The 72,089-nt window shown below is 43.6% G+C and overlaps 1 protein-coding gene across 1 annotated transcript; it reads right to left on the reverse strand.

Annotated features, from left to right (window-relative positions):
• Window positions 1–1,327: 1,327 nt before the first annotated feature.
• Window positions 1,328–42,588, reverse strand: HAUS1 (HAUS augmin like complex subunit 1). The gene is made up of 9 exons (XM_089662738.1): window positions 42,469–42,588; window positions 28,400–28,574; window positions 14,733–14,868; window positions 14,257–14,391; window positions 13,423–13,546; window positions 10,524–10,589; window positions 6,925–6,996; window positions 4,229–4,276; window positions 1,328–3,730 (listed from the first exon to the last, which is right to left on the reverse strand). The coding sequence occupies exons 1-9, from the start codon at window positions 42,514–42,516 to the stop codon at window positions 3,650–3,652; spliced, it is 885 nt and encodes a 294-aa protein (XP_089518864.1). The 5' UTR covers window positions 42,517–42,588; the 3' UTR covers window positions 1,328–3,649.
• Between the last annotated feature and the right edge of the window lie 29,501 nt (window positions 42,589–72,089).

Genomic DNA, 72,089 nt, shown 5'->3' on the forward strand with positions numbered 1-72,089 from the left:
CCCCAACTTTTACTCACCTTCTCCAAGTTCCAGTGATGGCCCTAACTTCTTCCTTGGTCCAATGATGGCTGTCCTCTTCAGGGCAGAACGACGCCATGCCATTCTGCCAACTTCCTGTGAGCCCATTTATCATCCCCATTATGCATGCTGGGCTTATAGTACTACAAGACTGAGCAAAAGGACACTCCCCATACCATTACGTGAGCGGTGCTCAGTCATGGAATGATGTGATAACCCACTGCCAGAAGACACAGCTAGGGATTATATCACAGACAAACAAGAAGACTGCTAGCAAAAGGCAAGTTTTAAAAACCGTTACAGTTCCTGGCGTTTAGATTTAATGACAGTTGAATTCAACTCTTCAACAAAGATCAACAAAGACCACTAAAAAGATATTGCACCTCGTAGTCCAATAACGGCAGTATTTATTTTCAATGTAAATAAATATGTAATTAGCATATCAAAACATGTCAATGCATGCCTTCCAAGTCCAGTTCCCCCGCACCCCAACCCTTCTCCCCCATCCTGAACCCCACACCTACCACCCCCCAGAGGGGCTCCCTCCCTACTCCAAGACACCCTGGGCCACCACCACACACACCTTCCTGTGTTCATCTGGTCCCCTAGCCCAAGAGAAGGTAGACAATGTCCCCCAAAGTCCTTTGGAACAGTGCAGATACTGGTGAAGAATATGGAATGTATATCAATTGAGTAGCCGGCTGGGGTATACAACTAGTATAATAGTTGGTAAAACAGTCAAGTGTGAACGAGCCCTAAATCATAGGATTGTACAGTGGGGTACATATCTCCACAACAAGGACAGTTGCTAACCCAAAGTGGGGCATTGTGGGTGTCCCCCATCCCCGGTTTCCCCCCCAATGGGGTGATAACCGGCACAACGCTCAGTTGGGACACTGACTGTTATTACACTAGTCATATACCCCAGCCAGCTACTCAGTTGATATACATTCCATATTCTTTGCTAGTATTGGCACTGTTCCAGAGGGACTTTTTGGAGGACATTGTCCAGCTTCCCTTAGGTTAGGAGAACCAGGAGAACACAGGGAGGAGAGTGTGGTGGTGGCCCTGGGTGCTGTGGGGTGGGGGCACTGGACTTAGGGGCATATATTGACATGCTAATTACAGATATATTTATTTACATCCAAAATAAATGCTGCTGTTAGCCTATGAGCTGCATAGGCTGTTGTGCTTTTTGAATGCACCTCCCTGATGAAAGGTAAGGCACTGGCACGTAGCATTCCATTCCCAGGACAAGGCATTTGCCGTGGGGTATATATAATTGTGGCTTCACAGAACAGGTCACCTCTTAAGTTTTAACATGTTTTTAATTTATTGATGGATTAAATAATATTTACAAGACATTACACTAGTTCAAAATTCTGTTGAAAAAAAAAGCACTCAAATAGTTTTTTTTTTTATTCTATAACATTTTTAATTCTATAAATTACATTCTTATTAAACCTCAATATTTACAGAAGGATTGCACTTAAACCTGATTTTGGGTGAGCTTAAGCAGAACAGGTCTATCAAGGTGTCCATGACTTCTCTGGAGTCTCAACCAGAGAATTAACCCCTTTCCTGCCTTTATATGGCATACTGTGCAGACTTATCCAGGTATGATGGATTCCCACAAACACTGCAGGAGACAGATAACAACATGGCCTTTATAGGCTGTGGTAGGACTAGTAAGACTGTACCAGCAAAGTTTCATACACCTCACTTACTCTTTTCACCCACAACTGGTTTTCTTCTACAGTACTTTATTACTAAACATAATGTGGAGGAGGGTAGGGAAACAAACATACTGTGCCTGGTTCTTCCAGTAGAGAACGTTTTGGTGTATTTGAGAAGTATCAGAATTACAATGTACTACAAGCCTTGGCAGCTTTATGCGCGCATATTGTTGTCTTGGCAATGCTAGCAATTACATCTAGGTGGAGTGCCTCATGTTCAATAGACATTCAATTTCTCAGAATACTGTATATTTACAACAAGAAAACTTTTAAAGCCCAACCTCCATTTTTATTCAGCAATAGTGGAACGATATCCTTCAGGAGAGGCAAGTATTTTCTTCTTTACAGGTGCATTTTTGTTAAAATGGGTTACTTATGCAACAGAGTCTCTAACCTCCAAACTAAGATTCTCTCTTATGGTAGAATTACAGGTTCTAGAAGCATAAAAACACGTCCCTAAAGGATAGATTAGAGAACATAGGTATTTATATAATTTTATCTTAACATTAAAGAGGACCTAATCTGTGGAAGATGACAAAAAAAAAAAAAAAAGCAGGCAGAAAGCAAATGACTAGTCACGATTCTTTCCCATGTCCTCCCTGTAGCCTCCCCATTACTGTAGTATAATGCATGGTTCTGCACTGTCTTTCTGGCTGGAAACAGCCTTCTTAGTACAGGCAGGTATTTGCTTCCTCGCATCAGAGCTCCCAGCAAGAACAGTGAGCATAACAGTAGTGACAGCAGCCCCCTTACACTTAACAAGACATGCATTGTTTTTCAGGAGGAATTCCAGACAAAAAGTAAACCTTTCAGTGTACTACTTAGGTACAATAAACATTTCTAGATGTTTCCTATAACATGCCAAATCTGCACATTATGATTTCAGGTCCAATTGGAAAAAAAAAAAAAAGGAAAAAGAAAAAAAAAGGAAAAAGAAAAAAAAAACAAAAACAAAAAAAAAAAACACAAATCTTTACTACATGCCTGGGAGTTCTATTTTTAACCAATTTACAACATTCATATGAAGGGCTCCCAGAATGCATCCCCCGCACACACCCGGCGCTGTCAGTGATCCTTGCGTCCTACTGACACAGCTGATCAAAGTAAATACAGTTACCGGTTATTGGCTGTCACCGCCTGAGGAAAGCGCTGCTAATAACTGGCAAATGGGACAGAGCAGATTTGCACGGATAATCAGAGCACTAATTACCAGTGCTGCCCATCATCGCTGCATATCAGTGCCCCCTCATCAACGCACATTAGTGAAGGACAAAAATTACCTGTTTGCAAAATTTTACAAAAGAGCAAACAATTTTGAATAAAAAACGTTTTTCTTTTTTTGTTTATAGTGCCAAAAACCCCCAAAACCCAGTGGTGATTAAATACCACCAAAAGAAAATCCTCTGTGTGAAAAAAAAAAAGATAAAAATTTGATATGGGTACAGTGTTGCATGACTGCACAATTGTCATGCAAAGTGCAACAGCACTGGAAATTGGCCTGCACAGGAAGGGGGGGGGGGGGGGTTAGTGCCCAATAGGCAAGTGGTTAATAACTAATAGGTGCTGTACTTGGCTTTTCCTGTCTTCCCCAACACACCTCCAATGCTGCAATATGACTGGTGCACTTTAAAAAGACATAAAACTCTAGCAGTAAACAGTCCTGTAAAGTCACTCAGGCACATTTAAATGCTCCCTAAACATGTCACAAAGTCCTATAAACAGGGAGACCACCTTCAACACAGATATATACGGTATATGCACACTTCATGCAAGTCTGTGGACAGCCTATGCAGCTGACATATATGATGTATGCAGAAGGCACTTCTCACAGGGGAAAAAAAAATAAAAAATCAGAGTGCTGCACTGGTGCTGGATGTTCACAAACTGATGTTTGTTCAATTGATCCTTCTCCTCTGCTCCGGCAGCACAAACTCCATCATGTCTACTTTCATGTTTAGTTCTGCTTCTGTTTGTTTCTGCAGGAAAACAAAAATGAACTGTATTATAGACAGCCAAATATGAGGTGCTAAAATGGATAGAGCATTGGCATATGCATGATCCAAAATCCAAGCCAATTTAGGACAGACAATAAGGGGTAAGGGTCCTTTCACATGGGTGTCATCTGTCAGCAGGCAATTCCCTGACTGTGACAGCATGAGATCTTAGGATGTCCCTGCCTCTTTAATTTAGCAGCAGGGAGAACTGACAATGTAATTTGCAGTGGGGGGGGGGGGGGGGGAGAAGCAACACAGAGCACTTTCTGTATCCATCGAAACACCACACATCCCGAGCTTGCTGCAGTTTGTTTGGTTGCCACTAGAGGTGAAGACATCTGGTGGACAGAAGCAGCTGCTATAGACTTGTAATGTACAAGTTGCTCAGAGAGGTACAGAATGGCTGTATGTAGGCAGCCAGGAGCCACAATCACTGGGTCACATGTCTCTCCTGAGCTACTGGACTAAGGAGCAACTTACCAGTTCCCTCTTTGCCTCTTCAATCTTCACTTTTACTAGGGATGGATTCTAAAAGATAATGGCCACAGAGGATCAGTTAGAGAAAAACTGTCAATATTTTATGCACTAGCATGCAGTATTTAAATGATTCCATTGCTAATCTGAATATTTCAAATAAAAGGTGTATCTGTAAAGCTGGCCATACATGATCAAAATTTGGCCGGTTCAGCAGGGACCAGCGGAACTGTGATCCATGTATGGGTTAGTTGGTTGTACACAATCGACTATTGATTGACTAGGGTACAACCAGCCTCTTGGGTTTTTCCTGAGCAAACTGTGCCATCAGCTATAGCCAGCAACAATGATCACACAGAATACACTAGCAAAGTGGGAAGGATTCCCCAATCCACATCAAAATATGTGGATGGAGGAATGGACTCATTTCTTTTATTTATCCCACTGGTTAAAGTGTTACTAAACTCATGACCCTGCATTCACTATCTGGTCTCCCCCACAGTACACATGGAAATGCAATTATTTTAGTACATATAAACTGCTAAATACCTTTTCTCATCAGCAGTGTATAGCAGTCTTGTGACTTCTATCAGTTGTCAGCACAGCACTGATTAAAGCTTGTAAGAGGCACTTTCACTGTCCCGTGATTGTCATATGAGACTGCATAAACCCTGACCCTCTGTCTGGGCAGCGCCAATTGGCTCTATGCTGAGCACATGCACTCTCCCGAGAAAAGAAAAAAACTCTAGCAATACACATCAAACTGAGCATGCCTCCAAGGCTCTGTTCTATCAGTAGATGAATGGGGGACAGTAGAAGGGGAGGATCAGAGAAAACAGGATCAAACATCCTTTTTAACCCCTTAAGTTCCACAGTGAGTATAACAAGCATACTTTACTGCATATACAGATTGATTTTAATGTTGTGGGTTTAGTAACATTTTAAATGAAAAAATGTAATCACGTATGGCCTCCTAAAAGGAAGACTCCTTCTGTCCAAGCAGCAGAAAACCCACTACATTGAAGAGGAGGTCTGCTGCTTGGACAAAGGGAGATGTAAGTATTTACATTTGAGGTCTATTCCAGAACCATTGCTTACAGGTGCATCAATAACCCGTTGCCCCTGCAGCACTCGCTGTGGACACGTCCACAAGTGTTGGTTGTGGAACAGACTTCAGCTGGTGAGCAACTGGTGGTAAAGTTAACCATATACTGAGCAAATGTTGGACAGTCCCTGCTAGCTCAGCCAAAATGTACCCAGTGGGTGGCCCTGCCAGCCCTGATCTGTTTGATCAAATTTTGCTGCAGGAGCCTGCTGGAATATTTTCATCCAAACAGCAGCTGCATCTAATCAGCTGTCAGAATACAATAGCGTGGATTGGAAGAGGGGGGGGGGGGGGAAAAGATTCATCCACCCACAGTTTAGTTTCTTTCCAGGTAACTTTTCTTATAAATAGTCAAACTACCATCAGAGTTGCTATAAGGAAAATTAGCATTTTGAAGTGAATACACCCAAAGGCTTCATTAATTCACTGATGTTTAGAGCTCTTGCACTCAGGTAATTTTTTTTTTTGTTACTTATCTGAATGCAGCCCAATGCTTTCAATGGGCCTGTAAATATATATGGGCACATAAATATCAGTAAACTAGTGTTGTGTTTAGATCAGTAAAAACAAAAAAAATGCCACAAAAAAATTCTGCATTACTAGTCAATATTTTACACACATATGAATGAATGTGCATAAATACACGTGTAAACCACAACTCTCCTATATTTAGCATTGAAGGGCTAGAAGAAATTTTACACGCATGTATACACACACAGTACATGGACCAAACTCATGTGTTTTTGGGCAGGCCCTTTCTGCCAGAAAGATCTGGTATTCATATGTCAATATCATGTGCAAGGACCCTTATATGTAGAATCTTACTGGCAGAAAGATCTTTAATAAAAAACAACATTATGTAAAAGACCTTGCACAGAAAATGCAGTGAAGCATAGCCACTGTGAGGCTCTAAGCCAGGGGTGGGCAAACTTTTTGACTTGAGGGCCGCAATGGGTTCATATATTGGACCCGGGGGCCGGACCAAGAGTAGATGAATGATGTGTGTGTCATCCATAGTAAGTATAGTAATATTCCCCCATAGTAAGCATAGTAATTCATCCCCCATATAGTAATTCATCCTCCATAGTAATTCATCCCCCATATAGTAATTCATCCCCCATAGTAATTCATCCCCCCTATAGTAATTCATCCCCCCCGCGGGCCGTAGTTTGCCCATTGCTGCTCTAAGCCATACCCTCAAACTACATATGTAAAGAGCGCATTATGCTGATCGCATTCTCATTTACAATTACAATGTAAAATTGTAAATTAAATAAGTAGTACACTGAAAGAATGTGAAAAACGAAAAAAACAAAAACCTTGCAGGTGAATAATGCAGGCCCCAGTATCCTGCTATTGTGACCAATTTCCAGACCTTTCTGATAGGTCTGGAAATTGGCCACGGCTGACACTACCTTTGGGTAGTATCAGATGTTGCTGTTACTATACCCCCCAGCTACACACATTCCTGTTACCCCATATGATAGACCGTTTCACTGGCCAATAGGAAGGGACAAGCAAGCTTTAACTCTTCATGCAAAAGCTTTTCGTTGAATTTTGAATACCTACAACATACAGTGCAATCAATACAACTTACTGGAGCCAAGTCCAGGTAAGATTTAAGCTTTTCCTTTGTAGCTGTGGATTGTGCTTTAAGCTCTGCCAGCGTCTGAAAAACATTAAAAATTAAACATTACAATCAGCAAAAACACACTGATCTATCGGGCTGAAAATTGCAATATAACCAATTTCTGTGTCTCTGGCGACAGTGATTTTTCAATATATACATAGTGGGAGAGGCAATAACTTTGCTGCTTGTAGCTCCAATAGGCCTGAGATCTGCTGTGTTAGCAACCCAGGAGATCAGTGACATCAATTCCGCCATCATGTTGCAGTGCTTAGCAATTGGCTGCTAGGCCAGGGCACAGTCACAGTGTCAGGGATCCGGGTATGACCAGAGATGTGTGGACTGACACAGGGAAACGCAGTATTCAAGTATGGTGTAAAACAATATAATTTATTAAAGACTATACAGCACATCCAAACACACAGTGCAAAAACCAAACCTCCAACAGATCACAATATGTGTGGGAACACAAGCGTAGTCAGGCAGGCCGGGTCAGTAACTATCAGGCAGACAAGGTACAAAGGAGCAGGCAGGAGAGCGGTCAGGAATAGCCAGGGTCGGTGCAGGCAGAGTTCTAGCAGAGTCAAGATCAGGCAGGAATATCAGGCAGGAAGGAAACAGGATGCAGGTACAGGGGCACATGGGAACAAACACCAAGGCACTGATTGCAGGCCTGGTCCTGCTTAAATACACCTCCTGCAATCAGCCTCAGTGATGGCTTGACTGCAGGAGTGAGATTCTGGCTGCTGAGAGCACCCGCTGCCCAGCACTGGTACTGCAGCCCACAAGGCAGGTGAGCCCCAGCACCACCTGTGGTGAGTCCATTCCTGACACACAGGGGGGCAGGTCACATGTCGATTCATGCCTAGATGTGTCAGGTATTCTCGCAAACTGCAGAGAAGCAAGGAGCTGAGGAAGCACTGGTAAAGCACTATGGAGGTTAGGATGCCCTTTCCAAAGACACTTATTTTGCCCTGCATAGGCATGGAGACCACATCTCCTTAAATACATAGATAGCATTGGACTATAGAGCCCCATCAATTTAAAAGTACACCTGTATTAATAACATGCCATTGCTGAACTCAATCTTAAATGCCAAGTACTTGGCTGCCCCAGCGTTAATACTTTATTTCACTAACTAGAACAAGTACTCAGCAGGAAAAGCTACTTAAAAATAACACAAAAAGTATTGAAGCCACTACTCAGTATGAAGTCAGGTGAGTAGCTTTGTTGGAAGGCATGTTCAGCAATTGGAGCACAGGTTAGTAAAGGTTTCCTTAAGGCCAGTGGAGAGGACTTCAAGGTAAGACATGGTAGAAAAAAACAAAGTCAGGAAACTAAAACTGTAATGTAGTGCTTTTCTCTCTCTGCTGTTCCCAAGAATCTCACAAGTGCCTTAACCTCCCTGACGGTATTCCCGAGTGTAGCTCAGGGTAAAGTTTCAGTACCAAAAGCGGTAACCCCGTGGTACACTCGGGCTTACCATGCGGCATTGTTCAGAGATTCCCTGCAGCGCTTACCTTGTCCTTCGCTCCCGCGACGTGTCCCCTGCAGCGTCCCCGGCCATCTCCCCTGGCCGATGTCGGCATCCGGCTTCCGTGTCTCGGTCCCTGCAAGTGTCGGGACGTAAGAGGGCCGGAACCGGCGGCAAATTTAAAAATTTTAAAAACTGTCATTTTCTAATAAACGAATATTACATAGTAAAACATTACTATTTCAAAGCATTTCACATACATTTTGTCCCTAGTGCTTTGTTCTGTGCCCTGCCTGCATTTATTACTGTTCTTTCTGCCTGGAAACTTAGAAAAGTCCATGGCATCCAAAAAGCGTCCCTTTATGTCAAAAGCGGTTTTAGATTAGCTAGAGAACAGCGATAGTAAATCAATACCACTTGCAGAATTGAGTGATGATTCGTGGTGGAAATTCGTCAGACACGGAAAATGATTCTGCGACTGAGCTCAGCGATGTGCGAACTTAGCGCTATATTTCAAATTTCAGTGTTTTTGGTTTGATTATATTATTGAATTAAATTTATGATATTTTTTAAATTATAATTTATGATTTCGTGTTTCAAGTTCTATCCTACCCGAAATGTTTACTAGACTCTTTTTCGGACAGATTTCAGTGAGTTATTCCTAAAAATTACAGGCCTACAATTAAAAAAACGACATATTTCCAAACAAAAAAATGAACCACTTTCAGCACAGAAATATGGACATAATCATACCGCTAGGGAGGTTAATGTTATTATAGCCAAATCTTTTGGAAGACCTAAAGCTAAGGCAGGCCAGCATTTTATAGTCAGAACTTTAACGCAAACTCCACAAATTATCTTTATTGCCAACTTAGATTGGTCCAGCTTTCAAAAGGTGTAATTATCCATATCTTATATCTGGAGGGCTGCTGGAGATGCTGAAAAACACTGTATTAGTATGCGCTGCATAAAGTGATAGCCATGATCTTCAGGGTCCTGCTCAAGCAGCTTTCCTTCTGCACACTGAACACAGGGCCTTGGTCACGTCGCACTGCCTACCATTCACTGTACACTTTTTTTTTTTCAGTAAATACAAGATATTCTCCAATTGAACTAGGGTAGATTGTGAGGTCATCCACCCCTCCACTCCACCTTGTCCACTCTGAGAATGCCCTTTTCAATGAAACAAAAATACTAGGTATTCTCTGAATGGTGGCAGCGAGAGACTCCGGTGTTCAGTGTGCAGAGGGAAGATGTCTGAGCAGGACCTGCAAGATCGCTTTCATTGTATGTAGCATAGGTTAATAAACTGGTTTTTATGCATCCCCAGTGGCCCTCCACATATGCGATACTGATAATTACAAGCTGGAATAATGTAAAATGGCAAAGATCATTCCTGGATTTCCGATAAAAAAAAATTAAATTGAACCAAAAACATTACAGAGTTTATTTGTTCTTTTAACTTATCCCCCCCCCCCAGTATGCCCAAATAATTGTTTTTGAATAAATATTTAATACATGAAATAAGATTTACCACAGCACAGCAGCAGCTGCCTTTGCCTTGGTTTCACTTTAATTGAAAATCAGGCCAAGTCATTCTAAAAAGAGAGGAATTACTGCTTTACCCACAGGTAAGTGTGTAAATATCAAGCTCTGTGAACAGGCTTTTACAGCAGCTAGTAAGGAGACAGAGCAAAACATATGAAATACTTGCTGGCTGTAACGTGTACAAATGCCGGAACAATTAAAGTATCTTATTTGCTCTCATTTAGTGTGTTAAATATGCTATTGAAAGTATTCTTGTCTATTTACCAGGGAAAAGTGAGAAACACATATTTCATCTTTACTGGACCTACCTCAAACCAGTTCGGGTGCCTTGAACCACTGGGATTCTCAAGCTAAAGGAGCAGCAACTATCAGCAGCTGATGTGTTTGGGCACAGTTAACCTAACAATTGTAATTGGAGAGGTTTATACATAGTATAGAAGCAGGATGTTTATTCGCTGTTCCAATTAAATGTCCATGCCATCTATAGACTGTCTAACCTAATACTAAAGGAAGGAAAAAAAAAAAAAACCCTAGTTCACCTACAGACCTCAGAAAGGGACACCAAAGAGCGATGAGTTAGAGAATCCTCCACCCCTGCTGCCGACAGCTCATCCTGCATTAAAATGGGGGAGAAATGAAATGGTTAATAAGTGATTTACAGGACAAAAAAAAAAAAAGTTATCTAGAGCTAAGACAGGCCAACAACTTCAATCTGAAATTCATATAATAAGCTCACTTTTCAGGACTTTTTTTTCCCCCTTTCTTTAAATCATGCTTTCCTGCAAAATCGTTCTAAGGGCTTGAATATTTTAGTGCTCTAACACATTCAAAGACCAAAAAAAAGCTATGCAGTGGTGCAGTGCACATGGACCCCAAGGAAGGTGGGGCTCACTGTGCCCTCACATATTGCACAAGTGTGAAGAAACACCATTCAGTTCCCCCTTCTCTGCTGCAGCCGTGCTGTCACAGGCAGCTGCAGCTGAGTAAAGATCTCCCTTTGTTTATGCGTGGGAGGGGGCGTGTGTAGTAGGGGGCTCCTGTAACAGGACTGTAATTTAGCCCCGCCTACTGGACCACAGAAGGAGGAGGAGGAGGGAAGAAGAGCCAGAGCTGCAGTACCCTAAGTTTGGTGAAGAGTCCAGGGAGAAGGAGAACAGCTGTAAGCTGTACAGGGGAGGGCTATTTGACTATACTGTGAGACAGAGGATCACTTACTACTGACCTCTGCACTGTGTCACTACAGACCGGCATCATTTACTCCTAAACCCCTAAACTCTATAGTAAGTTACGTGGAGTTCTGGGGTCAGTAATGACTCAGAGGTCACTAGTAATGCAGAAATCAGGGTTCAGAATTAATGGTTCTTATTTAATGTAACAAAAACATGTCATTTTATCAAGGTTAAAAGGAAGTTCACCTTTGTAAAAAAATAATAATAAATGCATATCTTTTTGCAGGTAGAAAATATGTTCATTTATTCTTTTTTCACATTTCAGCCTGTAAGATATTGCACCAGTGATAATCAGATCACTGGTGCAAAGCCTGGATCCTGCAGAACCTCTCAGTACTGTGCCTGAACACTGTACAGAGAAGAAAAAAACAAAACAAAAAAAAAAAACCAAAAAAAACCAAAAAACCACACCCCACGCAAAAAACTGTGCATAAAGAGAAATAAGCCGCAAACACAAGAGGATATCCTCTCCAATACAAAACCATAAAATAATAAGTGTTGTGCTGTTAAATACTAAAAAAAGTGATATTAATAGTGATCCTCAATATAGATTAGTTCAAAAATAATGATCACAAAAAAAATAATATACGCACAAATATATAACAAGACCGCTTTAAGTTCAGTGTGTGGACTCCTTTCCTCTTCTTTAGTAGCAAAACAAAAAAAAAAAAACAAAAAAACACCACACACTAGTGTCACCCTTCACCAGAAGTGATAAATAGGATGCGGGCTTAACAGCTATACAAGACCTCCTTACCCAACAGCAGCTCTCTATACAGGTCTTAGCATTGTTACTTATAAAATTTTCCTTTCGATGCATGGGTAATGGAGGTAGTACATCCAAACCAAGAAGCATCATGTAATAACAAGCAAACATACACCTCTCTTTGCATAGATATCGCCAAACATTTATTGTATTAAAAACCACACTTGCACACAATAAAATAAATGCGCATTAAATATTTCATCCAGTCGGCAAAACACCATTTACTTCCGGATTCCTTCTTGTACACGATGAGGTCAAGAGGGAGGCACCGCCCAACTCATTTTACCATAAACAGATGGGCATTACAATATACAATGTACTGACAGGCAGTTATTGAACGATAGGAAGGAACAATTACCTAGCGTGCTCATCATTGCCCCGGTAGTTCATTGAGAACTACAAGCTGCAACTGCTGAAAGGTTGACGGTAGTTGTAGTTCTTTCATTCACAGAACTTCATTGTGAATGAACAATGTGGCCAAGTAAGCGGAGCCACGCACGGCCACGTTTTCTTTAACTAGTGCCAGGAAGTGCAAGGAGAAGATCCTCAGCTTGCTGTCACAGGCAGGCAGCAGATCAGTGTTACAGGTTCCACCCTAAATGTGTAACATGTTCCAAAAGGTGAACGTACACTTTAAACCATTGCATGAGAGATAAGCTCCTACCAAAAAACAAATGTTTAGCCAGATCAAGTGACCATCTCAAGTTCATGGTGCCAGAAGACAACCCAGGTCAACATTTTGGTGTGTGTGAGGAATACAGTTGATTGGACAAGGTACACAAACCTGCAAAGTACCACTATTCCATCACACAGACAGGTCTTGATCCTTAGGCTTAATGAGCAACTCCACTTTTGTCGAGAAAAAAAAAAACCTCCTTTAGGTGATCAATTTACGTTGCAGGATTTTAACAAAATTTGTTGCAGAATCCTACCGGTTTAAAAATGTATGTTCAACTATGTCCTTGGAAAACAGATTCCTGTGTCTGCATTCATTCTAATCAGCTGATGCACTTGCAGTGCAAAGTTGCAGGGTCTGTCACCAAAGTGACATTTTTGTTGCAGAGCATGCCTTAAAATCTGGCTTAGTGCAGACTTCTGAGAAAATAAGCAAACCAATCACAAAAGTAGGAAGTTCCATTTCTAGGGAAGTTCTGCAAACCAACTGCGTACAGAAGGCCTCCAGGTTGCCATATTGCACTGAATTGTACGGAATATTGCACAGCTGCAGATTGAAAAGAAAAGGCAATTTTTATGAACATTGCACTTCAAAATGACTTGTGTAGCATTTGAACATCCTCTCTTTTGCTATATTTTTCCCATTAAGGTGGAGTTACCCTTTAAATGTGAATGCTCAGCCAAGCACTTGTGCTTAGGGCCAATGCTGGCAAAAGAGTGGTGTCAGCACAACTCACTTCCCTCCTATATCTGAAAATATTAGGATCTACACGCACCTTAGCAGTCTGGATCTTGTATTTATACTCCTCTGATTTGTCTTTCAGCTTCTTCATATTTTGTGCTCGGACCTCAACTTTGGCTTTTTCCACACTGCACTGCTCTTCTGCTTTCCGGAGATCCCTTTGTGTCAGAAATATTATTAATTCAGTGGTGTTATACCTCTAATTTTAAAGTAAGTGTCATATAGTCTACACTTCCACTTGTTTCTCTTTCAGAAGAGAAATGAGGGAGCTGCCGCAGACAACTACTGACGGCATCCAAATGGATCCTGCAATTTTATCAATGCAATGTGTGCTTTTAGAATACGAACTGGGCCAATAACCAGTGAACCTGAAAGAAACATTTTACTTTAGGGTTTCTTTAAAGGAACAAGACTAAGATGCTATCATCTTTAGCCTTTCCTCCTCTTTGGTGAATGCCCCCATAGCAAGCCATTCTTCATAGGGGCACTTGTGTGGGCTCGATCCTGAGACATGCTGCCTGCATCCATAGACACAGACCAGACCATGTGTCTTGGCCCCGCCCCATCACAACAATTGATTGACAGCAGCAGAAGCCAATGGTTCCCACTGCTGTCTCTCGGTCCTGTGAAGAGCGGGAGAGTGAGGCCTTAAGCCTTTAAAACCACTAATACGGTTTGAACATACTCTCGGCATGGTCCTATTAACTACATTTTTGTCTGAATGCATGCCTGGTGAGGAGGATTCCATACTTCAGTCCCTTGGTCTGCACACCCAAGTCCCTGATACAATACATCCAAACAACTATCAAACACATGTCCATTCAGGTGGACAGACTAATATTCTCAAAGGGTACATGGCACTACTTACTGTTCCAGGGATTTCTCCAGCACAAGCGCATTTGTCAATTTCTTTCTCAAGTTTATCAGCTCCAGTTCCAACTCTTGATTATTGGACTCTACTGTCACCAGCTTAGAACTCAGGTCATTAACTGCCGGGATGTAGCTGGAAAAAAATTAAAATGTAGCAGCAGTCACAGGGGAAAAAAAACTGTAAGCGACCGTTTGTTGCTAGCACACATATCTGTCAGATTGCTCAATGTAACACCCACTAGTGACATCAACTGCATAAAGTACTCCAGCGGGTGTATCAATGACAACAAGGCTGTCGATAAGGAAGCTAGGTGACGCTCGCTGCTACCCAGTAGGAATTAAGCAATAGTAGGCTGAAGAAAAACTTCAGCAGCAAATTGTTAGAAGCTAAGGAGCATCAGAAAAAAAAGGTAAACTGCATTCTGGAGGCTACAGTACTTACTGTACGAAAACCCAGACGAGGTACAGTCATACCTTGTTAGTGAAGAGTCCTTTATCTCCAGTGCCAGGCAACTGTCAACAAGCTGGTTCAAATATGTATTACCCATGCGAGAAAGGTTAGTGTAGGATGGACCCATGCTATCCGAGAGTAGCTCCTGTAAGTAAGTGGCTACAAGAAAAAAAACAAAAAACAAAAAAAAAAAACAAAAAACACACACACATGAGATAAAATTAACAGCTTTGTCATAATAAAAATGCCCCACATTGTCAGTCACTTAGACTTATTTGATATCTTCAAAACAAGGCAATGATCTTTAGGTTCTGCATCCCAAAATTTTTCAATCTTCGTTATCAAAAGGAATTGACTTCGTACATACATCAGGCAACGATGTAACCAAATTTGTTTTATAACTTTTTCTTTAAGACAGATCGAGCTTTATTTTGGTGATATTTAATAAAGTTCCTCCTACTTTCTTTTAAAATAAAAATGCCAGAATAGTACACCCCCCTTCCCCCAAATTACCTTTTTTTTTCAGAAAGAAGGCACCCCAAGGTAATTTATTTGCCATAATTTTATGAAAATGAAGCAACATGCCAATACTGAGGAGTTTAATCATGGAGCTTGAGAATGATGCACTAAATTAATGTACAGGTCATACACATTGGAAGGAGGAAGTGAAGGGGTTAATGTACTGGTCACACACAGTGGCCGGATGAAAAAGGGGATAATGTTCAGATGGGCAGTATATGGGAGGTGAGGGGTTAATTTACCAGTCACATGGAGACAGCATTAGATATAGCATGTGTAAGGGGGGAAGGGAGCAGAAAAGGGTGAAAAAAAATAAAAAATGTCCTCTGTCACTGCAACAGAATGAATGGATCAGCAGCTGCTGTTCTGATCATTTTGTGCCCATTCATAAATGTTTGATCTCTTTCCTTCCTCTGTTTTAAGGGGAAGAGGAAGGATCAGAAATGTAAATAGTACCATGTTATCGCTTGGATGACCAATTGGAGTGATCACTTGGTACCCAGTCCACAGGTCAGCTTGGCACACAGTGATCACCTGGCAAATTGGCCGCCTGACTGCTATTTTTCCAGTGCCATTCATAAATGGCACTACGTAAAGAAAGGGCCACCGATCGGCCGTTGAAAAACGTACTGTGGTATGCAAGAGGTTAATTTGTTTTAGGTGGACATTCTGTGCCATGTTTGTCCAAGGCTTGCACTATTTTAGCTTTACTACAAAGTTCTGCTGTTTTTCTATGCCATTTTCATGGCGTAAGATCACACCACTATGCATGCGTAATACAGCATATGTGCCATGATGCGCTGCGGTGGCTTTCATTTTTAATGGCACTCCAATTCATTGAGGGAGCACACCGGTGTTGCTAACCACCATACATAGTTACCACTGCATTTAAAAGTACATTTAAATGTACAGAAATTGTAAGTATTTAAAATAATTGCTTGCATTATTTATGCATTCCATTTTTTTTTTTTTTATTAACTTGCAATGTGTCTTGCGAGAAAGTTTGACTTCCGAAAGTCAATTTCCTTCTCATTTACAGTCACAGCACACTCCTTTTCTAGAGAGTGTCCAATTTCTGTGTGCTGGCCCAGCTCCTCCCTACATAATCTTTTATGTAGCTGCCAGGCGAGAAGCATTGAAAAATATATAGAGGAGTCTCCTAAAAAGTCTGACATCACATCCAAAATGGGGGCACTCAGCAGCAGTCTTGGGAATTTTGGATGTCTACACAAGGCTTTTGCATGTAAAGAACATGTATAAAATACACAAAATGCACATATACAGTAATGTTATGGGAATAGTTTTGTTTAAATAAAATGGTATGACGACAAGGTCTATAATGTAAACATGCAGTATGCAAAGCACTGCATAAATTGATGGCGTTCTATAAAATGTCTGTAAATCTGTCTTTAAAGTAATATTTAAGGGATTTTGTTTTTAAAATAACAAACATGCCATACTTACCTGCTCCGTACAGTGGTTTTGCACAGAACAGCCCCAATCTGCCTCTTCTCGGGTTCCCCGCTGGGGCTCCTCATTCCTCCCTCCTGCTGAGTGCCTCCAGAGCAACCAGCTTACTATGGGGGCACCCAAGCAGGCTTGCTCCCAAGCCATTGTTCTGCGTGTCTAGTCTACGTCTCCACTCTCTCCTCATTGACTCACTGGCTGTGACTGACAGTAGCGGGAACTGTCTCAGCCAATGAGGGATAGTCCGAGGAGAGCCACTGCTCTTGTGTATATCACTGGATCCAGGAGGGGTCTCAGGTTAAGTATTAGAGGGGGCTGCTGCACAAAAGGTTTTCTTTTAAACCTTCACGCATAGAAAGTATGAAGGTAAAAAACACTGAGCTTTTACAACCACTTTAATCCACGTGGCAATGTGCCATGGAGCACTAGCTTTCCTCAGCTGTCAACACTCAGATCAAAAATATGAAACAGTCCACAAGACCACAGGATAAGCATCAGGTTGGGGGGAGAGATTAGGTGTAGGTTAAGCAGATGTTACAAAAGCTCTGTATCTTTTTGATAATGGGGTTTCTATGTAGAACACGCACTCCATGACAAGGCATTCCGTAGCCATGCACTGAAATGGACATGAAGACACTAAAATGCAGGGAGGAGTTAAAAGATGAACTGAGAAACCGGTCTCAGCTGGCAGCTCAACTCTTGTACAGTGGACATAAAAATTATACACACCCGTTAAAATGTCAGGTTTCTGTGATGTAAAAAAACAAAAATAAGTTCAGAACCTTTTCCACCTTTAATGTGACCTATAAACTAAACTAAATTGAAAAACAAACAAATAATTTTTTTTGGGGGGGGGGGGGGGGGGGGGAAATTAAGCGATCACATTCAAAATTATGTTAAATAGGAGTCAGTACACACCTACCATCATATAAATTGCCTCTGATTAACCCCAAAGAAATTTCAGCTGTTCTAGTAGGTCTTTCCTAACATTTTCTTGGTTACATCCTACAGAAAAAGCCATGGTCCGTAGAAAGCTTCCAGTCTCATTGGGATCTCATTGTTAAAAGGTATCAGTCAGGAGAAGGTTACAAAAGAACTTCCAAGGCATTAGATATACCATAGAACACAGTAAAGACAGTCATCATCAAGTGGAGAAAATATGGTGCAACAGTGACATTACCAAGAACTGGACGTTTCTCCAAAATTGATGAAAAGACTAGAAGAAAAACTGGTCTGGGAGGCTGTCAAGAGGCCTACAGCAACATTAAAGGAGCTGCAGGAATATTTGGCAAGTACTGGCTGTGTGGTACATGTGACAACAATATCCTGTATTCTTCATATGTCTGGGCAATGGGGTAGAGTTGCAAGATGGAAGCCTTTTCTTACGAAGAAAAACATCCAAGCCCGGCTAAATTTTGCAAAAAACACATCTGAAGTCTCCCAAAAGCATGTGGGAAAATGTGTTCTGGTCTGATGAAACCAAGGATGAATTTTTTGGCCATAATTCCAAAAGATATGTTTGGCGCAAAATACTGCACATCACCAAAAGAACACCATACCCACAGTGAGGCATGGTGGTGGCAGCGTCATGTTTCTGGGCTGTTTTTCTTCAGCTGGAACTGGGGCCTTAGTCAAGGTAGAGGGGAATTATGAATAGTTCCAAAAACCAGTCAATATGGGCACAAAACCTTCAGGCTTCTGCTAGAAAGCTGAACATGAAGAACATCATCTTTCAGCATAACAACCCAAAGCATACATCCAAATCAGCAAAGGAATGGCTTCACCAGAAGACAATTAATGTTTTAAAATGGTCCAGCCAGAGCCCAGACATGAAACCAATCGAATATCTGTGGGGTGATCTGAAGAGGGCTGTGCACAGGAGATGCCCTCAAAATCTGACAGATTTGGAGTGTTTTTGCAAGGAAGAGTGGGCAAATATTGCCAAATCAAGATGTGCCATTCTGATAGACTCATACCCAAAAAAGACTGTAGAGCAGAGCAATGCAAAACAGAATGCCTCCCTAGTAAAGCACACAGTTAACCTTTTGATCACCCCAGAAGTTAACCTCTTTCTGCCCAGTGTCATTAGTAGAGTGTCAGTGCTTTTAATTAGCATTGATCACTGTATTAGGGTCACTGGGGATGTCAGTGACAGTTCGTTCCCCCCCAGTGTCAGAATACCCGCTGAAGTCCTGCAATAAGTCGCTGAGCGGCGCCATTACTAGTATAAAAAAAATCCAGTATATATACACTGCCATTTGTAGATGCTAGAACTTTCACAAACTAATTTACACATATTGGGATTTTTTTTTTTCTGCAAAAGACATGTAGCAGAATACATTATGGCATAAATTTATGACGAAATTAGATATATATATTTTTTCAAAATGGTCTTATTTTGTTTATAGCGCAAAAAATAAAAAAGAAGACGCAGGGGTGATCAAATACCACCTAAAGAAAGCGGTTTGTAGGAAAAAGACAAATGTAATTCGGGTGCAGCGTTGCATGACTGCACAATTGTCAGTTAAAGTAATGCAACACTGTATTGCAAAAAATTGTCTGGTCAGGAAAGGGGGTAAATCCTCTGGAGGGCTAGTGTTTAAAGAGTGTGCACACTTATGCAATCATATTTTAGTTTTTTTATTTTTACTTCCTCCACCTAAAAGATTTCAGTTTGTTGTTCAATTGAGTTGTACAGTTTATAGGTCACATTAAAAAGGTGGAAAAAGTTCTGAATTGATTTATCTTATTTCTTTACGTCACAGAAACCTGACATTTTAACAGGGGTGTGTAGACTTTTTATATTCACTGTATGTGTACTGCCATGAGGTGAAAAGGGAATATCTGTTTATAGACAAAGTTCTTCTTTAACCGGTTGCCGACCAGCCACAGTACATTTACTATCAAAGAAATAGTGCAGCGCTTAAATCAATAGTCCTCAGTTATTCCCGATCAGTGGATGTTCCTCAATACGGAATGTAAGAAATGCCCACTCACCGGAACCGCACTTGATACAGTGCAGTGTATAATAGTTATTCCCTGGTGTCACTGGAAGTGTACATCTGGTTCAGCCCTTGGAAGAGTATCCCTCTTTAGATCAGACAGGTCCAGGGTCACAGCAAATAAGGCTCCGACACAGAGTTCCCCTTAAGGGATGTGTGGGTGTTGCTTTTGCAGCAAATAGAAACCTCCCACTCTGGATGGAATCGGAGTAACACAGCTTCTGGAAAAAAAGGGGGTTCTCCCCATGCGGGGTCAAAGCAAAAAGATGCCCATGGTGTGATAACATTTGGATAAAGCAAATTTTATTTGAAAGGACAAAAGGATGCATCCAATAAATAGCAATAGGAACGGCAGATGACAGTAAAAACACTAACCGTCCCTAGAAGGAAATGGCCGCCGGAGCTCCACGATGCTCCGACGGCGTGACGTCAACGGCGCGAGCAGGCTCCTCCTTACGCATTACGTGCCACGCACATTGTCAGAGGGAGAGCCGGCCTTAAGGGGAACTCTGTGTTGGAGCCTTATTTGCTGTGACCCTGGACCTGTCTGATCTAAAGAGGGATACTCTTCCAAGGGCTGACCCAGATGTACACTTCCAGTGACACCAGGGAATAACTATTATACACTGCACTGTATCAAGTGCGGTTCCGGTGAGTGGGCATTTCTTACATTCCGTATTGAGGAACATCCACTGATCGGGAATAACTGAGGACTATTGATTTAAGCGCTGCACTATTTCTTTGATATTATTTGAGGTTTTACTGGTTGCCTTGAGTGTACAGCTGCTGAACGGATTAGCGCTCACTTTTTTACTTTGTTTACCTATACAGTACAATTTACTGTGGCAGGGCGGCACCTGCTGCGCAAAACCACGTATATATACACACACGTCATTTTGCATATTGGGTAGGAGGCGCGCGGCCGCAGGTGTCAATCCCCGACAGGACAGCTGCAGCTCTCCTCCCTGTCAGTTTCCAGCACACTGTTCTGGAGAGCAGAGCTTAGCTTTCCAGGACAGTGTGTAACTGAAGTACACACCCCTGCCCCCTAGTGAAACACTCCCCTCACACAGTTAAACCTTTGATTGCCTAAAAATGTTAACCCCTTCCTCCCCAGTGCCATTAGTACAGTGTCAGTGGTTTTTTTTTTTTTTTGCACTGATCACTGTATTGGTGTCACCAGGGATGTCAGTGACCCTCAAGTCTGTTCCCCCCCCCAGTCCCGCCATAAGTTGCTGAGCACTGCAATTATTAGTATAAAAAAAAAAAAAAAAAAAAAATTAAAATTCCAGTATTTATACCGCCATTTGTAAAACGCTATAACTTTCACGTAAACAAAATTAAATTTACACGTATTGGGATTTTTTATTTTAGCAAACACATGTCACAGAATAAATTTTGGCCTAAAATTTATGACAAAATTTGATTTTTAAATTTTTTTACTGGATAGGTTATATAGCAAAAAGTCTAAAATATTTTTTCCTCAAAATGGTAGGCCTTTTTTTTTTCATAGTGCAAAAAAAAAAAAAAAAAAAAAAAAAAAAAAAAAAAAAAAAACACCCACACGCACAGGCAATCAAGTACCAACGAAAGAAAGCTCAATTTGTGGGGAAAAAGGGATGTAAATTTCATTTGGGTGCAGCATTGTCAGTTAAAATAACGCAGAGCCGTAACACGAACAGCTTCTGTAACTGCCCTATAGCAGAAATACTGCTACAGGGCGTCACAGGTGCGCAAAATCACACACACACACACACACACACACACACACACACACACACACACACACACACACACAGGAACAGAAGTATTTGAACACCCTGCAATTTTGCAAGTTCTCCCACTTATAAATCATGGAGGGGTCTGAAATTCACACTGTAGGTGCATTCCCACTCAGAGACAGAATTAAAAAAAAAAAAAAGAAAATAAAAAAATAAATATTCCAGGAAATCACATTGTATGATTTTTAAAGAATTTGTCTTGCACTGCTAAACATAACTATTTGAACACCTAAGAAACAGCAAGAATTCTGGCTCTCAAAGACCTGTTACTGTGCCTTTAAAAAGTCCACCTCTACTCCACTCATTAATCTAACTTAGTAGCACCTGTCTGAGCTCTTTAAAGACACCTGTCCACCCCACAGTCAGTCAGACGCCAACTACTACCAATCGGCAAGACCAAAGATGTCAAAAAGACACCAGAGACAAAATTGTGGACCTCCACAAGGCTGGAAAGGGCTACGGGGCAATTGCCAAGCAGCTTGGTGAAAATAGATCAACTGTTGGAGCAATTGTTAGAAAATGTAAGAGGCTAAAAGACGACTGTCAGTCTCCCACGGACTGGGGCTCCATGCAAGATCTCACCTCGTGGGGTATCACTGATAAGAAAGGTGAGGAATCAGCCCAAAACTACAAGGGAGGAGCTGGTCAATGACATGAAGAGAGCTGGGACCACAGTTTCAAAGGTCACTGTCGGCAGAACACTACACCGTCATGGTTTCAAATCATGCATTGCACGGAAGGTTCCCCTGCTCAAGTCATGACATGTCCAGGCCCATCTGAAGTTTGCCAATGACCATCTGGATGATCCAGAGGAGGCATGGGAGAAAGTCATGTGGTCAGATGAGACCAAAGTAGAACTTTTTGTTCTAAACTTCACTCGTCGTGTTTGGAGGAAAAATGGATGAGTTGCATCCCAAGAACACCATCCCTACTGTGAAGCATGGGGGTGGTAAAATCATGCTTTGGGGGTGCTTTTCTGCGAAGGGGACAGGATGACTGCACTGTATTAAGGAGAGGATAAATGGGGCCATTTATTGTGAGATTTTGAGCAACAACCTCCTTCCATCAGTCAGAGCATTGAAGATGGGTCGTGACTGGGTCTTCCAACATGACAACGACCCGAAGCACACAGCCAGGATAACCAAGGAGTGGCTCCGTAAGAAGCATATCAAGGTTCTGGAGTGGCCTAGCCAATCTCCAGACCTAAATCCAATAGAACATCTTTGGAGGGAGCTAAAACTCCGTGTTGCTCAGCGACAGCCCCGAAGCCTGACAGATCTAGAGGAGATCTGTGTGGAGGAGTGGGCCAAAATCCCTGTTGCAGTGTGTGCAAACCTGGTCAAGAACTACAGGAAACGTTTGACCTCTGTAATTGCAAACAAAGGCTTCTGTACCAAATATTAACACTGATTTTCTCAGGTGTTCAAATACTTATGTTCAGCAGTGCAAGACAAATAAATTCTTTAAAAATCATACAATGTGATTTCCTGAATTTTTTTTTAAATTCTGTCTGAGTGGGAATGCACCTACAATGTCAAATACTTCTGTTCCTCACTGTATAATATATACACACACATGATTCACGCCCCCCCCAGATAGCGTCAGATTCCCTGTCAGTACAGCAGTCACCACATTTTTTTTTAATCAAGCAAACTTTTTTATTGAGAGGAACAAATATGCAGTCACACTTCACATTTAACAATAATGACAAATGCACAATCAAATAAAACAGTATACAAATTTTAGAGCAGTGGTTCTTAACCTGGGTTCGATCGAACCCCAGGGGTTCGGTGAGTCAGTCTCGCGGGTTCGGCGGAGGTGAAGACCCACACCCGACTCATATGATTCGTGCAGTAAATATTCATTATTATGTTTTTGTGTGAAAATCATGTTTTAATGGTTTTGTTCTTTACGGTTTTGTTCATTTTGTGCACCTATGTATAAATATATACCTAAATATATACCTATGTTTTGAATTTAAAAAATCATATTTTATTTTTCCAATTAAGAAAGGTTCGGTGAATGCGCATATGAAACTGGTGGGGTTCAGTACCTCCAACAAGGTTAAGAACCACTGTTTTAGAGTCTTTGCCGCAGGCAAGGAAAGGAGGAACATATGAGCAACCAACATAAGTTTACAAGCGATAATTATTCCACCTCCTCCTGGTCACAAGTAGATGTAGAATGAATCCATCTATCCCAAACCTTGTGATACTTAACAGAGCATCCTCTATGCATATAAATGGCCTTTTTATATGGTAAAGTACCATTTACCACAGCTATACCAGTCATCACATTTAACCCCTTGATTGCCAGGAACACGCTCATACACAATAAGCTCCATTGCTAGTTTCGTGTCTGAATGGATCAATATCTGATGAGATCAGCACTATACCAGCGTTCACATTAGTATAGCGGCCCAAAAAACGCAGCATTAGCGGGATCAGCCCCAGCACCTGCGTTTAGCTCCTACGCTGGTCTCGGTTAGCACATGCTGGTAAATTTTGAAAATTTCTCATATCCAGCAGAGTGCCAGTACTAGTGCCATGCTACCTTTTGGTGAACTGCCAAGCACCAGCAACCTAGTGCATTCTGGTCTTTCACATACCTCTTAGATTGTAAGCTCCAAGGAGCAGGGCCCTCCTAACCCTGAGCGCTGAGCAAACTGTTGGTGCTATATAAATCCTGTATAATAATAATATCAGCACTGCAGTATGACTTGGTGATGTGGCGAGTACCATAAGTGCAGTACAAGCTGATGAGGTGGCGAACACAAGTATTGTCCGACAACCACCAAGAATTCGCACACAGGCCCGTAGAGCCCCTAGTATCCTTCCGGATGTGCTTATAAATCCCGATTGGCAGCCCACAAATTCTACAGCATGCGTTCTTCTCCCATTCATTGCCCAACCCGGAATTTTCGGCGGAAACAGCAAATTAACTACTCCCCTCGATTTTTTGGAGCCGTTTTTCATGGAAGATCTGTAAGCATTGATTGTGGATCAAAGCAATTTATAAGCACAACAATTTATTGCCGCCAACCCAAATTCAAATTTTGCCAGACCATTCGCATGGAATCCCATTACGGTTTCCGAATTTACATTTTCTTTTGGGCCTAACACTCAACATGGGCATTGCTAAAAAAAATGAATTGCGGTTGTATTGGTTCACAGACCCCATACATCATATCCCGTGTTCTCTGCTGCCATGGCCAAGCATAGATATGAGAGTATAATGTGTTTTACGCATTTCAACAACAACACTGTCGTCCTCAGGGTGACCCTGAATTTGACCGGCGCCACAAAATTCAGTCTCTCGCAAATCACCTTAACCAAAAGTTTGCAGATGTCTATACTCCCCAGCAAAAAATCTGCGTGAATGAGTCCCTCATTAAGATATGGGTCAAGATGTATAAGACCTGTGAAAGGGCAACAGGTTATACTTATAAGTTTCGGATTTACGAGGGAAAAGATAGTCACGTGGAGCCCCCCCGGATACCCAGACTATATGGGGAGCAGTGGCAAGATAGTTTGGGACTTGTTTTCACCTTTTTTTCCCCACATATGGGGTACCACTTATACGTGGACAATTTTTATTCAAGCGTGCCACTATTTAGACTTTTGTACAATCTTGAAATTGGTGCATGTGGCTTCCCTCAACGTCTTGTAAATACCAGTCTTAGAAAGGAGGAAAAAGCCTACTTGATAAATGATGAATTGCTCGCAGTGAAGTGGAAGGACAAACAAGATGTTTTTGTCTTGTCTTCCATTCATGCAGACACGACCAACCATATTGCCATATGGGGTACCACTTATACGTGGACAATTTTTATTCAAACGTGCCACTATTTAGACATTTGTACAATCTTGGAACTGGTGCATGTGGCATTGTGTGACCTAATGTGTGCCCACCATTAGAAGTGGGTAGATGCAGGGCGGTATATTCTGGCAGAGATTTCTTCTCTTGTTTTCCCCCCCATTCAGCCCACAGGCTGCATACAAATAAAAACAAAACAAAAAAAAACCCTCGCCCCCCACCTGTGTGCATGAGTGTTGACCCTGTGACGGTATGTAAACAGTGGTTGCACCATGCAGGTGAGGTATCGCCGTGAATGTCAGATCAAAGGCAGTAATTCTAGCACTAGACCTCCTCTGTAAATCTAAAATGGTAGCTTGTAAAGGTTTTTAAAAATGTACGCAGTTTGTCACCATTGCACAGGGCATGCGCAGATTTAAATCATGTCATGTTTGGTATCTATTTAGTCGGCATACCATTATCTTTTATATTTTACCAAATAATTGGCCAATATATTGTGTTTTTGTGCTTTAAAAGTTTAAAAAAAAAAAAAAAAAAAAAAAAAAAAAAAAAAAGTATTTTTTTTAAATTTGCTTCTGAAAAATTGCTGCGCGAGCACTGACAAAAAATTGTAGTACCCACCATTTTATTCACTAGGGTGTCTGCTTTAAAAAAAATATATAATTTTTGGGGGTTTAAATTAACTTCCTAGTAAAAAAAAAAATACAGATTTTTTTCATGTTAACAAAAAGTGTCAGAAAAGGCTTGATCTTCAGGTGGTTAGAAGAGTGAGTGATGTGTGGAATAAACTTCTAATGCTGGGCATGAAATGCCCCCCCCCCCTCCAAAAAAAAAAAAAAACAACAACCCCTTTTTGGAAAGTAGACATCCTAAACTATTTGCTGAGAGGCATGTTGAATCAATAGAATTTATTTTTTTTTAGCCACAAGTTTTTGGAAAATGACAAAATTTTTTTTTTAAAACACAAAATTGTCACTTAAATGATTTACTGTTCACACATGCCATGGGTATATGTGGAATTACTCCCCAAAATACATTCTGCTACTTCTCCAGAGTATGGGGGTACCACATGTAAGAGATGTTTTGGCAGTCTAGCCAAGTACAGGACCCCAAAATCCAATAAGCACCTTCAGGCTTTTAAAAGGCTTTATTTCCTCATTACACTTCCTGACTACCTATCACAGTTTTGGAGACCCTGAAATGCCAGGATAGCACCAACCCCCCCCCCCCAAAATGACCCCTTTTTGAAAAACAGACACCCCAAAGAATTTGATAAGAAACAAGGCGAGTATTTTGCAGATCTCGTTTGTGGTCACAAGTTTTTGGAAAATTAAGGAAAAAAAAAAAGAAAAAAAAAAAAAAAAACTTTTTTTTTTAATTTCAAAACCTTGTGAAAAAAAAAATAGATCTGCAAAATGCTCACCATGCCTCTTTTTAAATTCCATGGGGTGTCTACTTTAAAAAAAAAAAAAAAAAAAAGGGGGTCATTTGGGGGTGGGGTGGTTTGGTGCTATCCTGACATTTCAGGGCCTCCGAAACTGTGATAGGTGGTGAGGAAGTGAAATGAGAAAATAAAGCCCTTTAAAAGCCTGAAGTCGGAAGTGACGAGATGAAGTTGGAAGTGATCAAACGCGTCAGTAACGTGACATCTGACGACAAACCGGAAGGAGCGGCGCAGCCATTCTGAATGTTGGAAATGGTGGACTTTACCATACGAACTGCTGGGGACTGGTCTGACATAGATAGCAATCCTAAATGTAAGATACTTAATAAATTTTGGCTTATACCTCATAATATACATTGATGGATCTCTTCTTTACCTCCACGAAGAATTGGGGAAGTTGAAAAGGGCACTACCTGCATGGTGGATGGAAGTTGCCAAGCATACATTATATATCCTGGAATGCTGGTTTTTACTGCATAAGGGTAATTGCCTTGAATCCCACCAGTGTGAAATATCACAGAGTGTGCACTTCACCTTTTGATGTGTTTATTGAAAGCTGACAGGGGAATACTATGTTCATTTAGAAATGCTTGTTTTGACTCCAAGAGGGTAATTGCCTTTAATCCCACTAGTGTAAGGGGTCACAGAGTGTTCACTTCACTTTTGATGTGTTGTATTTTCACTGAATGATTTTGAATATACATACACATACATATATATATATACACACACACACACACACACACACACACTTTTTTTTTGTTTTTTGTGTGTTCTGTTTTCCACGTTGCTTTGAGTACACAGAGTGAATACATTTATTTGCATGATTCACGTGTCACTCACGTATATAAAACAATTTAAATTTTTCACATACCGTGTTTCCCCAAAAATAAGACATACCCATAAAATAAGCCATAGCAGGATTTCTAAGCATTTGTGCAATATAAGCCATATCCCGAATAGAAGGCATAGTGATGGACGGGCAGCCCTTCTCATCTCCCCCATTGTGACAGCAGCTATCTCAGAGGTGAACAGAGAGGTTACGGGCAGCCCCATCAACAAGCTCAGCTCACGGTTATTCTGTGATTCTGTGCATGCTGCAAGCGGATTCATAGAGGGAGACAGTAAAGACGTAGAAAGTGAAAGTAAAAAAAGTCTCCTCAGCGAAGTGAGGAGAACGATGCTCTGCTTTAGGTACCATATTGTGTGTCCTCAGGGGGAAGAAGTAAAGCTGTGCCTGCTGTTTTATTCAGCACTGTGGGTCTCTCTCCCCCAGGACCAACCAGCAACAGTCTGTGGGTCTTTCTCACCCCCCACAAACACCAGTAAAGCTGCTTCTCCCCATACTTAAAAATAAGACATCCCCTGAAAATAAGCCATAGTGTGTCTTCTTGAGGAAGAATAAATATTTTCAGGGAAATTCGGTGAATTGAGTTGGTTACACTGTAGGATTTTTTGAAGACATTGATATAATTATTGGACACAATTATTTTGACATTTGTGAAACACTTAAGGTTATTGAGTTTATTGCAGCGGGTTTTATGAAATAGGGGTTGAGTGTATTGAGAGAAAAGGTTCATGATTATCCTTAGACAAGTTAATGCTGCTCATAGTAAAGCATCTGGACAATTTCAGCATAACAGCTAATAAGATGAAATCACCTTCAGCTTTTATTTCTGCAGTTTTCACCTTCTGATCCTCAATGACGAGGGTTAGATCTTTATCCCGGGCTTCGTTCCACTCTGCTAACTGACACAAGAGCTCCACTGTCCGTGTGTTGACCTCGTATGGTGGCAGTGCTTTGTCATCAAACATTTTCTTCAACCACGTAATAATCTGTAGAAAAGATTAAAAAATAAAACCACTGAGACCCACGAACAAAGTCATTACCCTGAAGGCTCATCACATCACTTGCGTTGCGCTATGCTGCGCAAAGCAGTCCCAGCATAGTTTAATGGTACCAATTCACAATGCACTGCATTGGTGTGTATTGGGGGAAAAAAAAAAAAATGAAACAGGATTTTTATGGCATCCCATCTGTACTTCAGGCATATACACTTTTATAAATTAAGGTAATTAAGGAAAAAAAAAAAAGGTTACCTCTGGTTACACCTAGGTTCAGACGTATGCGGTGTGGAAAACACAATGATTCCTACACGTTTCCTGCATCGCATTGCAATCACAAAGTGTTAGTGATCTGCTGAAACTGTCAATACAAAACCCCAAATGCATCGCAATTGCAGTGCGGTTTGCCCACAACGGATTGCATGGTACAAGACTACAATGCAATGCAGTTGTGGTGCGGCTCCAAAAAAGGTGCTTGCACTTCTTGGGTGCAATTTCAGCCCATTCATAATGAATGGCCTCAAATCGCACCACTGAGAATCACATGTGATTTGCACAGGAATGCGGTGCAGTGAGCTATATAGTGTGAACCAGGGATAAGGGTGTTAAATATACAGATTGCTTCTCTTTCTTGTTTAATTCACATTTTTATATGTCAAATACTACAGATAGCGTTGTTGCTGTAGCTATGAGGTCCTCATATACAGAAGAGCTGGTGCTCTTTAGTTGTCCCTTCTGTGCCTTGGCCATTTATTGAATGCCTTGTATCCCATAGAACCATTTAGGGCCCTTTCACATTGATGCACTTTTGAGGTAATCCATGCTAATATTTTGCTTGTTGTAGCTTGGCATTGCATGCCATTGCTGAGCCTGTCATCTACTAGGACCTCCAGATCTTTTTCCATCCTGGATTCCCCCAGAGGTTCTCCTCCTAGCGCATAATCTACAGCCATATTTTTAGTCCCCAAGTTCATTACTTTACATTATTTTAATGAGGTCTTCTTGTAAAGTTTTTATAGCTTGTTGTGAAATTATTGCCCTACTTAGCTTTTTATCACCAGCAAATACTTTGATTGAGCTCTTTATACCAACTTCTATATCATTTATGACAACATTTAACAGAATCGGCCCCAGGACAGAGCCTTGTGGTACCAGACTTACTACTTCAGTCCAGTCCGAGTACTTGCTTTTTATCACCACCTGTTGGATGTGTCCCTGTAACCAGTTTTCTATCCATAAACAAACCCTGTGGTCCATGCCTGTAGATCTTAGTTTGGAAGTTAAACGTTTATGTGGAACTGTATCAAAGCTTTTGCAAAATCCAGATACACCACATCCACCACCCTTCTAGATTGCTGCTCATTTCCTCATAGAATGTTAACAGATTGGTTTTGCAAGAAGACCTTTCAAAAATTCATGCCGATTACTACTAATTATACTGTTTTCATCAGCAAATTCTTGGATATTGTCCCTTATCAGTCCCTCAATTAGTTTACTATTGATGTTAGACTGACTGGCCTGTAGTTCCCAGGTATATGTTCCTGCCCTTTTTTTGAACAGTAGTACCACATTGGAGAAGGCCAATCAGTTGGTCATATTCCTGTCAGTATGTGGTGCATAAAAATTAGTTATAGCTTGTCTGGTTATAACCCAATTGAGTCTCTTGACTCTTGGGTGCAAGTCATCTGGTCCTGGCGATTTGTGTTGATATTTTCTAGTCTTATTTGGGCAATGGCTTTTGCCACAAGGGTACATTCTGTGGTGTGTTACTAATGATACAGTCCTGTTCACTATACCCCTCCTTTTCCTTTGTAAAAACTGAGGAGAAGAATGTATTTAATACAGTTGCCTTCTCCTTGTCATTTCTAACCAGCTTCCCTTCAGCATCCTTTAGGGGGCCAATATTTTCAGTCCTTGCTTTTTTACTATAAAATGTGTATATATACAGTCAGGTCGATAAATATTGGGACATGGACACAATTCTAACATTTTTGGCTATATACACCACCACAATGGATTTGAAATGAAACAAATAAGATGTGCTTTAACTGCAGACTGTCAGCTTTAATTTGAGGGTATTTACATCCAAATCAGGTGAACGGTGTAGGAATTACAACAGTTTGCATATGTGCCTCCCACTTGTTAAGGGACCAAAAGTAATGGGACAGAATAATAATCATAAATCAAACTTTCACTTTTTAATACTTGGTTGCAAATCCTTTGCAGTCAATAACAGCCTGAAGTCTGGAACGCATAGACATCACCAGACGCTGGGTTTTATCCCTGGTGATGCTCTGCCAGGCGTCTGCTGCAACTGTCTTCAGTTCTTGCTTGTTCTTGGGGCATTTTCCTTTCAGTTTTGTCTTCAGCAAGTGAAATGCATGCTCAATCGGATTCAGGTCAGGTGATTGATTTGGCCATTGCATAACATTCCACTTCTTTCCCTTAAAAAACTCCTTGGTTGCTTTTGCAGTATGCTTTGGGTCATTGTCCATCTGCACTGTGAAGCGGCGTCCAATGAGTTCTGAAGCATTTGGCTGAATATGAGCAGATAATATTGCCCGAAACACTTCAGAATTCATTCCGCTGCTTTTGTCAGCAATCACATCATCAATAAATACAAGAGAACCAGTTCCATTGGCAGCCATACATGCCCACGCCATGACACTACCACCATCATGCTTCACTGATGAGGTGGTATGCTTAGGATCATGAGCAGTTCCTTTCCTTCTCCATTCTCTTCTCTTCCCATCACTCTGGTACAAGTTGATCTTGGTCTCATCTGTCCATAGGATGTTGTTCCAGAACTGTGAAGGCTTTTTTAGATGTCGTTTGGCAAACTCTAATCTGGCCTTCCTGTTTTTGAGGCTCACCAATGGTTTACATCTTGTAGTGAACCCTCTGTATTCACCCTGGTGAAGTCTTGTCTTGATTGTTGACTTTGACACAATTACACCTACCTCCTGTAGAGTGTTCTGGATCTGGCCAACTGTTGTGAAGGATGTTTTCTTCACCAGGGAAAGAATTCTTCGGTCATCCACCACAGTTGTTTTCCGTGGTCTTCCGGGTCTTTTGGTGTTGCTGAGCTCACCGGTGCTTTCCTTCTTTTTCAGGATGTTCCAAACAGTTGTTTTGGCCACGCCTAATGTTTTTGCTATCTCTCTGATGAGTTTGTTTTGTTTTTTCAGCCTAATGAAGGCTTGCTTCACTGATACTGACAGCTCTTTGGATCTCATCTTGAGAGTTGACAGCAACAGATTCCAAATGCAAATAGCACACTTGAAATGAACTCTGGATCTTTTATCTGGTCATTGTAATTGGGATAATGAGGGAATAACACACACCTGGCCATGGAACAGCTGAGAAGCCAATTGTCCCATTATTTTTGGGACCTTAGCAAGTGGGAGGCACTGTTCGCCTGATTTGGATGTAAATACCCTCAAATTAAAGCTGACAGTCTGCAGTTAAAGCACATCGTGTTTGTTTCATTTCAAATCCATTGTGGTGGTGTATAGAGCCAAAAATGTTAGAATTGTGTCCATGTCCCAATATTTATGGACCTGACTGTAAAATGTATTGGGATTATTTTTACTCTCCTCTGCTATGTGTTTTTGTAGTCTACTTTAGCCACCGATTGCTTTTTTTACAAGCTTTATTGCATTCTTTGTAGTGTTGGAATACGGACAATGACCCCTCTGCCTTACATTCTTTTCTCTTTGATAGGTCCTTTTACCCACCCAGGTTTAACCTTCACTCTTTTATATTTATTGCCCATTGGAATACTCTGGATAATACATTTAATATGTTCCTAAGGTATTCCCATTTTTTCTCAGTGTTTTCATTGTTTCTAGGATTTGGTCCCATTCAATATGTAGTATTTATTTATTTATTTATTTATCGAGTTTATATAGCGCCAAAGGGTTTGCTCAGCGCTGTACAATAGAGGGGGGACAATACATGAAACAGTACAGTAACATCAAACAGCACACAAGGGGTAAGAGGGCCCTACTCTTTCGAGCTTACAATCTAGTATGGAGCGTAGTTTAGAAAAGTTGGCTCTTTTGAAGTTTAGTGTTCTTGTACTACTCTTGTGTCTCCCTATCCTTTGATTTATGCTGAATATAATTATCCTATGATTGCCGGTTTCCCAAGGTGTCCCGTATTTCCACATATGGGACCAGATCTGTGTTTGTAATTAATAAGTCTAGCATTTTTTCTAGTCAAGGAATCCACCAACTGGCTCATGAAGTTGTCCTGTAAGACATTTAGGAAATGACGAGCCTTATATGAGTAGAGCTGTTCCTTCCGCCCAGTCAATATCTGGGTAGTTGAAGTCTCCCATTGTGATGACATTGCCCTGCCTTGTTGCCATTTCTAACTGTGATTAGAGATCCAACTCCTCCTCCAGGTTAGGGGGGGTCTGTAACATATTCCTAATAATATTTTCCCACATGTCTCTTCCCTTTGGAGTTCCACCCACAGGGATTCCACCTCATCCTGAACCCCATTTGCAAAGACAATTTTTTCCCTTAGGGCTCACACACTTGCGTAAGGAAACGTCACGGTTAAGCCGCTGTTTTATTGCCCTCCAGCGCCTCCACTTTAGTTATGAGGCAGTGGATGGGGACCTACATATGCCATGTCAGGATTTATACCCTGTCACATTTGGTGGGCACTACCACCCAAAGAACTCAACCTGTTCAGGTAAATGGCCTCCTCCTCACCACCTGTCAATTGCCTCTGATAAGCAATCAGAGTGTGGAATTGCTTTTTAGAAGAGTGACATGAATGTGTTGATGGGGGAAATCGAGCGATTTTCTTTCCTGCAACCCATAGTTGCAGGAAAGAAAATCAGAGAATATATGGCCTGCCTTACTTGATAAATCACCCTGTCTGCTGGCCACCTCTTTCCACAACTTCTTGGATTGAATTTCTACCATTTCCAAGTGGTTTATATGCAAAAACACATATTTTACTTGCATTGTTTGTATGCTGAATCTTTCTGCCAGCATGATCCAGTATATGGATATTGAATTAAGCCCTTGTGCATGAGCCTGAATATAACGTGATGTTTCTACAGGAGCACATATTTGATAAAACAGCAAAAAGATAAATCTCTGGGTAATGTTCAAACTGTTGGTCGCACTTAAGCTAACCCTTTCACTGTCAGAACAGTTTTAGTTTTTTTGTATGCATGCATTAAGAAAAAAATAATTTTAGGCCTAAAGATTAGTTCTAAAAACCCTAAAACATATTTAAAGCAGATACTGTGATGAATAAAATGGTGGTAGTTTTGATTTTTCTCTTTTTTCACAATATAAAAAAAATACACTACAGTATAGTTAATTTTAAGGCGCACACAAAAGCAATTATAAGGTTTTTGGTGAAAAAATAAAAGATGTCAAGCCTTACAATTGCACGTAAACAATGGTACCTGAAATTTTCCAGTCTCTACAAGACACCGTTTTAGAGTTAATAGAGTTATGGGCCTAGAATTATTGCTCTCACCTCAATATGCAACATGTGTAGCACAAGAGACATTTTCACATGCAATCATCACCGACTTGTGCATTTACATGTGTGTGGGGAAGTTTCACCTGCCCTCCACTGAAGCTAATGGAGTGCAGATTGTGCTCCATAAGCTTCTTCAACCACAGAAGCCCAGAAGAGTGACAGCAGAAACTAGAAGTGACGTTATGCGCGTTGCTTCTGGGTTACTAGGTAGGGGAGATCAGCAAACAGATGTTCACTTGTCTCTCTCACCTCTACATGACTAGGCCCACCATGTAGGTCCCAAGCCTGAAAGTGAGGCAGCAGAGTCTGGGAAGAATGGCAGTACTCACTCACGGGAGTCTGTGAAAGCCGGATCATATTCTGAAAGCCAACAGTCGACTTGTGAGCTATACACATCAGCCTGGAAGTGTACATAAAACCAGTGTGTACACCATACATCAGTGGCAGTAAAAGAGTTAAATAGCAACAGGACTCTGGATGCGGTGCAGAGGGCAAAAGACTAGTCACTAGTACTACATGTGGTCTCCCTGCCACTGATCCTTTCCTCATTACAGATTTACCATTCTTTGTTCTGCACTGTGTCCCTGTATAGAGGCAGCCATCTTGGTAGAGGCAGGGCTTTGCTTCCTTATGTCAGCCTTCATCAGCACAATAGTGACATCAACTACTACCCCAAATCTCCTGAGACTAGCAGTCAGAGGCAGCAGTCCCCGAGATCCCAAAGTGCAGATATACAGCTTAAAGGCCTAAGCAGCTTCATACTGGAAGCACACAACTATTTTCAAGAGGAATTGTTTGGTTAGGCGCAATTAACACTACTAGATGTTCCTTATACTATATCTTCACTTTTTGCGCTCAGGTCCACTTTTAATGTTTGTGGCCTGACAGTACAGTGGGTGGTAACTGGGATGTCATGACATTCTTCCTCTTTCTCTTACATTTAAAAGGTTAAGTTCACCTTTGGGGAAAAAAATAAATAAATAAAAAAAAGGCACATATTTTTGCAGAAAAAAAAAAAAATGTTTCCATGCAGGAGCCTGCAAAGCATTGCACCGCAATCAGCGGATCGCGGGTGCAATGTCAGGCTTCTGCGGACACTTACTCCAGCTCTCTTGCCTGTACTTCCATAAATCCTTTTCGATAGAATGCCGGAGAAGTGTCAATGAACTATGAGGGCTCTCAGTGCCCTTGCAATGCATTGAAAACTACAAGCTGTCTGCCGTGGTGGCAGACAGGAATTGTAGTTTCTTAACTCGGGGATTTCTGTGCATAAATGATGTGGCTGTATGGGCATAGCCCTGCATAGCTGTCCCATTTTAACATGTGACAGCAGCTGTGGGATAGAAGATCTCCAGCCCGCTCGTCACAATAGAAGCGGTGAGCGGGGCACAAGCTGGAATGGTTAAACCCCAAACACAGATGTAACGTAACATATTCCAAAGGTGAAAGCCTTTAAAGCTGAACTCCAGGTCCCAAGAATATAAATCCACTTTGTGCGCACAAAATATACAGTGGCATTATCACTGTGCTGTACATCAAATATTTAGAAAGTAGAGCTGTGCAAAGGACCTGCAGGCTCCACCCACTACAAGATGCCTGCAGAAAAATTATAGGAGGGGTGGAAACAAGACCAGTCACCCTAAACGAGGAGAGAGTGCAGCAGCGACTGGTCTTTATTACAGGAAACTCCTGTGCTGAGGCAAAATGTAGAAGTTATTTCAGGCTAGATTACTGCACAGATCTGGACTAAGGCCCCATGTACACGGGACACTTCTGAACAATGGAAATTGACTGCTGGATAATGTAGGTTAAAAAAAGTCTGTTTAGCCGCGTTTCTATAACGCGTTTATGTTTAGAAGCGTTTTTTTAAAGATAAGCACAGGAGATCCTCCGAAATGCCCAGAATGCACTGAGAAGTGGTAAATTATTAACTATTTTAGACTGTTTCAGAGAAATACACAGTAGAAGCAGAGACAGCAGTATGTGTTGAGATAATTAGGTGTGAGTTACTCATTAACATTTCTTTTTGTTTCCAAGGGTGGGATAGGTGTTTGGTGGAATGAGTTATTAAGGCCACCTGGCAGGGGGTCCTCATGAGGAATTTGAGGTGTGAATGTGCATTAACATGTCTTTTGTTTCCAAGGGTGGGAGAGGTCTGAGGTGGGCAGGTCACCTGGGATACTGGGCTGAGGAAGCGCAGTGCAAAGCAATAAAAATATAGGTGCTCATAGTGTAGTATTCCAAAGGATTTGAGCATAAATTATAGGTGGTATGTAAATATGGAATAGTGTGGTATGGAATACTACACTATGAGCACCTATATTTGTATTGCTTTGCACTGAGCTTCCACACCTCAGCCCAGTATTCCAGGTGACCTGCCCAGGCCTAGGAAGCAAGCCTTAGACCAGAACAGCATACCCGTTACCCACCACCAAACAGAGGGACCTCCTGAGGATCATCCTAGTACCAGGCAGTACCTACATAGGACCTCCGGCCATCTGAGATCTCTATATGCGCATTAAGATTGCGCTTCCGGTGAGTGGGCAATCTTTCTATACTTCTGGATGCTGGATCAGTGTTCATACTGAGCAAAGCAAGTTATAATATACCACCTCAGACTCTTCATTTATACTTATTACTTGCATAAGATTTGTTTCTTATTGGTTATTACTCACTTTAGCACTGCACTTTATTTACATCTGCTTATTCTAGAAAGGTTTTGTGGTTCCTTTTGGTGCATTTATCTGCTTTTGAGTGCGCTCGCTAGGCCTTACACATATATGTTCCTTCTAAACACCACTTCCCTCACATGCCTCCTCCCATAGATGCCACCCCACGAATTCTTCTTTAGCAGCCATAAGGGGTATAGATGTGTTAGAGTTCAGTTTTATATACCAATCTTTTTATTGAAAAGAACAGATATACAAAACTTAAAGTAGAAAAAAAGATGAGAGGCTTAGAGCTCTCAGGTCATCATTCATATTTAATCATAGGTTGCATTGACAGTATTCAGAAAAAGTGAGGAAACGAACATTGCATATATATATATGTGAGGACCAAAAGTCCCTCTGGTGTAACCCACAGACAGAAGATAAACAGCAACTATCATCAGTGCTCCAGAATACTAGAGCTCAGTGAATTCCAGTCAGAATCTAACTAAGCCTAAACCTACTCCCACCCCCCAATTCTAAGACTATTCTTTCTACCCTGTTAAAGAAAAGAGGTCTATACTTATCTATTCTGAAGCTACTCTGCTCTGGTCACATGATTGGGTCCCAGTACTGGCTTCGATGTAGAGGGGAGGCCGCAACAACGGCTGCAAAGCCTAAGCAAAGACATCACCTATAGGCTGTTGTCAGCTGTCCCTCCTCTACACCAGCATTTCTCAACATTTTTTCAGTCAAGGCACCCTTTAAAATTACAGACAGTCCTGAGGCACCCCATTCTAAAATATAAAAAACGATTTTAATAGTTTTATATAACGCAGCGACATCCATACACGCAGGACACCCAACATTAGAGGCAATTTATTTTTCCAAAGCAAATACACTTTTGCACACTGGTACTGACTAGTATTCCCATGTTTTCCTTCTCCCTCAGTTTTTCCCCATCATTGAGCTAATGTGACCCCAGCACTGATGGAGAGGGGCACGGGAGGGGCAAACTAGGATGCTGTGCAGGCAGCTGACATACTCTTCATCACCTCATGATGTCATTGGTTGTCAGGACGCCGGCAGCTAGAAGGTCATAATGGTGCACGATGAGAATCCATGACTTTGTGTAACTACAAGGCAGGCTTTTTCCACACGCTGGCTTGTGTACAAGTTTTGGGCAATTTTGTAGGCACCCCTGAAGAAATCTCAAGGCACCCTGGTTGAGAAAGGCTGCTCTACACTGAAGCGGATGATGGGGACTGATCATGTGATCAGAGCAGAGCAGCTATATAGTATAGACATCTTTTCTTTCTAGGGTATATAGAATTGACTTAGAATGGGGGAAAGGTAGGTTTAGGCTCAGATTTTGACTGGAATTCCATTTTAAATTATAACTAAAAGGCAAAATATTTATTTGAATTCCGGATAGTGGAGAGGTATTACAACCCCTCACATTTCTTTCTTGCTGCCTGTGTGCCCGTTAGGGAGATTCATCCTCTCTATTTGTCCTGTTTACCATTATCCTTGAAAGTAAAAAAAAAATCCCAAATTTTGTGCTGTCCCCAGAAAAGTATTAAAGGTGAAATCTTCCAATGGGGACACTAGTTCTGGTGACCTGAGGGTCCCTAAGAGACACCCTTAATTTGCAGGGATTTCCTCTCACTTCCTGTTTAGGCTATGGGACAGGAAGCAAAGGGAAATCTCTGCAATAGGACACAGATGGCAAAAAATAAACTGACGGGTTATAACCCTCCCTTAGGCTATCCAAAATGAAAAACAAATTGTGCAAAAAGTTCAACCTAAACCTACTTGCTGATTGTGCTATAGCCAAATGACGGCTAACAGTGAGGTCATCCAGTTCTGGGAAGGAGTTGGCGCGCTCTCTGTGATCGCTGTGTCCTTCGGACACAGCTGATCACATGTCACGGTAAAGGACCAATCACAGTGGCCCCTTATATGATAAGCTGTGTCCAATTGCAGCTGTTCATGATGTAAACACACTTACTGATTATCGGCAGTATTTTCCTCACGCTGTCACAGCATCAGGAAAGTACTGCCGATAACCGGCAAGTGTGAAAGGAGACATCTACACTGATAACCAGGGCACTGATCATCAGTGCTGCCTATCAATTCCCATCGTGGTCCATCAGTGCTGCCAGTCAGTCCCCTTCAGTGCTGCATATCAATGCAGCCTCATCAGTGCCCACCAGTGCCACCTCATCAGTGCAGCCTCATCAATGCCCACCACTGCCGCCTCAGCAACGCACATCAGTGAAGGAGAAAATTTACCTGTTTGCAAAACGTTATCGAAAATAACAAAAGTTTTTTTTTAAATGTTTGTTCTTTTTTCATTTTAACAAAAAATAAAACACCCAGTGGGCATTAACCACTTGCCCTCCTGAGGATTTACCCCCTTCCTGACCAAGGCATTTTTTGCATTACAGCTCTGCATTAATTTACTGACAATTGTGCAGTCACGCAACGCTGCACCCAAATGACATTACGTCCTCTTTTTCCCCACGAATAGAGCTTTCTTTCGGTGGTATTTGATCGCCTGTTCGTTTTTATTTTTGTGCTATTTAAAAAAAAAAAAAAAAAATTTGGGGACTTTTTGCTATTGACCACTTGCCTACTGGGCACTTATACCCCCTTCCTGCCCAGGCCAATTTTCAGCTTTCAGTGCTGTCAAACTTTGAATGACAATTGCTCGGTCATGCAACACTGTACCCACATGAAATGTTTATCATTTATTTCACACAAATAGAGCTTTCTTTTGGTATTTACTCCCCAATGGGTGTTCTATTTTGCGCTATAAACAAAATAAGAGCAAAACAATTTGAAAAAAAAAAGTTTTTCTTTGTTTCTATTATAAAATTTTGCTAATAGGTAATTTTTCTCCTTCACTGATGTGCATTAATAAGGCTGCACTGATAGGCGGCACTGATGAGGTAGCACAGATAGGCAGCACTGATATGCAACAATGTTGGGAACTGATAGGCGGCACTGATCGGCACAGCTGGGCACCGATCATCAGGGCACTGATGATCGGTGTCAATCCGTCCTCTGACAATTGCAGGTTATCAGCAGTACTTTCCTCACACTGTGACAGCAATAATTGGCAACTGCATTTACCAGTGATTTGCGGTTTCATTGGACACTGCTGATCATGTGGCAAAAGGTCGCTGTGACTGGCCTTTTACCACATCCGTAAGACACAGTCAAATGACGCCCTCCCAGGACTGGACATCTGCGCTGTAGCCGTCATTCGGCTATAGCGCAGTTGGCAAGTGGTTAAACATGTTCAATTAAAAAAAAAAAAAAAATATGTCATAAATTTAGGCCAAAATGTATTCTGCAACATGTCTTTTCTATATATAAAAAAAAAAAAAAAAAAAAAAAGAATCCCAATATGTGTAAATTAACTGGCTTATGTGCAAGTTATAATGTTTACAAATGGCGGTATACTGAGATTTTAATTTTTTTTTTTTACTAGTAATGGCGACAATGGGTGACTTATAGTGGGACTGCAGCGGGCATTCTGACACTGGGGGGAAGTGACTTTGTGTCATTGACATCCCCAGTGACACCAATACAATGATCAGTGCTAATAAAAAGCACTGACACTGTACAAATGGCACTGGCCAGGAAAGGGTTAACATGTGGGATGATCAAAGGGATTAACTGTGTGTTTTACTGTGGGGCTGTGTGTTTGTGCTTCACTGTAAGCACACTGCTTTGCATGGCTCTGTTATGCAAAGCAGTGTGCAGGAGCTGACAGGGGAAAGAACGGTTTTGTTTACCAGGCGCTGTTGAGTAATCACCGGCCGGGACCCGGTGATTGACAGCCATGCCGCGAATGGTGGTGCAGGTAGGGCACGCCCCCTACCCGGATTTTCTGTTATAGGGTGGACGGGAAGAGGTTAAATACCACCAAAAGAAAGCTATTTATGTGAAAAAAAAAATGAAAATTTAATACGGAAACAGTGTTGCATGACTGAGCAACTGTCAAGTCAAAGTGAGAAAGCACTGAAAACTACAAATTGGTCTGTTTAGGAAAGGGGGTTAACATGCCAAGTAGTTAAAGATGAGCTCCACCAAAAAGGGGAAGTTCTGCTTTAAGGCTTTGTCCCCCCCCTCCCCATTAAGGATTGCCACCTTTGGGGAGCAGGTACCCGAATTTGACAGGTACCCGCTCCCACATCCGCTGTGATCACCTAGACGATTGGAAGCGGAGGTTGCCCTCCTGGTAGTCTTCTAGATCATGTGACAGGTCCCAGAAGACTACAGGGCCATTCACAAAACACAGCGCTCCTCGCTTATGCGCAGTTAGCACCCGGCTGTGAAGCTGCAAGCTGTCACAGCCGGGTGCCAACACTGAAGATGCCAGCACCAGGGAGAGAAGACAGCTGGTGAAACCAGCCATGGTGAGTACATCGCTGGACCGAGGGACAGGTAAGTGGCTGTATTTTAAAAGTCAGCAGCTAGTTTTTGTAGCTGCTGGCTTTTATTTCTTTATTTTTTTTCAGCTGAACTCCGCTTTAACCACCTTCCGCCCGCCATATAGTACAATGACGGGTGCAAGGTGGTTCTCTCGTTCTGATAGACGTCATATGATGTCCTTCCATTCTCACCGCGCATGAGCGGCTCAGGGAGCGTGCGGCGATCGCTGGTGCGCTGTGTCCCTCGGACACAGCGGATCACGGAAAGAGCCGAAGATGTCGGCTCAGTCATGTGATCAGCTGTGTCCAATCACATGTAAACACGGAAATGCCAGTTATCGGCATTTCTCTCCTCTCGAGCGGTCACGCTGACAGCTCGAGAGGAGAGCCGGTAATCGGCTTTCTGCGGAGGGGACATGTACACTGATCATCAGGGCACTGATGATCAGTGTGGCCCCAGAAGTGCCACCTGTCAGTGTCCATCAGTGCCAGCAGTCAGTGCTCATCAGTGCCACGTGCCAGTGCCCATCAATGCCACATATCAGTGCATACCAGTGCACATCAATGCCACATATCAGTGCCCATCTGAGCTGCCTTTCAATGTCACCCATCAGTGCCACCTATCAGTGATGCCTGTCAATGCCCATCAGTGCCTCCTCATCAATGCCCATCAGTGCAACCTACCAGTGCCTCCTCATCAATGCCACCTATCAGTGCAGCCTATCAGTGCCCATCACTGCAGCCTCATTAGCGCACATCATTGAAGGAGAAAAATCACTTATTTACAAAATTGTATAACAAAAACTATGAAAAAACGTTTTGTTTTGTTTTTAAATTTTCAGTGATTTTTGATTTAAGAAAAAAATAAAAATCCCAGACGTGATTAAATACCACCAAAAGAAAGCTGTCTCAAAAAAATAACAATTTCATATGGGTACAGTGTTGCATGACCGCGCAATTGTCATTCAAAGTGTGACAGCACTGAAAGCTGGAAATTGGCCTGGGCAGGAAGGGGGTATAAGTGCCCGGTAGGCTAGTGGTTGAGATTATGTCAGCATAGTGTGGTGATGCAGCAATCCTTATGGTATTATAGATACATGTATATAAACATTACATTTGACAGAGGAAGCACCACATCCAGGACAGGCTCCTCTGAACAGAACATACATAAGGCTGATAGTACACAGGCGCTCTCACAATGGCTGCTCTACGTGATGTTTATAAAGTCCGTCCAGTCAGAGGTTTACACTCACAAACGAATACTTCTCCCCAACCTACCTGGCCGGCCTGCTGGGGCAGTGAAGAATCCGCCCGTACTGATTGCATGTTCAGGCAGGACGAGGAGAACTTCGGAACAACTTGACACTCCCGCCCAGAGAGACTCCATCTACCGTTCGCTTTTTCACAATCAACTTTATTAACACGAGAGGAGGAGGAGGAGCAAGCAGAGAGGCTGGATGGGGCGGGTTGTAATGTGACTGACTGACAAGCCGAGCTGAACGTGTGTAGAGATGGGAATAGTCAGAGAGGAGCAGTGTCCTACTAAAAGGGCGCACAGCTTGGGGTGGGGACAGTTCTCTTTGTGTTTGTCGTAGAACCCGCGAGTCCACAGCTGCTTCCTCAGTGACAGTGGGAGCTGAGGGTGGAGGAAGTCTCCTTCCCTGCTCTGGTCATGTAATAGAGCGAGGAGGAAGGCTGGCACTCTGAGCTCTCGCTGCTCGTCCATTTGTTGAGTTTAGAGTGGGGGGAATCTGAACTGAGGGTCCTGTACTTGGGGACGGGGGTTCTACTGAGGGGGACTAGGAGTGTATTTACTGGGGAGGGTCAGTCTGTGCTGAGGGCTTTGCTGGTGAAGGGGGGGGGTCTTCTCTGAGGGGGTCTGTGCTCGGGGAGCTGGCTTATACTGGGGGGTCGGTCTGTAATAAAGGATCTGTTCATGGGGTCTTTCTATACTGAGGGGTGTTTGCTCCGTCTGTACTAAAGTGTCTCTCTTTAGGGGGATTGGTCTGTACTAGGGAGTCTAAACTGAGCGGAGTTTGCTTAGGGGGTTGGTCTGTACTAAGGCGTCTCTGCTCTGGGGAGTTGGTCTGTACTGAGGGGTCAGTGCCCATGGGGTTGGTCTGTACTGAGGGGTCAGTGCCCATTGGGTTGGTTTGTACTGAGGGGTCAGTGCCCAGGGAGTTGGTCTGTACTGAGGGGTCAGTGCCCAGTGGGTTGGTCTGTACTGAGGGGTCAGTGCCCAGTGGGTTGGTTTGTACTGAGGGGTCAGTGCCCATGGGGTTGGTCTGTACTGAGGGGTCAGTGCCCATGGGGTTGGTCTGTACTGAGGGGTCAGTGCCCAGGGGGTTGGTCTGTACTGAGGGGTCAGTGCCCAGTGGGTTGGTCTGTACTGAGGGGTCAGTGCCCAGGCGGTTGGTCTGTACTGAGGGGTCAGTGCCCAGCGGGTTGGTCTGTACTGAGGGGTCAGTGCCCAGGGGGTTGGTCTGTACTGAGGGGTCAGTGCCTAGCGGGTTGGTTTGTACTGAGAGGTCCGTGCCCAGGGGGTTGGTCTGTACTGAGGGGTCAGTTCCCAGGGGGTTGGTCTGTACTGAGGGGTCAGTGCCCAGGGGCTTGGTCTGTACTGAGGGGTCAGTGACCAGGAGGTTGGTCTGTACTGAGGGGTCAGTGCCCAGGGGGTTGGTCTGTACTGAAAGGTCAGTGCCTACTAGGTTGGTCTGTACTGAGGGGTCAGTGCCCAGGGGGTTGGTCTGTACTGCGGGGTCAGTGCCCAGGGGTTTGGTTTGTACCGAGAGATTTGTGCTGGGGGTCAGACTATGCTGTTAGGGTAGGAGTGTTTATTCAGTGATTTGTGCTGGTGGGGAGAGGTTTATACTGAGGGGGTATGCTGGGAGGAGGGATACGAAGATTGTAGGGGAGATAGTACTGTGGAGGATATCGGCCTGAAAGGGCATGATTTGTACTGGGAAGAGGTGGTAATTTTGGTTGTACTCTGAAAAATAGCCTGTGCGTTCCACTCTCCTGACCCCTGTCCTATAGACACTTAGAGGAATGTATAAAATTTAGAGCAGGTGTGCATGGTGACCAATCAGCTTCTGACTTTAATTTTCAAAGCTTAACTGAACAAGCTGAAGATAGAGGCTGATTGCTTGTCATGACCAACTGCTCCAGATTCTCTCTGCCCTGTTTCGATAAATTCCCCTCACTGGGATTTACAGTTCATACTCCTGACTCCTACACTCTAAGTACATTTCTTCTGAAGGTGTTCTATAAAGTAAAAATGAGTGTGCTGAGGTTTGTACTTGATTGTTATACTCTTGCTTGTGGTACAGTCAATAAAGCATATTTTGTGAACTGTGGTGCTGAGTATGGGGTTTATTTAACTCTGCCTCACTTACTAGTGACCCCTGAACTTTTCTTCACTTACTAGTGACTGCTGTGCCACTTGCTACTGAACCTTTGTGTCACTACTGACCCCTGTACTCTATCCCTTTAACCACCTCCCGCCCACCATATAATTAAATGCTGGGCGCAAGGCGGTTCTCTTCTGGGAGGACGTCACATGACGTCCTCCCACTGTAACCACGCGTGCACAGCGCGGCGATGCGCTGTATCCCTTGGACACAGCAGATCATCGGAAAGAGCCGTAGACGTCAGCTCGGTCATGTGATCAGCTGTGTCCAATCACAGCTGATCGCATGTAAATAAGGAAATGCCGCTGTAGCGGCAAGATGGCTATCCTGTGAAGATATGGATCCCCTGAAGCAACTGCGCATGTGCCGCTTTCAGGCAAGATCAGTCGTGCGATCAGCTGTGATTGGACACAGCTGATCACATAACCGAGCCGACGTCTTCGGCTCTTTCCGCTGGAGAGGTGGTTCTGTCTATGGAGTGTACCCTTCCCTGGACTGCTGAGTAGACCCCCCCCACCTCCCTTCCGGGCATGATGCGGTGCATGGATGATCCTATTGGCATGACCGGCCATGCGGGTTTCCCCTCCTCCCTGCCTGACCCCTTGTCTCTTCCTTACTTTGACAAATCTCTATACAAAAATTGGGAACGTCCCAAGAGACCCTTTGTGGTCCCAAAATGGTTTGCTGTGTATTATCCCTTAGAAGATACTCTTCTGAAGTGGACCACGCCGCCTGTCGTGGACCCTCTTATTTCCAGGCTGAATAAGACCACTGGTACTGGTGGAGGAGTCTCTGTAATTTAAGGACCCAGCAGACAGGAAGGCGGAATAGGTTGCACGCACAATGTTCTCTATTCCTGGCTTGGCTCTTCAGCCAGTCTTGGCCGCTGCTCTGGTGTCTCAGACCCTTACGGAATGGGCAAAACTCCTTCACCACGGCATGAGTGCGGAGCAAGTTCCTCTGGCTTATGCGGAATGGTCCAGCGCCTGAAGTTTGTGTGTGACGCGTCTTTGGATGCAGCCCTCTTGCTCTTCAAGTTCTCCGTTTTTGGCAGTGGTGCTTCGAAGTGTGCTGCAGCTAAAATGCTGGTCAGCAGACCAGACCTCAAAAAGGCTTTGCCTTTCCAGGGTGATCGCCTCTTTGGAGCTAACCTGGATGACATTATCACAATATTACTGGGGAAAAGAGCACCTTTCTTCCACAGTCCAGACGGGGTAAGGAACAAGCGCGGTCCCTCTCTTTCTGCGCACAAGAAGCTTTTTCATCTCCCTGGATTTGAAGATAAGAGTTCCGAGCCCTTCAAGGCCTCCCTCGGGGGGGGGGGGGGCACCAGATGGCCCTGGACTGCCAAGTTTGTCAAGTCGTCCTCCGCATGAAGATGCATCCCACCCATGTCCAGGGTGAGGGGATGTTTGCAACCCGTGGACTTCCCTGATGACAAGCGGGTCTACGAGTTGATATTGTCCGGGGGCAAAATAGAATTTCAATCCTATCCTCCAGAGAGGTTCTTTCCTTCCAGCCTGCGCCTCTCTTCTGCTCACCTGTGGGAGTTGTATGGGGCTTTGCAGGACTTGCTGTGTAAAGAGGTGATTGTCCCAGTTGCTGCACATTTTCAAGGGTTCTATTCCAACCCGCTTACGGTTCCAAAAAGGGAAGGTCAGTTTAGCTCGATCCTGGATCTCAAGGCTGTGAGCTGCTTCGTACACATGCAGTAGTTCCAGATGGAGTCTATTTGGTCCATGGTGGCCTCCCTTCAACAAGAGGCTTGCCTGGTGTTGATAGACATCAAGGATGTCTACCTGCACAACCCTAATCTGCGCTGGGAACCAGCATTTTCTCCACTTTGCTGTGGGAGAGGAGTATTATCAGTTTGTGGTGCTTCCCTTCGGTCTTGCCTCAACTCCTCAGGTTTTCACCAAGGTGCTTGCTCCCTTTCTGGCCTTGCTGAGACAATGGGGCATTGCCATGATTGGGTATCTCGAAGACCTTCTGAGAGAGTCTCTCTCGGCTTTGGAGGATTACGTGGCGATCACGATCAGCACCTTGTAGGAGGTCAGGTAGATCTTGAATTTCCAGAAATACACTTTGATTCGTACCAGGAAGCTGGACTATATGGGCCTGGTTCTTGGCACGGCATTGGCCAAGGTGCTCCTTCTGCTGGAAAAAGTCCAGAAGCTTCATTCAGCTGTTTGGCTGCTACTTTCCTGCAGGCGGTCTTTCCTTTGCTGTTGCATACAGGTCCTGGTACTGATGGTATCTGCCTTCAAGGTGGTTCTGTAGACTCAGTTCTATAGTAGAACCCTTCAGAAGGAAATCCTATACAAGTTGGACAAGTATTCGGACTCCTTGTACTCCCACATTCGCCTGGGTCAAAAGACCAGGACATTGCTACTTTGGTGGCTTCGACCTCCTGTCCTTCAGGAGGGGAAAGATTTCCTTCCCTTTCATTGAATAGTGATCACAATGGGTTCCAGCCTGTCCACTTGGGGGGGAGTGCTGGGGGTGAGCTCGACCCAGGGTTGCTGAACGCTGGAGGAGTCCCAGTTATCGATCAATGTCCTGGAACTTCGGAAAATCAGGCTCTGCATGGAGCAGTGATTGGAGCGTCTTCGGGGGACATCCTGTCCGGGTTCAGTCAGACAATGCCATGGAGGTGGCCTATGTCAACCATCAAGGTAGGGTAAGGAGTATGGCAGCATTGCTGGAGTCCTCATGGATCCTCCAGTGGGCGGAGCGTCACGTGGCGGCACTCTCCACCGTGCACATTCCCAGCATGGACAATTGGTAGGTGGATTACCTCAGCCATCAAACATTGGACCAGGGCGAGTGGTCCCTGCATCCCTACGTGTTTCATCAGATTTGTCTCCAGTGGGGCAATCCGGATATTTATCTCCTAGTGTCTTGGTTCAATGGGAAGGTGTCAAGGTCCGCAGCCAGGAAAAAGGATCCTTTGGCCCACTCAACGGATGCCCTGGTGACGTTGTGGAGTCAGCATCATCTCATATATGTGTTCCCTGCTCTCAAGATTCTACCCCTCCTCCTGCAAAGGATAGAAGCTGAAGGCATTCCGCTCATTCTGGTGTCTCTGGATTGGCCCCATCGCCCAAGGTATGCTGAGTGGTGCGGCTGGTTGTGGACACCTCCTGGTGTCTGCAGCTCAGGGCAGATTTTCTGTCTCAAGGGCCGATCTTCCACCCTGCTTTACAGTTGCTGGCTTTAACAGCTTGGCGATTGAAAGCCAGGTCCTAAAGGACAGGGGGTTGTCGAAGTCCATCATCCCTACCATGCTGAACGCACGAAAGCCTACTTCCAGGAAGATATACCATGGTACAGTGGAACCTCAACCTACGAGCGAACTAACGTGCGAGTTTTCCGAGATACGAGCAGTCGCTTGGACGATTTTTTGCTTCGGCACGCGAGCAGAATTTTAAGATACGAGTTCGAGGCGCGCGCAGCTCTAAGTGTATATTTTCAAGGCGCGCGCAGCTCAGAGGGTATGAGTCACAGCATCCCATCTCCGAGCCTTTCTCTCTCTCTCGCTGTCTACACATGATTGAAATCCCAACTTCTAACTTTGTTGTAACCATGGCACCAAAGAAAGCAAGTGGTAGTGCGAGTACCGAGAAGAGGAGGATGATGTCCCTCGAAATAAAGCTTGAAATCGTCGAGAAGCATGAGCAAGGCATGCGAGTAAAGGAACTGGCCAAGCACTACGACCGTACAACGTCAACGATCTGCACCATCTTAAAACAGAAGGAGTCCCTAAAGAAGATTAAGCCAGCCAAAGGTGTCAAGATTATTTCAAAGCGCCGTACAGATGTGCATGAGAAGATGGAGAATCTGCTGTTGGTGTGGCTGACAGAAAAACAACTTGCCGGAGATACCGTCACCGAGGGAATAATCTGCGAGAAGGCGCGCAGTATTTTTTCAGATTTACAACAGCAAACCCCAGGCACTTCAACGGAGGAGGAATCCTTTAAAGCCAGTCGGGGCTGGTTTGATAATTTTAAGAAAAGGATGGGGATTCACTCCGTTGTTAGGCATGGTGAGGCAGCAAGTGCTGATGTAAAGGCAGCAGAGGAGTTTGTGAAAACTTTCGCAGAATTCGTCGAGGAAGAAGGATACATCCCCCAGCAAATCTTCAACTGTGACGAGACAGGGCTGTTCTGGAAGAAGATGCCGAGGAGAACATACATCACCGAAGAGGAGAAGAGGATGCCAGGACACAAACCTATGAAGGATAGGTTGACCCTCGCCCTGTGTGCCAATGCGAGTGGTGACTGCAAAATAAAGCCGCTACTCGTATACCATTCGGAGAACCCCAGAGCCTTTAAAGCACACAAGATAATAAAGGAGAAACTCCATGTTATGTGGAGGGCAAACCCTAAGGCGTGGGTCACCAGGCAGTTCTTTATCGACTGGGTAAACCTTGTGTTTGGTCCTTCGGTGAAGAAATATTTGAAGAACAACAACCTGCCCCTGCGAGCCCTTCTCGTCCTCGACAATGCTCCTGCACATCCACCACAGATCGAGGAAGAAATACTTGATGAGTATAATTTTGTGAAGGTTCTCTACCTTCCTCCAAACACCACCCCTATTCTCCAGCCAATGGACCAACAGGTAATATCAAATTTCAAGAAACTCTACACCAAGCACCTGTTTCGCCGTTGCTTTGAGGTGACGGAGAACACAAACCTCACCCTTCGAGAGTTTTGGAAGGAGCATTTTAACATAGCAATAGGCCTCAAAATCATCGATATTGCCTGGCAGGGGGTTACGAAAAGGACCTTGACCTCTGCTTGGAAGAAGCTGTGGCCTGAAAATGTGGCTGAAAGAGATTTTGAAGGGTTTGAGATTGAGGAAGAAGAGGAGCCAGTGGAGGAAGAGATCGTGTCCATTGGCAAGACTATAGGTCTGGAGGTGGATGAAAGAGACATCGAGGAACTCGTTGAGGAGCACTCCGAGGAACTTACGACTGACGAGTTAAAGGAGTTACAAGAGCAACGGCACACAGAAGCATTAACTGAAGCTACTTCGGAGGGAGAGGAGCCAGAGATAATCAGTACAAAAGACCTCAAGGATATTTTGGCAATGTGGGAGAGGGTGGCAGGTTTTGTTGAAAAGAACCATCCTGAAAAAATTGCAACGAGTCGTGCGACAGAGCTTTTCAACGACACGTGCCTACGTCGTTTCAGAAACATTCTCAAAGGGAGAATGAAACAGACTTCCTTAGACATGTTTCTTAAGAAAAGGCCTTCAGCTCGAAGTGAGCAAAGTGTGGCAAAAAGGCCAAGAACTAGTGAAAGTGAAGAGAGTGATGAGAATTAAGCAAAAACAAAAATCATCTCCAAGGTAAGTAAATTGTATACAACCTTATTATATCTTCATATTTTCTTTCTATTTTGTTTTTATATAATATTAGTTATGTAAAAAGCTTTTTTCCTTATGAAATAACAAGAAAAATGAAAAATATGAGGTGCCATTTTGAGGGTTGGAACGGATTACGGCCGTTTCCATTATTTCTTATGGGGAAAATTGATTTAACGAGCGAGCATTTTGAGTTACGAGCTCGGCCACGGAACGAATTAAACTCGTAAGTTGAGGTTCCACTGTACTTGGAAGGCTTTTATCTCATAGTGTGAAGCTGCGGGTGTTCATCTGCGTTCCTTCTTGGTGGCTAGGATATTGACCTTTCTTCAACAGGGCATTGAGAAGAAGTTGCATTAAGTACCATCAATGGCCAGGTTTCTGTTCTGGCCATTTTCTTTCGACATCCCCTAACCGCACACTCTCTGAGCCACACTTTCATTCAAGGAGTTCACCATGTGGCGCCTCTAGTGCGCTCCACATTGCCTCTTTGGAATCTGTGTCAAGGTCCTACCTTTCCTCAGGGCTTGTGCTGCTCCATGTGCTGGCATCCATCTTAGGTGTCTGCAGAGCATTGTGGGATCCTTTATGCTTTCAGCCCTCTGCAGCTCCTCCCCCAGGAGGTGGCGGCTTATCACATATAAGTCTGCTGTTTGTAGCTGTCCATTGCATTCGTGTCCTGTCTGTTGCACAGCAGCAAGCTCCTGTTTAGTTTCTCATTGCTCTCCTGGATACCGACTCGGCTTTGGCAAGACTCCTTCTGACCCCGGCTCTGGCGACCATCCTTCCTGGCTTCTGACCCCGGCTCTGGCGACCATCCTTCCTGGCTTCTGACCCCGGCTCTGGCGACCATCCTTCCTGGCTTCTGACCCCGGCTCTGGCGACCATCCTTCCTGGCTTCTGACCCCGGCTCTAGTGATCATCCTTCCTGGCTTCTGACCCCGGCTCTGGCAACCATCCTTCCTGGCTACTGTTCTACCAAGTCATCCGCTGTTGCTGTTGGACTTGCATAGACTCTGTCTTGTTTTTGTATAATAAACCTACCTTTAATTGTACCTCCTTGTGTGTCTGGCTCCTCGCTCCCTGACACTCTGCATCTGGCTCTCTCTGTTCTTCAGTGACCTCTTTTGAAGAATATTAGCAAGATTGCCTTGCTTACGCTGTCCCAGAATATGGTCTTTTTAGTGACTATCACTTCCGGTCGCAGAGTGTCAGGGTTGGCGGCCTTGTCTTCCACGTCTTATTTGGGTGTTCACAAGGACAAGGTGGTTTTCCATTCGTGCCCTTCTTTTCTCCCAAAGGTGGTCTCTGCTTTGCATTTGAACAAGGGAATTGAACTACCTTTCTCATGTCCATGTCCTTGGCATCCTAAGGAATTCGCTCTGCACACCCTGGATGTGCTTTGGGCAATTTGGGTGTATCTATCTGCTACCGAGCCCTTTCGAAGGCTGGATTCCCTCTTTGTTATCATGGGTGGGCCGAGGAAGGGTTTGATGGAATCCTCTGCCACCATTTCTAGCCATACGGTGGTTCAAGCCTATACCATTAAGGGTCAGGTTCCTCCCTTTCCTCTGATGTGCTCTGCTCGGGCGCTTAGTGCTTCCTGGGCCTTTCGTCATCAGGTATCTGTGCCTGAAATCTGCAAGACTGGTATCCGGTAGTCTGTGCACACCTCGCCTTGTTTTTTTTCTCCCACCCCTCACTTGTTGGGCACTGCTTTGGGATGTCCCTATGGTCAAGAATTGAAGACGCAGTGTTCGTCAATGAACAAAAGAGAAAACAAGATTTTTTTTTCTTACCGTAAAATCCCTTTCTCCAAGTTCACTGATGGATGCAGCACCCACCCCTCTGTGATTTTTTTTTTGTACACTCCCTTGTTGGAATACAGATTTCCCTGTATCTTCCTCTTTATAATATGCTCACCTCAGAAAGTTAGGAGTGCACTGAATTTTAAAAGAATTAACAGCCATTTTATTGCATTTGCACCGTTTACAAGGGATAAACATGGGGACATGTGCATTAACTGCAGTGATGTACACTTTTTTTTTTTTTTTTTTTTGCTCTATCCCATTGGGGGGGAGCAAAAAAAGTGTACATCACTGCAAATCCATTTCTTTTTCAGAGGGAGATGAAGTCTCTCCAAAATGAGGGGAAACCCCTTCTTAGACAGGTGTCACTAGAGGTGTCACTTTTTTTTTTCTAGTGACAAAGGGGTGAATCACCATATTCTGTCAAAAAAAGAGAAGGCCTTGAAGCAAAAGGTATTAATGGCAAGCATGTGACAGGGAAAACCCAGCAATGTGGAATAAATCTGCAGTTCTTGGCTACCTCTCGAAGATACTGAGACTAAACATAATTCTTCAAAGATGGCGACGATAATGTAATGAGGGCCAACATTTGAATCTGGGGGACTTGCTTAAAGTAGAACTATACACAAAATGCTTTTAAACATTTAGGTGTGGGGGGGCCGGGGGGGGGGTGTTATAGCCCCTGTCAGTTAATTTTTTGTTGCCATCACTGTTTGATTAGGGAGATTTCCCTTTACTTGGTTTCTCATAGCCACAACAGGAAGTGCCAGGAGATCCCTGCCAATGAAGAGAATCCTTTGGGGTCCCCCAGGTGACCAGAACTAGTGTCCCCGTTGTAAGATTTGCGGATGGTAATGGTGAACAGGAGCAAGAGAGATGCTTAATCTCTGTAAGTGGGGTACAGAGAGTAATTAAACCGGAAGGAGAAGCTATGCCCTGAATGCTCCCCTGTAATCATTCATCATTCTAAGCTAAGGTCCAGCAGCCTCTTGTCTCCAAATGAAAGTTTGACAGTTTGTATGCCTTTATTTTGCAGTATCCCATGCATGAAGTGACAGTGATCATACTCTGTGATACGTAAGGTTGTTTGTGCAGTTTCATTCATGCTAAAATTATTAAATTTAAAACACAACCTAAAAACAAAAAAAACAAACAACGAAAGCTCTGCCTTGTACCTCTGACCATGCACTTCCTGGTCCAGCAACTTAACCACTATGCTACAGCCACTGGCAAGAACTGAATGTATCCAACTGACCTTTGTTTTGAACTGCCCAATGTGAAGTGGCTATAGTGCAGTGCTTAATGTAGAATTTTCTGAGACACATGTCTTTAGTGTCTATAGGCGATTTTGGAATAATTAAAGAGCCGGCAAAGTAAAAAATAGAGTGTGATTTTATTTTTATCACACAATGGCTTAAAATAACAATGTAAAGCGTATCATGAATAACAGTTCAGTGTAGATAAAAGAGAAATATCAAAACAGAAGTTATGAAGATGTGTCACCTGTGATGGACACGGCGTCAGACCCCCAGCCCTTCTCACCAACTCGTGACCAAAGGACTAGCCAATCTAAAACTGCAGCCTGAGAGCAATTGTTACTGGGTCAAGTTAATTACGCAATTAACCCTTCACACTGCCACCACTGCTTTTTTGTACGGAGAAGAAGGAAACTCGCCAATCTTAGCAGTAATACTATGATGTTTGAATAATTGTCTGTATACACACTGTCACCGCAGGCAGATGTATATAGAGGTTTAAAACACACAGTAGCACTCTTCAGAGACAGAGATTCTTAGTTTACATTAAAGAGCTTTAGAAACAGTTCAACACTTTTCAGAAAATAGGATTTATTACTAAAAAGGTCAAAATGGTGCAATAAAAATATTTACAGAAAAAGATGTAGCCAATATAAATATATAAATACAGAGAGCAATACCACAACAGAGAGATAACAGAAAGAAGTTTAGAGAGGTAGAATACTTGCCGTCAGCCTTGGTTTAAACAGCGTTCAAGTATCAGAGCAAAAGGGTGCCTTTTCTCCCAAAGTTGGTTCCTGATGTTAAAAAGGGAGAATTCTTCAACTTTTCTCTCTCAGGCCTGACAGCCTATTTTCTAGTCCACCAGCAGGGTGTCTCTTTAAAGCAGAGAACCAATTGCCTCATTTGGGGAGGTTGTTTAGGCGGGGAACTCTGCTATGACCAAATCCCTCACACGTTTATACCATGGTCAATATTCTTCCATTGGTACATGGAGCATCCTATCCACTGGTAGGATAATATGCATAATCATCTGCTGAATGTCTAGATATCAGATATGACAGATTTACCTGTGTTAGTTAAAAAGATATCGCTTTCTGCTCTCGGGTAGACTTAATCTAGGGGTGTAAGATATCAGGCGACTCGCATTAAACTGAGCTATCCGAATATATGCTTTGTTTGATTGTATGTATTCGCTATTTTAAGTTGTGAAAAGTGGTTGTTTAAATGGGATGTATGTTTTACGGCTTTTCTGGAATGTGTTTGAAGTCCAGTGACTGACGGGTTTATGGCTTTACGATTAGCTTCAGAGCAAGAGTTTGCTAGACACCCTGGCATCAGCTAATTGGGTTTACAACCATGAAGTATATCCAACTGTGTCCCGTGCACTCCTGAACCCAGCACACAGGGACCACGTGTCACTCAACAGAGAGGGAGGGGGGAGCTGATTTGGAGTGAGAAATGATACAAGATGGAGAGTCTTTGGCAAAATGGAGGTTAGCATCCATATTTGTACGTACAATTGCTACATCACCCTTATTTTTATGGCCGTTGTTCTTCCATGTGGTGCTTCTTGTCTTGTGTTTTAGCAAAAAGAAGGAAGTGACGTGTTCATGTCTTAGAGAATGCACCTGTTCCAGTCTGTCAGTTCTGTGAATAACCATAGCATCTTTATGCCGTGTGTGTGTGTGTGTGAAGCGCTCTTCGCATCTCTTAGGATGTCTTTTTATGATGCTTGTATACGTCATAATTCGTGATCTTAGAACCTTGTATGGCAAACAATACTGCTTAGCAGAGCAATTTCATTGAAGGGAGGGGACACTACATACTGTATATGGCCTTTTGATTAACAAGCCCATATGTAGTGTCTCCACAAGCTGGCAATCAGCCTGGTCATGTGACACGTTTCTCTGTTTAAAATGATAGTATAAACTAAGAATGTATCTTTACAACATAATATCTCAATAATATTGTATAACCAAAATCTGCTTATGTAACACATATTACCAATTTATAAAACATAAACGAAATACACACAGATACTATTCGAATATATTATTTCATACTTATTTCTATTTTGATTCACTCCTATGACATTCTATACCAAAGACCTTTTAACCAGCTATGCCCATCTATAGAATACTCAGCTTTCAGCTAGTTAGCTGAGCTATAAATGAAGAATTTAACACTATCACTTGTTCAAGGCCAATCGCACATTTTAATATTATGATTAATCATAAAAAACAAATATTTTGCAAGCTTGCCATCAATATAATATAAATGCCGAATTATGAATTTGGAATGTTTATCAAATTCCTAATTAAATATTCTTAACTTGCCCTCATCATCTTCCCACGATGTCTAGGTAAGAGTGTCATCATTATCCTTAAGGCAAGATCTCAGGCAATGCAGAATATCCCCAATTTTGAAATAATATGCTCCTGCACTGTGCGGGAGTGTTATCTCATGGGATTTTATGTGGCCAGCAATCCCTGGTATCAGCCCCTGTAGTACAGAAGATATTTACTAAATTTTTCTCTATTTTTTTTTTTATTGCATGATGCTGTTTAGTATGGAGTACTTGTGTACTGTATATCAAGCAGACCTTACTTTTTACTGCAAGGTTTGCTTTCAGTTTTTTTTTGTCAGACATTTTTGTTTAATTAAATGTATGTTGAGATGAGTAGAAAAACCAGCTGTTCATATAAATGTGTTTAGTGAAGCAAACTAGTTCAGCCTGTAAAAGAGAACTCCCCACATTCTGTATACAATGCCAGGACACAACATGGCATATTGCTGAAAGCAATACTTTTCATACCTATACCGAACGTGCTAAAATACTGCCAATTTGCTGTAGATAACACCAGCAAATAATACATATATTTATTTGTGTTCTAGTGGAAGGGTTTTCAGGCTATATATTGTACGTGTGTATGTGTTTTGTTTATACAGTTGTGCTCAAAAGTTTGCATACCCTGGCAGAAATCATGAAATTTTGGCATTGAAAATATAACTATTCATGCCAAAAACTCTTTTGTTTAAGGATAGTGATCATATAAAGCCATGGCTCCTTTTTTAAATCATAATGATAACAGAAATCACCCAAATGGCCCTGATCAAAAGTTTACATACCCTGGAATATTTGGCCTTGGTACAGACACACAAGATGACACACACAGGTTAAAATGGCAATTAAAGGTTAATAATCCACATCTGTGGGGCAACACACTTTTTCCGTAGGGGCACTTTTCTTTTCCTGGATGCTCGCAACAGATCCCTCGCCCGCAAGCCTTATCGTTTTGACCTTACACACAAATCCAACACTTTCTTCTCTCTCCAGGAGCGAATGCCCCTTGGTCTAGACTCCTCGTGCCTTTAGAAGCTCTCTGCAATAAGAAACATCCACAGAGGCGTGTGATCTCTAATCTCTATTCCTTTCTATTCAGCGAGGTGTCAGCACACAGGACCAACTTATTGCTTGAGAACAGGATTTAGGTATTTCCTTATCTCCTGAAAACTGGGAGTCGATCTGCTTGGTCATACATAAGGGCACCATGAATGTGACTGCTGAAAAATGCGGCTATATAATGTATTCACGCTGGTACAGGACCCCCTCTCTCCTCCATAATTTTCTCCCCACGGTTTCCGATCGCTGTTGGCATTGTGGATTGAATGAGGGGTCGCTGCTCCATGTGTGGTTATCGTGCTCCGAGTTGAAACCCTTCTGGGAAAAAATACATCAATTGATTACCGAAATCAGGGGCATGAGGCTGGATTTCTCTCTGATGCAATACTTGCTACATCACACTTCAATCCCCAGGAAATTGTATCGCCGCTCCCTGGCCATGTACATGATCCTGGCGGCGAGTCAATGTATTCCATGCCACTGGCGCTCAGTGAAAACACTGTCTTTGGAGGAATGCTGCCATAGACTGGACAGGATGGAAGAATTAGAAGAGCTTATTGCGATTTCCAAGGAAACCTATCAAAATTATCAGCCATTTGGCACAATTGGACCCAGTTTAAGCAAACATCGAGATATCTCGACCTCTCTTGTAACCCTAGGCTTCCCCCAGAAACAGGCTATTAACAGCTGAGCATCACCCCCTACCTTAGGAAGCTCTGTCCTCAATCAGTTCCTGCTCTGTTAAGCGGGGGATGGGAGAATCCCGATTTCTGTAGCCCTTGTCCCTCATTACCACTTTTCCTTTCTTCTTCCCTACCCTATTATTTCTCTTAGCCTATTCTTACTATTTATTATGTGGTCCGTTCTCATCCCTTCAGAGGCCCTGAGACATGCACCGGTACTGGCATAGCCCCAGCTGGGCTCTGATGGAACACTTTAGATCCCCCGTTCTGGAGTTTTACTTCGAGTCGTTACTGTTGACCCTTAGTTGGTGTCGGCTCTTTGTTCCTGTTTATTTTTCTGTTAAAGATGAGCAGTTTCTCCTAACTCTGTGCTCAGGGTGTGTTCACATTACTAACTCATTGTACCTCGTTATGCCTGTATTATTTTGCTTTTCAATAAACTCTTTATGGGAAAAAAAAATCCACATCTGTGGCTTTTTAAATTGCAATTCGTGTTTTTGTATAAATAATCAATGTGTTTGTTAGCTTTCATGTGGATGCACTGAGCAGGCTAGATTCTAAGCCATGGGGAGCAGAAAAGACCTGAGTAACACGGTAATGATAGAGTTGCCAGAAAAAAAGCCTTTACTGTGCCACAAAAAAGCCCAGTGAAACATGTCAAGGTGTTCAGCATATTTTAACTGGGCTATTTTGTGGCATTAGCACAGTAAAGGTTTTATTCTGGCAACTCGACCATGCAGCTCATTTTTGTTCAAATACCGTATTGTGCTCCTTGAAACAACCACACCATCTTTTTCCAGAGCAGCCTATATTTCTCCTGAGGTTACCTGTGGGTTTTTCTTTGTATCATGAATAATTGGTCTGGCAGTCGTGGCTTCAAACTTTCTTGATCTACCTGACCTTGGCATAGATCCCTGAATTTTCCACTTCCCAATAAGTGATTTAACAGTACTGACTAGCATATTCAATGCTTTGGATATTTTTTATATCCTTTTCATCTTTATAACATTCCATTACCTTGTTACACGGGTCTTTTGACAGTTCTTTTCTGCTCTTTTTTTTTTGTTTACAAACGTTTTTATTTTTGCAAGGATAAACAGAAAAATACAGTATGTACAGATAGTACACAAAACAAAGATAAAGCACTTACATAAACGTACAATACTGACAAGTATAGTAATGTAGGAAAATTTAGATAGAGAAAATGAAAAGCATTTATAAGTTTATGAAAATGAATTGACAAAATAGGTTGAGAGATACAACTGTCAACAGTATATGTCAATCAACCTTCACATGACATAGAGTCAGTTGTATAGTATATGTCTATAAGTCTTCCATGACTCCCATTTTTTATCAATCAAGTGCATTTTATCCAACAAAGTATAGTGAATCCGCTCCATAAGCATCACAGCATCAACTCTGTGCAAAACAGATGGCAGGGGTACAGAATTAGAGTCTAATAATGGTGCAGCGCTACAAATACATGTGCATGAAAAATAATAGTAAAGACATAGGTATTAGATGGGAAAATCAATGCCAATATAATGCCCCTTGCAGAACCTCATGCATAATAGGGGGTCTCTCCTAGTGACACATACAGTCCCAAATAAGTGAGTCCCAAATAAGTAAGTGTCCTACAGGTGAAACAACATAACACACTCAAAAAACTCTTCATGCAGGTGCTCCAAACTCTGTGTGAATCCACAGTGACAGGGGTGCCCCCTCACCTTCCTGCCTAGGCCCCTCAGGACCATTGAGCTAAATATGCCTCTTTATAATCCTCCAAAAGGATGGAATCCTTCTTAGCTGGGGTAATGCAACTCTCTCCTCCTCTGGTGGGTAAGTATCCAGACGCTGTCTCCTAATACTGGGATGAGTATCACTCCATATACATCCCCAGTGAAGCAAAGAGATCCAACATAGTGTAAAATCATTTATTGCAAACCGTCAAAGTAAAAAGTGCTTACTCACATTTCATCAGATATAAATCGGCGTTTTCACCACACTATGGGTGTACTGCATATGTGGGCAATGCTGAGGTGCACCAAGATGGCGCCCACGCCGGATGTGATGTCACTACGTGAACTGCTTCGGCCCCTCCTACTGGCGTATCTACGCGTTACATCACGATAAGAACACGTGACTTCCTCAGGATATACCTAGAGGTACAGAATTGGACTTCCAGTTCAAAGCAATAGCCCATAAAGTAGCGAAACAAATGGTATATATCAATCTCATATCAGCATTAGAGACCCCAGGGATAGGAGCACCCAGAAAACAAATCTGTAAGGACAAAGTAAGTGGAGAGCCCGACAGTGAGGTAGCCACCTCAGATATCTTACGCGAAACTGAAGAGATGGTTGGGCAGTCCCAAAAAATATGTACCAAGGTGCCTGTATGGCAACAATCCCCTGAAACATAAGGGAGATGTCTGTGGGAACAGCACATGCAATCTAGATGGAGTATAATGCCATCTTGTGAGAACCTTAAGGGCTGTCTCACGTACAGAAATAGATCTAGAACACTTACAGATGTTATCCACCATAGAATCCCAATCCTCCTCCGAAAAAGAAACACCACTATCCTCTTCCCATTTTCATCTATACAAGAGGGGCGTAGAAGAGTAACAGAGCAAAAATTGGTGATAGAAGTCAGAGATAAGACCCTTATTCCTAGGAGAGTCACGACAGACACGTTCAAAAAATGAAATCGGGGAAGAGGGTGTAAGGCCAAAATGTGAGTTAAAAAAATGTCTAATCTGTCGATAACGATGGTATTCCCGACGAGGAACATCAAAGAGCTCATGTAACATGTCAAAGGTGATAAAAGATCCTCCCCTCTGAAAATCTGATAATCAAATAAAAGATCGGTCATACCACTAGCGAAAAGCCTGAGGAGCAGAGAAAGCAGTGATAAATGTATGATCTCCAAAGAATGAGACACCTGAAGGGACAGATGAGACTAAATTAAATTTCAGTTTACATTTGGACCAAAGCATCAATGAGTGGGTTACTATAGAGTTATGAAAAGTGAGAAATCGGGGGGAAATCTTAGACCACAATATGCCCGGTAAATATTAAGGGCGTATTGACTGAGATTCAAATTTAATCCATGGGATCTGGGAGTTAACAGTTGCCCATTGAGATAATTGTGCAAAGTATTTAGGAGTGAGATTGATACTCAAATAGGAAATCCGGTCAGTAACCCAACTAAACGGCAAGGAGCTATGGAGAGATGCACTTAGGGAATCAGGAACACCAACAGGCATAATCACAGATTTAGCAAAATTAACAGTAAGACCTGACACTATAGCAAAATAATTCAAAACAGCACAGAAATTTGGCAATGAGGTTAATGGGTTGGTAAGAAAGAGCATAACATCGTCAGCATACATGCATATCTTGAAGTTTGAAACTAACAATGGATAGCGAGAAATATCCGGATGTGACCTAATTGCTATAGCTAAGGGTTCCAACACCAGTGCAAACAGAAGGGGGGACAGAGGACAACCTTGACGGGTGCCTCTACCCAGTGTAAAAAAGTCAGAGTTACAGCCAGCCTTATTCTGGTTTTAGGGGAATCATAAAGAGCATGAATACCAGCTAAAAACTCATCGCTGAAGCCCATCCTTTGTAGCAAGGAAAACAAATAAGGCCAAAGAACACTGTCAAAGGCCTTGTTAATTTCCAGACTCATCAATAAAACCTCTTTAGAATGTAAATTGGCATCTTGTATAGCATTTAAAGTGAGGCGTATATTATCAGTAATAAACCTGTCTGGAATAAATTCTGATTGGTCCGGAGAAACCAAAGAGGAGCTAATTGGGGCAAGCCTGTCTGCCAAAATACGACTAAATAATTTCAGATCATTGTTCATTACAGAAATAGGTCTGTAGTTTTGGGGTAAATGATGATCTTTTTGAGGTTTGGGTATTAAAGACATATTGGCCAACAACATCTCCTCAGGAAATTTACCCCCCTGCAAAACAGTATTAAATAAAGTAATCAAATGGGGAGCCAGTATGGGAGCAAAATGTTTGTAATAGCTAGCAGAAAAGCCATCTGGGCCCGGGGCTGTGGAACATTTGAGTGAACTAATCGCACGAATCACTTCCTCCAAGGTACATGGAGCGTTAAGGGAGGCAATTTGGGAGGGTATTAAAGTAGGGAGGGATATAGAATCCAACCAAGAGGTGGATATAGGTGCAGAATTTGGCTGAGGAGAGGCCAATAGTTTAGAGTACAATTTTTCAAAAATGCCCAACACCTCCTGTGGAAGAGATGAGATAGTGCCAGAGTTAGTATGTAATTTATAAATGTGTGGAGGACGAAGAGAGTGATTCAGTTTCCTTGCAAACATCATAGATGCCGAATTACTATGCAACAAGAAAGAGGCTTTTGACCAGCGAAGTGCTTTTTCTGTTTTTTGAGAGAGTAGGGCATTCAATTCTAAACGTTTTTGAGACAATAGCTGTTTATTAAGGAGGGATGGGGCAGGAAGGGGGCGGAGCCTAGCCATGGCAGTGTAGGAGAGCACAGAGCAAGTGCTCTCCGAGATCTCTACACCGCCCTAGATGCCTGCAGAGTTGTGAACCGGGGACCTACCTGAGAGTGGTAGGGCCCGAGAGCGGTGGGGAGAAAGCGGGCCATGACAGAGGGGCTCGCTGGAGGCTCGTAGGAGGAAGTCCGGCCTGACGTGTGGGGCTGCTGGGAAAACGAGCAGACGCGGCGTGACCACGTGGGCAGCCGCAGAGGAGAACTGGGTAGGGGAAAAGCCGGCCGGCGTCCGAAATGAGAGGGAAGACGCCGGTTCGCTCCCCCCTCAGCACACGAGTGAAATTTTTCATGGACTGCCTGCTCCCCTGGTGAATGAAGTTTATACACAGAGGAGTGGGACTCGAAAAAGAAAAGACCCAGAGGAATCCCCCTGAAGAGAGCAACGGAAGATTGATGCTTTCTGCTGGTGGCCTGTAGCTGTCTCAACAGAAGAAAAGCAAGCAGAGGGTGAGTGTGAGCAGCTTGAGCAGGCCAATATTGCTTAAACAGTGACTGTTTGTTTAAAGGAAAAAAGAAGATATGTGAAGGGGGATTCCCTGGGGGGGATTGAATGAGATAAGGAGGAATTAGCAGCCCTAGAAGAAGGAGAATATAGTGAAAAAGTAGACAATAAGTGTGGATGAAAATCTGGGTCCCTGACTTGCATTCTTTAATTCACTGTGGTTCCTGTATTTCGGAAAATAAGACGCACAGAAGAGATGAAGAATAAAAATGTAAAAAGTACTGGGCTAAAGGGGTCTCAAACTGGTATGATAAAAAAATATACGTCCAAGGAAATGTGACTCCAGAAAGGTCTCAAGGTATTGGTGAAAAAATTGAACTGAAAATGAGTTTGGAAGCTAGCCCTAGACTCTCCCTGGGAACGAAATATAATAGTAAACAAGTAACAGAAAATTTGGAGAGGAGAGAACCGGAAAGTGAACTACAAATATCGAATAAGAGATGGCAGCTATGTTTAAAAATTTAGAAAAAACAATAAAGCAAGAACTGACAATTATACAGAATGACTTGGGGCAGATATTATTGAGGAGACAGAGGAAAAAGTTAAAAATCATGCCCAATATATCTCCGATTTAGAAAAAAGGACAATAGGCATTGGGAAAGAGCAAAAAAAATTGCTTTATAAGATGGAGGTACAAGAAAATAGGGATAGGAGAAAAAATCTTAGGGTAAGAGGAGTTCCAGAGCTTGCAAAGGGAGAAGAAACACGAGGCCTTGTCTGTAAAATTTTAAATTCTATAATGGACAGACCAGAAACAGAATTGATTAACCTGGAAGGTGTTTTTAGAATGGGAAAGATTCAACAAGGAAGTGGAAAAGAGAAACCAAGAGATATAATTGTCCAATTCCAAAAGCTGGGAGATAAAGAAGAGATATGGAGAAAGATTAAGGGAAGATCAATTATTAAATATGGAGAAACGGACATACAGATTTTTGCAGATTTAACATCTGAGACATTATGGAGAAGAAGATCTTTGAAACCCCTGTTAGAGCAGATGAAAAAACAGAACGTGCACTATAGATGGGGTATCCCGGAGTGTTTAATCGGATGGAAGAATGGAGTTACAGCTTATTTGAGATTCCCTGAGGACTTAAGAGACTTCTGTGACAGACTTGATTTACAAATTATAGAGATTCCTGGTTGAGAGGATGAAGAAGGAGATTGTGAAGTTTGAGGAAAGGAAGATTGGCAATTAGTTAGAAGGAGATAGGGAAGGGGGGGATTGAGATGTTTTTTTTTTCTCTCTCTCTCTCTTTCTCCTCTTTTCCTTATGAGGTAGCTCCTTTTTGGTCTTAAGACTTATTGGAACCATATTGAATTTATTAGATAGACCTGGGGTATCTGGGGTGGTGGGAAGTAGGGGATGCCGTACATGGGTAGAGTTCAACCCCAAGGTGGTAAATTTATGGTGGGTTTGGACCCCCAAAAGATTTATGGGCAAATTACAAGCCTAAAAAAGGGAAGGGTGATGAGTGGGGGGGGGGGTAGGAGGGTATTAATGTTACGGATCCGCCAGGTGGCACCTCTGGCAGCCCACTAGGCGGAATCACCCGGAGCGTGGGGTCTAAGTCCCGGTCTGCGTTTTCACCAGGGCCCCTGATGGTGGGGATGGACTTGGAGCAGAACCGGGACCAGGTCACGACCTCCGAGCAATACCACCCGTGACAGAGGGAGCCTCCGTGGATAGAAGTAGGACAGAGTAGAGTCAGATGTGAGGAGGCCGGCAGGACCTGGCAGGATAAACCGGCGGTTGTCACCATGGGAAATGGCGTGGTACCGAGACAGTAGGCAGAGAGTGGTCAGGTCGCACGCTGGGTCAGTTACCGGGGTCAGTCCGCAGAATGGTCAAACAAGCCGGGGGTCGGGACAGGAGAAGGCAGCGTAGTCAGGGACAATCCGGGTCAATCACAGGGGAAGGCAGCGTAGTCAGATAATCCGGGTCAGGGCAGGAGCAGGCAGAACGTCAAACAATCCGGGTCACAATCACAGGAAACACAGGTATTTGATCAGACCTTGCGGCGATTTATGACAGTGCAGGGCATCTTTAAATATCGCGCCCTGCACTGCCATTGGCCGCCCAGGACGCGCCCCCGGGCTGTCATTGGTCGCCCGAGGCGCGCCCGCGGCTCCTACTGCGCATGCGCGGCCTCCTGTCAGCCGCGGCCCGCCGGGATCTGGTGCCTGTGTCCCGGCGTGAGCCGCCGCTATTGCGCATGCGCCGGGGACGGAGCCGCGGCGGACCCTGACATTGCCCCCCCCCTACGGGCACCCTCCGGGAGCCCCACTGATTTCTCCACCGCGGGTGGCCACGAAAGAACTCCCGGATGAGCCTGGGAGCGTGAACATTCTGGATGGGTTCCCAAGAGTTTTCCTCAGGACCATAACCCTTCCATTTTATCAAAAACTACTCTTCTTGTTCACCTATGGTGACTGCCTCAGGAGGCCTGGATTCCCGATCCGGGAAAGGGTCCGATGCGGCCGGTTTCAGAAGAGACACATGAAACACCGGGTGAATCCTGAAAGACTCCGGCAGTTCGAGTTCGTAAGCTACCTCGTTGATGACTCGCTTGACTTGGAACGGGCCAACAAATTTTGGACCCAATTTCCTTGATGGACACTGCATCTTCAAGTTGGCAGTGGCCAGCCAAACCCGGTCTCTAGGTTGAAGCGCCAGTTCCCCCCTTCTCCTCCTGTCAAATGCCTTCTTGCTGTCCTCCTGGGCTTTCGTGATGGCCTCCTGAACTGTTTTGTTATTGGTCGAAAGGAAATTTAGGATGTCTTGAGATGCTGGTACTGAGCTCTCTGGCATGAGATCGGGAAGAAATGTTGGATGGTAACCGTAATTGGTGAAGAACGGGGATTGCCCCATAGCGGAGTGGTTCGAGTTGTTGTAGGCAAACTCCGCTGACGGTAACAGCGTCAACCAGTCGTCCTGTAGGTAGGACGTGTAGCATCGGAGGTATTGCTCTAATACTTGGTTGGTCCTCTCTGTTTGCCCATTGGTCTGGGGATGGTAAGCGGACGAGAGTGACAACTTGATTCCCAATGCTTCGCACAAGGCCTTCCAGAACCTTGAAGTGAACTGGGCTCCCCGATCTGATACTATATCCTCGGGAACTCCATGTAGTCTAACTATTTCCTTGATAAATATTCGTGCAGTTTCCGGCGCGGATGGTGTCTTTTCCAGGGGTATGAAATGGGCCATCTTAGAGAAGCGATCGACAATCACAAATATGGCAGTGTGGCCTTGAGACGGTGGGAGTTCGACAATAAAGTCCATGGCTATCATTTGCCAGGCCCTCTTTGGAATTGGCAACGGGCGCAACAATCCCCAGGCCTTGCTTCTGGAGGGTTTATTCCTCTGGCAGGTAGGACAAGTCTGAACGTAGCGCTCGCAGTCCTTGACCATGTTCGGCCACCAGAATGAGCGCTGCAGAAGTTCCAGGGTCTTCGTAACTCCAAAATGGCCCGCCATTGGATGGTCGTGGCAGTGGCCCAGGACCATGGTTCGGACTCCTTCGGGTACTACGATCCGACCCTCCTTCCACAATAACCCTTCACGGTTCAGGAGAGGTGTCCCAGGCGGCGCTGGTAGTCCCACGGAAGCGTCAAGAAGTTTGGAGCGGAGTTCCGTCTGTAGGACGAGGAAATTTCCGGATGGTAGGATCGTGTCAGGTCTTGGTGTATCGTCGGGGTCCTCAAACATGCGGGACAGCGCGTCCGGCTTAGTGTTCTTAGAGCCAGGTCGATAAGTTATGTGGAAGGTAAACCGGGAAAAGAAAAGAGCCCATCTCGCCTGGCGTGGCTTCAGTCGTCTGGCTGTCCTCAAATACTCCAGGTTTTTGTGATCGGTATATATCAGGATGGGGTGTGTAGCTCCTTCCAGCAAGTACCGCCATTCTTCCAGGGCGGTCTTTATGGCCAGGAGCTCCCGATCTCCGATGTCGTAGTTTCGCTCGGCAGGTGTCAATTTCCTGGAGAAGAACGCTACAGGATGTAGCAGCTCCTTGGTGCCGTTCCTTTGAGACAGGACCGCTCCTACCGCGTTTTCTGAGGCGTCCACTTCCAACACGTATGGGAGAGAAGAATCGGGATGACTGAGTATCGGAGCAGAGGTAAAAAGTTTCTTGAGAACTTCAAAAGCAGTTTGTGCTTCGGTAGACCACTTAAAGCGGATCCCCTGTTTAGTCAGTTGCGTGATTGGGGAGACCTGTCCGGAGAAGTTCTTGATAAATTTTCGATAAAAGTTTGCAAAACCGATAAAACGCTGCACGCCCTTCTTATCGGTGGGTATCGGCCAATCCAGGATTGCCGAGACTTTCCGGGGGTCCATCGCGACCCCCGCGGGGGAGAGAACCAATCCCAGGAATGTGATCTTATGCTGTTCAAAACAGCATTTGTCTGCTTTGGCGTATAGCCTGTGTTGGCGCAAACGTTCCAACACCCGCATCACGTGATTTCGATGAGCCTCCAGAGAGGGCGAGAAGATTAAGATGTCGTCCAAATAGACAACCATGAAGATATCAAGGAAATCACGAAACACGTCGTTTATAAAATGTTGGAAGGTGGCCGGAGCGTTACAGAGCCCGAACGGCATGACCAGGTATTCAAAGTGTCCGTATCGCGTACGGAAGGCCGTCTTCCATTCATCACCTTCCCTGATACGAACTAGATTGTAGGCCCCCCGTAAGTCTAGCTTAGTAAAAACCATTGCGGACCTTAACCTCTGGAGGAGCTCGGGAACCAGGGGTAACGGGTAGCGGTTTTTCACCGTGATCCTATTCAGGTCGCGGTAGTCTATACAGGGCCGCAGTGTCTTGTCCTTCTTCTCTACAAAGAATAGCCCGGCCCCGGCTGGGGACGTGGAAGGGCGAATAAACCCCTTCTGAAGGTTTTCGTCTATGTATTCCCTCAAAACTCCTGACTCGAGCTCTGATAAAGGGAAAATACGGCCGAACGAAATTTCAGATCCGGGCAGGAGGTCTATGGGACAGTCGTAAGATCGGTGTGGGGGAAGTGTGTCTGCCCCTTGCTTACTAAACACGTCCAGAAAGTCGTGGTAGGCCGGGGGAATAACCTGGGACAGATCTGTATCCCCATCCATGCATAGGAGTAATTGGGGGACCACGGGCCCTGAGACGTGGCAACTTTTCAGACAGTATGTGGACCGAAACTGCACGGTTCCCTTCTCCCAGTCAATCTGGGGGTTATGGGCTCGCAGCCAAGGAAGCCCCAGAATGACCGGGAAAAGGGGGGACGCGATGGCGTCCAGACGGAGGAATTCCTGGTGATGATCAGCCATTGAGGCGAAAATAGGGGGTGTCTCCTGATTCACCACTCCCGATTTTAAGCTAGACCCATCCGCCAGGAAGATGTTCAGCCCCCTTTCCTTGGTCTGGAGTGGGATACCTTGCTGGTGAGCAAACGTGAGATCAATAAAGCAGCTACATGCCCCCGAATCTATGATAGCTGTCACCGTCAAGGTTCTTCCTGGGAGCTGTAAAGACACCGGTATGGCCAGATAACTTGACTGATCACCCCTTTCCGCAGATAACGGAAAAAAACTAGAAGTGGACTTACATTTTTTCGTAGGACAGGAGCGCACCCGGTGGCCAGCTTCTCCGCAGTACAGACAGAGGTTCTGTGATAGTCTCCTCTGACGTTCTTCGGCCGATAATGTGGACCGAGCCAGTCCCAGTTGCATGGGTTCGGAGGTGTCCTCAGGTTCCGAACTCCGGGTAGTGCTTCCTGTGGGCGGGAATAATCCCCTTGATGGTACCCAAGCCGCCCTTTGACCCTGGTTGCTTCGTTCAAGCCGGCGTTCTCTCAGTCTGCGGTCAATTTGTATGGCCAGCTCGATTAGCTTCTCTAGGGAGTCAGGTAGGCCTACCCGTGCTAACTCGTCTTTGAGTGACTCAGATAGCCCGATGCGAAATTGGTGACATAATGCCGCATTGTTCCATCGGGTGTCCCCCATCCAGCGTCTGAATTCAGACGCGTACTCCTCGGCTGCCCGTCGACCCTGCCGCAGAGAGTACAAGGTGGACTCTGCGGAAGCAGCTCGCTGAGGGTCGTCATATAGTATGGCCATGGCTCTAAAAAATTCAGTCACAGAATCAAGATGGGGGTCGTGATTCTCCATCAGGCGATGAGCCCAATCCTGGGGCTCATCCTGAAAGAGAGAGACTATAAACCCCACCTTGACGGTCTCGGTGGTGAACGTGCGGGGCTGCAGGTCGAAGAACAGGATGCACGCATTCCGGAAAGCCCTGAAGCGGCTTCGGTCTCCACGGAAGCGTTCTGGTAAGGGAACGCGGGGTTCAGGAGTAGGGGGTGCGGCCCCTGCTCCGGGAGCTGGGGTAGCAGGTGATTCCCCAGGAGAAGCTGCGGGACTCGAGCTCTGTGCCGGGGATGTAAGGGTGACTAACGTCTCCATGCGGTCCTCAAGGTGGGAGCATCGGGTATGAAAAGTCTGGACCGCTTGGGTTAGTTACCGGGGTCAGTCCGCAGAATGGTCAAACAAGCCGGGGGTCGGGACAGGAGAAGGCAGCGTAGTCAGGGACAATCCGGGTCAATCACAGGGGAAGGCAGCGTAGTCAGATAATCCGGGTCAGGGCAGGAGCAGGCAGAACGTCAAAAAATCCGGGTCACAATCACAGGAAACACAGGTATCAGATCAGACCTTGCGGCGATTTATGACAGTGCAGGGCATCTTTAAATATCGCGCCCTGCACTGCCATTGGCCGCCCAGGACGCGCCCCCGGGCTGTCATTGGTCGCCCGAGGCGCGCCCGCGGCTCCTACTGCGCATGCGCGGCCTCCTGTCAGCCGCGGCCCGCCGGGATCTGGTGCCTGTGTCCCGGCGTGAGCCGCCGCTATTGCGCATGCGCCGGGGACGGAGCCGCGGCGGACCCTGACAATTAAGGCTGACATCCTGCTGGAAGAAAGGAGTAATAGGGACAGAGGGAAGAGGAGAGGAGAAGGTAGAGAGAAAGGAAAAGGAAAAAGGAAGATTGAAGATATACGGTTTATAACTTATAATGTAAACGAGTTGAATTGTCCAGGGAAAAGGTTTAAATTATTTAAGGAATTGCAGGATAGAACAGCTTCAGTGTTTTTTTTGCAGGAAACGCATTTTGAATTAGAATTGAACTCCAGATACTATCCATCATGGTATTATGCTGATTCCCCAATCAAGAGAGCAAAGGGGGTAGCCATAGGATTTGCAAAAAATATTAGGTTTGAGTTGGAGGATAGAAAGACTGATCCTGATGGGAGGTTCTTATTCCTAAAAGGTAAACTACAAGACATTGAATGCACAGTTGCTAACATCTACTGCCCAAATAAGAAGCCGGAGATATTCTTGAAAGGAGTTTTAAAAAGATTGATGGATTTCAGAAAGGGATATTTGATAGTAGCTGGAGATTTTAATGTATGTATGGATCCACAAATGGATACAACTTCTTCTGTACAAAGGGAGGGGAGTAAGTCCCTGAGATTATTGAGGAAAATGATAAGAGAGTATCAATTAGTGGACAGTTGTAGAATCATGCACATGAAAGATAGAGATTATTCCTTCTTCTCAAGGGCTCATGAGACGTATTCTAGGTTGGATTACGTATTGATAGATCACCGATTAATTGACTCTCTGGTTAAAGTAACAATACAAGTAATGTCCTTATCGGACCACGCTCCTGTTGTAGTGAAAATAGGATGGGGAAGGAGGTCGCTAGGAGGTTCGGTATGGAGGTTGAATGAGGTACTTCTTCTGCATCAGGAAACGGAACGGAAGATTGGAGAAGAGATTAGGAGATATTTGGAAAAAAATGAAACAGGAGATGTGTCGGTGGCTACAGTGTGGGAGGCCCATAAGGTGTATATAAGAGGAATCCTTATCGCAATTGGGGCAAGAAAAAAGAGAAAGGAAGGAGAAAATTAGTGGGCTCCTAAGGGAATTAGCTTAGTTTGAACAGTTGCATAAAAATAATATAACAAAGGAGATAATGCAGAAAGCAGGGGCGGACTGACCATTTGGAAACTCGGGCACTGCCCGAGGGCCCGGGGTCAGTAGGGGGCCCCATGAGATGCCCCTGGTACCTTTTTCATAGGCTTTTTTGAGTTTGGGCAAGGACACAGGGGCCCCATGATCCATTATTGCCCGAGGGCCCCATGAGTTGTCAGTCTGCCCCTGGCAGAAAGTAAGAAAAAAGAGAGAAGAGTTAGAGAATATGATGAAAGAGGAGAAGAGGAGAGTTTTTAATAAAGTGACATGTGAAAGATATAGATGGGGGATAGACCAGGAAAGTTTTTGATGAGAGTTTTGAGGAAAAATAAGAATAGGAATTATATAGATAAAATAAAAAACCCCAAGGGAGAACTGGTGCACTCGACTAAAGATATTACGAAGGTGTTTAAGGATTATTATAGTAAACTATATAATATTGCCTCATATGATTCTATAAATAAGGATGGAACAGCAATTATTGAAAAAAGGTTATACTTAAAAAAAACGCAGGTTTACCAAAATTAAATGAAGAACTATTGAATTCCCTAGATTCTGAAATTACATATGAAGAAATAAAGATAGCATTAAAAAGTTCCATGACGGGTAAAAGTCCAGGGCCAGATGGATACACTGTTAGATACTATAAAAAATACAGTGAATTGTTAATACCTAAATTGAAGTCCTATTTTAATGCCTTGGGGGGAGAGATGGAAATGAGACAGGAATCCCTGCAGGCTCAGGTGGTCCTTATTCATAAGGAAGGAAAAGATGCCTCCCAGTGCTCAAGCTATGGACCAATATCGTTATTAAACACAGATACAAAGTTATATGCAAAGATTTTAGCAAATAGGTTGAAAGATTTAATGCCCGAGTGGATACATGGAGATCAGGTGGGATTTGTTCAAGGGAGAGAAGGCAGAGATAATGGGTTGAGATCATTGCTGCTTATCCAGAAAAGTAGAAAGGGGAAGACTCCGGTGGTGGTGCTTTCAGTCGATGCGGAGAAGGCATTCGACAGAGTTAATTGGGGGTTTATGATGGATATATTGGAGGTCTTGGGAGTGGGAGCCAGAATGAAAGCATGGATAGGAAAGTTGTACAATGGGCCCTCTGCAGTGGTTATGGTAAATGGGGAGATGTCAGAGTCTTTTGGGATGACAAATGGCACAAGACAGGGTTGCCCACTGTCCCCATTGTTGTATGTTTTGTCCTTGGAGCCACTATTGTCAACAATAAGGAAGAACTCAGATATAAAGGGATAATACATAGGAAATGCAGAACATAAGGTGGCTGCATTTGCGGATGATTTTATGTTTTATGTTGGAAATCCTAACGCTCCCTAATTTAATGAGGACATTGAAGAAATATGGGGAGTTGTCAAATCTAAAAATCAACCCCACTAAAACCCCTGTTTATAGGATGGGAGGTTCTTATTCCTAAAAGGTAAACTACAAGACATTGAATGCACAGTTGCTAACATCTACTGCCCAAATAAGAAGCCGGAGATATTCTTGAAAGGAGTTTTAAAAAGATTGATGGATTTCAGAAAGGGATATTTGATAGTAGCTGGAGATTTTAATATATGTATGGATCCACAAATGGATACAACTTCTTCTGTACAAAGGGAGGGGAGTAAGTCCCTGAGATTATTGAGGAAAATGATAAGAGAGTATCAATTAGTGGACAGTTGTAGAATCATGCACATGAAAGATATAAAGGGATAATGCATAGGAAATACAGAACATAAGGTGGCTGCATTTGCGGATGATTTATTGTTTTATGTTGGAAATCCTAACGCTCCCTAATTTAATGAGGACATTGAAGAAATATGGGGAGTTGTCAAATCTAAAAATCAACCCCACTAAAACAGAGATATTAAATATAAATCTTCCAAATAACGAAAAAGA

Source organism: Staurois parvus, unplaced genomic scaffold (genome assembly GCF_062004578.1).
Source record: "Staurois parvus isolate SC_StPar_1 unplaced genomic scaffold, SC_StPar_1.0 ptg000006l, whole genome shotgun sequence".
NCBI lineage: Eukaryota > Metazoa > Chordata > Amphibia > Anura > Ranidae > Staurois > Staurois parvus.

Bases quoted from the DNA above. Each gene is read 5' to 3' on its own strand.
- HAUS1 (XM_089662738.1), bottom strand. From the start codon at position 42,516: ATGCAATCAGTACGGGCGGATTCTTCACTGCCCCAGCAGGCCGGCCAG. The intron at 14,869-28,399 runs GTGATTTCATCT...TTTTTCTTGTAG, and splicing joins TGCAGAAATAAAAGCTGAAG to CCACTTACTTACAGGAGCTA. The intron at 6,997-10,523 runs GTCTGTAGGTGA...AATGTTTTTCAG, and splicing joins CTTTGGTGTCCCTTTCTGAG to ACGCTGGCAGAGCTTAAAGC.